General features: G+C 35.4%; 3 protein-coding genes and 1 long non-coding RNA gene across 4 annotated transcripts; 2 read left to right on the top strand and 2 right to left on the bottom strand.

The window, feature by feature from the left end:
* The first annotated feature begins 3,865 nt into the window (after positions 1-3,865).
* LOC145043037 (uncharacterized) lies at positions 3,866-5,844 on the top strand. Its single transcript, XR_013680873.1, has 2 exons — positions 3,866-5,327; positions 5,412-5,844. It is a non-coding gene; the product is annotated as an uncharacterized LOC145043037 (long non-coding RNA).
* A 974-nt stretch (positions 5,845-6,818) lies between these two features.
* On the bottom strand, positions 6,819-7,280 carry LOC145040323 (protein FAR1-RELATED SEQUENCE 5-like). Its single transcript, XM_078988265.1, has one exon. The coding sequence runs from the start codon at positions 7,278-7,280 to the stop codon at positions 6,819-6,821; it is 462 nt and encodes a 153-aa protein (XP_078844391.1).
* Positions 7,281-14,929: 7,649 nt separating this feature from the next.
* LOC145038902 (uncharacterized) lies at positions 14,930-15,641 on the top strand. Its single transcript, XM_078987121.1, has 2 exons — positions 14,930-15,032; positions 15,107-15,641. The coding sequence occupies exon 2, from the start codon at positions 15,151-15,153 to the stop codon at positions 15,421-15,423; it is 273 nt and encodes a 90-aa protein (XP_078843247.1). The 5' UTR covers positions 14,930-15,032; positions 15,107-15,150; the 3' UTR covers positions 15,424-15,641.
* A 23,043-nt stretch (positions 15,642-38,684) lies between these two features.
* On the bottom strand, positions 38,685-41,135 carry LOC145038901 (ent-kaurenoic acid oxidase 1-like). Its single transcript, XM_078987120.1, has 7 exons — positions 40,884-41,135; positions 40,316-40,790; positions 39,967-40,230; positions 39,351-39,513; positions 39,172-39,278; positions 38,976-39,094; positions 38,685-38,877 (listed from the first exon to the last, which is right to left on the bottom strand). The coding sequence occupies exons 1-7, from the start codon at positions 41,111-41,113 to the stop codon at positions 38,787-38,789; spliced, it is 1,449 nt and encodes a 482-aa protein (XP_078843246.1). The 5' UTR covers positions 41,114-41,135; the 3' UTR covers positions 38,685-38,786.
* Positions 41,136-72,089: the final 30,954 nt, after the last annotated feature.

Here is a 72,089-nt window from a genome sequence, read left to right as displayed (position 1 = left end):
AAGCATCTAGGGTTGCATGTACACCATATGAGTGTTAGAATGCTCAAAACCCTTTAGTGATGTCTTCCCATTTACCAATGGGTACAGGTAAATGTTCTAAACTCCCATATGGTTTCTGATGTTGTGCCTTAACTCTCACACATGTTATACATTCAGCCACATAATTTGCAACATCGAGCTTCATCATTGGTCACCAATAGTAAGGTTTCAGATCCCTATACATTTTAGTGCCTCCGGGATGAATCGAGTACATGGTCTTGTGAGCTTCTTCCATTAGAAGATTTCTTACTCCTCCCGTCTTAGGTACCCAAATCCTATATTGGAATACCTTCGATCCTTGATTATTTGTACTGAACACTAGTATTTTGCCTAAACGTTCTTCCTTTCGGTTATTTTTCTCTGAATCTTCATCCCGAGCTTTCTTGATGCTTTCCACAATCGTTGAGACAACTTCTATTGATTGCTTTGATTATCTTTCACTTCAATCTTCCGGCTTAAGTCAGATACTACATCGAACTTGGTTCTCTGAACCACGTAACATACTCATCTTAGTCGGACTCAATTTGATATGACCGCTAGGGTCGGAATAACATCCTTCTTCTTAGTCGTTACCGAAACGATGGTAACGACGGACATGAACAAAACATAATCAATTACTAGCTTCTTGGTAACCTTGCGACTTTCCCTGATCCAAGTGTCAGTCCCGTGCTTCCGGTAGTATAGGCCTCTACTAGCATTCACACCTACTCATACTCATTCCAAGTATTGTCTCGTAGCTTTCTAAGTCATCATTCAAGGATTTCACATAATCATTTAACACATCAGATAACAAAATCAAGGTTTTATATTATTTCTTGAAATGATTACATAGATGTTCAAGTTTATCCTATACTATGCCTCTAATAAGCTACGCCACATGATGCCATCCACATGGACACTTCATAACTTGATCTTCGGATATCAGTCCTCACTCTTGATACCTTGCATTGTCAGCTGCTTTGTTAAGGATCATTTGGAATGCCCTTGGCTTGGGGTGGTGCATTTGGCCTTGCTTCTTCATTCTTCCTTGGGCAGTTCTTCGAAATATGCCCTCCTTCATTGCATTCATAACATACCCTCTTGCTGGATGTACACTCATTGGCGTAGTGTCCGGACTTTCCACACTTAAAACAGGTGACCTCTCCGTCGCGTTTTCTATGGTGATTCTTCTTGCACTTTTTGCACCACTTCGCTTCACCTCCTTCTCCTCCTCCGAGTTCCTTTGATTTAGACTTCAAGAATTTACTTTTCTTGTTAGACCTCGAAGATCAATCGAACTTTCTTTTCTCACCAACCTTAGTTCTCTCCAGACCCTTTTCTCTTAACTGGGTCTCAACATTCTTGGCTGATTTAACGGCTTCCTTCAAGGCTTTCCATTTTGACTGTTGGGCTAAAGTCTGATGTCAATCAGTTAGCAATTTCTCTATCTTGGTGAGTTCAGTCGGCACCAGGTATAGAAATAACTTCATCTTCTCAGTGAATGCAACAACATAGTCATCAATGCTCATTCTCCCATTCTTCAAGTTTTGGAACTCATTGTTTAGATCTATCATATCTATTTCGGAGCAGTACTCCATCTTCAACTGCTCTATGAATGCTTCCCAAGACATCTTCAGAGCTTCTCCTCGTGGCATCATATATGCTAATAACTTCGACCACCTTAAAACTCCGGTCTTCAGTTGTCTGACCGCAAAGACGGTTTTCTGCTTGTCTTTACAGTTGAAGCTTTCAAATATTATCTCCATTTCATAGATCCAGTCCATAATCTCTGCTGGCTTTGGGCTTCCGGAAAGACTTGGTGGTTTAGCACACAAGAAGTTCTTATACATATGTTCATCTCTGTCGATTCCCCTCTCTGGGTCATTCCTTTATGCCACTGGGGGTTTCGCTTGACTGACTGTGCGACTGTAATTCCCTTCTTCTGACTGTTAGTCATTCAGTTTTGGTTGTTCAACAGACATCGAAGGTTCATTCCAATTATTCAACAACAGTTTCCTAATTTATTCCCTCTGCTCAGCCATCATATCCTGGATCATGGCTTGTACTCCAACCATCGTGACTTGCTCAGGTGCAACTCCTACTATCGACACCTACTCAATCACTTGGGGACGAGACCGTTGATTCCTGTTTTCATTCGTGTTTCCAGTTCTACTTCGGGTTCCCACCATGTTGATCCATAAACCAAAGTAGGTGAATTTAGATCTTTATTTACGATATACGCTTAAATTCTCCTTATCACTACGAAACGTTACATGCTAGTTCTAATATCGTAGTCGTACGCTTATAATTCTGAACACATAAGGTTTCCAGATCCGGTCAGCAACAGAACATAGATCCAAACAATTAATAACACATACAGCAAACATATAACATTTAGCATATAAAAGCATTTTAGGCATATTTCCTAAAATAAACTAGTGTTCGTGTCTAAAATATAGTAGACACTCATCTCACGATCATCACTTAGCATTCTAAGTTTAACTCTAGAAATCCTACAAATTCCTAGTTCGCTTAAACTAATGCTCTGATACTAGCTGTGACATCCCCATTTTTACAGTCAGAAAAGATCAATTTCGTTTATGCTTTATAATAAAATCAGAGTAACTTTTTGAAGAAAGTGTTGCAGAATTTGTTCCAAAGAAATTATGATAAAGTTTTATCAAATCATTTATGAACAAACGTATTTTCATTACATTACAAACTTTGGGATCTCATTGTCAATATAGCTTTAATGCATAAACAATACATTATAGGTTGCAAAACAAAATTGGCCTAAAAAACAATATAGGCTTTACAACATTCTATTTATTTTCTATTCACCTATAAATCCATAATCTCTCGTAAGATCATCCAACTATACTCTTGTCACTACTTATAATACAAGAAACTGAGTGGGTCACGGGAGCCTCTTGAGCACATAGGTTTTTTGTAACATCTGTTAGATTTAGATCAAAGGTGGTCGATAAATTCGTGTAACGCTACTAGAACCAAACCAAATTTATGTTTCATCATTATGTATTTAACATATTTAAAAGATATTATAACGGTTAATCGATTATAAACATTTTAAAAGATTTATGCGATATGTAGCAATGAGTGCGTGAAATTACCGTAATATAAACTTGGCATGTATAAATATATATATGTATGATATATATGATTTACAATGTCCAATATAAAACATATAAGTTGAATTTTTAGCTAACATACTGAAAATGCTTAAATTCCATATTTATACATTTTAATAGATCATAAAATAATATATATATATATATATATAGGTTCAGGTTCATTTGAGATTATTTTAATTTTGTAAGACCGTGAGACCAAATCTAAAAATAAATTTAAAATGCAAAATAAATGGAAAAATTAAAAAAATTCTTTTTTTAAATATTATTTTCGGAACTTGAATTAACTAAAAAAAATCCCGTTTTTTTTTTGAAAAATACGTGAAATATTCTAATAGAATATTACACCAACATATTCAAAAAAATAATTTAAAATGAAATATAAATGGAAAAATCTAAATTTTTTTTTAAATATTATTTTCGGAACTTGAATTAACTAAAAAAAATTAAAAAAAAATCTATTTTTTTTTTGAAAAATACGTGAAATATTCTAATAGAATATTACACTGTACATATTCTAAAAATTAATTTTAAAATGCAAAATAAATGGAAAAATCCAAATTTTTTTTTTTTAAATAGTATTTTTGGAATTTGAATTAACTAAAAAAATTAAAAAAATAAAAATAAAAAAAATAAAAAATACGTTACACGGTCTCACAAAATATATACCCTTAAGGTAGCTAAGCTTGTATACCCGATCCTCAAAACTACGTAGTTTTGTGTACCCCTTTCCTTTTCTCTAATTACACCGATTTCTTCTTATTTTTCTGTATCATTTCTCACCCCTTGTCCGACCGACGTTCCCATCCGCCACCACCACGCACCCGTTTTCCTCTTCCCTTCTCACTCTTCACCGGAAATCTGCATCTTCACCAAATCGATTTCATAGAAATTAGAATTCAATTCATAGAGTTCACATAAATCTCATTCTTTCTCTTTTGTTGATTCGTTCTTTCTTTATCGTAGTCTCATTCTTTCTCTGTTGCCGACACATTCTTTCTTCCTCACTTGTCACTCTTCACCGGAAATCACCATCACAAAATTGGAACTGGGTCCTAGGGTCCTTGGCTTGCCGATGCTTCTTGATTTGAAAAAGATTGTGATTTAAGGTAATATTAATCACGAAGATTGAAAAAGTTCAGTGTTGGAGTTTTCTTATTGCGTATATGCATCAATTCTTCGCAATAATATTAATCAGGAAGATTGATAAAGCAAACCTATCTTATTTAGAATCGACTGGGGTGTTTGAATGATACCAGGTGATAAGTTGAGAGACATTTTTTGGATTCATCTTCTTCAATTTTTTTTCTTGGTGTGCATTAGGTAATTTCTATAGATTGGGGTGTTTGAAGAATAGCAGGTTCATCTATGGTGATTAGTTTCTGTGTATTTTCTTTTCAAATATAATGTCTCTTGTAATGTACAGTAATGTACACCAGGTGTTTGATTAAATGTCTTAGTGAAATCTTGTCCCAATATGTATAAAGACTGATTCTTTTGCTAGGAAAAAATGCAATTTCGGGTGTTGATTCAATTAAGTGACCGTGTTACGACAAAATTTGAAAGAAAGTAGTTTGATTGGGTCTTCTGGAGCTGCTGGTTTGTTTTCCTCCATTTTCCCTTATTTTGTGGATGCTCCTGGTTGTTTTTCTCTTCCTAGATTGCTTGTGGATCGCTAGTTAGTTTTGGCTTGCCTAGTTCTAAATATGGTTTCAATTTTAGCATAAATATTGTTAAAGCAATGAAGACAAGTTCTATTACTATGGTTTTAATTGTTTTTGTTAGGAAAGTTAAGTTTGTAATTCTAGCCACAGGTTTCTTCACTGATTAATTGTTTATTTTACTTGTATGACCAATTAGGAAAGTCAATTTAGCAATTTGTTACACGATAATGGATTGGAAGGGTATGAAAGATAAGTGTGTCCACATAAAAGCAATGTTATTCTACTTGGGTTTTGATGATCCGTTGAAGAAGATACAAAAACTAATAGCCTTGATAAAGAACGATATAACAGCTCTAAATGTAGTTGTATCTGATTTGCAAACTCTTCAAAACAAGGAAAAGATACAATTTTCCATTCTAATACTGTTTGTTATGATTTTAAGAACAAGCTAATGGGAGCTACAAAAAAGTTTCAAGATTTATTAACAAGGACTGAGGTTGTTTCTTGTTTATATTCTTTATTCTCCTTCCCCTTTAATGGTTATAAATTAGAATTAATCTCATTCTTGCTCTTACAACAGAATATCAAGGCTCATGATAATAGAAGACAAATCTTTTCTACAAGGCTAAAATATAGGACAGATTTGAGTTCCAGGGCTAAAATAGGAAACTTGCCTTTATATGTAGTTTATGTGTTTGTTTAGGATTCGGTTAAGATTATTATAAATAGGGATAATGTTTAGGTTAATTTAGTTCAGTTTTTCAGTAATAATCAAGGGGACAAAAATTGTATCTATTTCCATTTCCGTTTGACAAATTATAAATGCAAAGTTATTCTCATGTGAAGGTTATTAGCATTGCAAAGATCTTGGGTTGCATGGAGACACCAAAGAAGCTGAAGATTGTATTAGATGATGTAATCATGTATTAGTTAGGACATAATTTGTAAAGGTTTTTTGACGAATTGTATACGTTGATAGAAATTGTATTGAAAAGTATTGTTTTTGTTGGATTGATCTGAAATTGCAACCCACTTTTCTTATTTATTCGAAATAGCAATGTACTTATAAATACTTTCGTTTTTAACCCACAATAATATCATATTTTTGTTTTTAACCCATACAAGCATCTTATTTTCGTTTTCACCCACAATAGCATCATAATTTTGTTTTTCACCAATACTTGTATCATAATTTTGTTTTTAACCCACAATAGCATCATGATTATGTTTTTAACCCACAATAGCATCATATTTTCGTTTTTAACCCACAATAGTATCATATTTTCGTTTTTAGCCCATAATAGTATCATATTTTCATTTTGAAACACATAAGAACAACCAACATGCAATTTTAATCACAAAAATCATAATCAAAAAATTTTCATTTAAAAACTATAAAAAAATGTTAAGAAACATAAAACATTTCCAGACTATTCATGTATTGTTAACCCCAAAAAATGTCAAAAATGCCAAGAAGCATATCGAATTTCCGTTGCTCACAAAAACAACACAACTCATTATTATGTCTCTTCCAACGATTCATCTGTCTGATACATGTAAAAAAATATTGTTAAATGTTAATATAATTATTAGAGTTCTAAATCATTAAAATTAAATTAAATTAATATTGAAAGTACCTTTCTTTTGGAACAACTAGTAGCGTAATGATCCAATCCTTGACAATAAGAGCATGTACGTTTTTTGGGGGCTTCTAAAGAAGATCTAATTCTACTAGCAATTTTAGGACGCCCTTTTGTGGTAGTTGGACAAAGAGGATCACGGACAGATAATTGTGGCGTCATATCTATTTGCGAAACTCCCATACAAGAACCTTGAGATGCATTCTCCAAAGACATAGATTTCTTTTGATTTGTTTGATCATCCAAAAGACTTATCAATAGCGTATTGACTTTTTGTATCTCTGAAGGGGAGTCTCTAGCTTGTTCAATATAGGCTATGCTTACATAAAATCCCATTTGTCTCATACTTAGCACAGGAACATGTGACGCTGACTTGATCCAAAGAACGAAAGGTAACAATGCGCTAATTTTTTTTTATCAACGTCTAATTGACCAACTCGGTATGTGCTTTCTTTGATAGTTTTTCCTATAGTCTCATGAGTCAAATTGGTAATTGCTTCGGTCCATTCTTTTTTGAAAGTATCAAACATCTTTCTAGTATAACATTGACTTGCTTTTGCTTTGATTGGATGCACTGAAGAAAGAACCGGCCTCGAGTTCATAGTCTTGAAGTCTTCATCTTCTTCGGCGGCCCTTCGAGACTCAACTGCTTTGTCGTATTGTACAACAAATTCATTCAACATGGTCCTCGAATTAACAAATCCATCAAAAAATGAATTGATACTCTCACTTCGTCCGGTTGTTGTCATACCAGCAAAGAAAGTATCCTTCAAGAAGGGTTTAGCCCAATGTATACGTTGGTTATACATGTCACTAATCCAACAATTACTTTCGAATTCATACTTATTACGCATAACCTCCTATCTTGCTTCAAATTGTTCAGTGGTGTCACTATTTACCCATTGTTTGTGCGTTTCTTGAAAATCACTATAACAGGAAACATACAATCGAAGGTGCTCAGTTTCATGCTTCATGATATGCCATGAACAAAAACGATGTCGAGTATTCGGAAACACTTTTTTTATTGCATTTCCCATTGCTTTGTCTTGATCTGTTATAATTGCCTTTGGATACTTATTAAACATACATTTGAGGAAATGTTCAAATAACCATTCAAATGTCTCTTCCTTTTCATTTTCAAGCAATGCTCCACTAAAAAGTATAGACTGCCCATGATGATTCACCCCACTAAAGGGAGCAAAAGGCATCTTGAACTTGTTAGTCATATAAGTGACATCAAACACAACAACATCTCTGCATTTTGTATAAGCATCTCTTGATCTACCATCAGCCCAAAAGATATTTCTAGGATACCCATCATGTCACACACCAAAACCAAGAACGGCGGAAACGTTCTGGGGCGGAGGACGTCATGTACAGTATCACAACAATGAAAAGTAGTAAACAAGCAACAACATCATCCATTGCATTAATAATATAATTATTATACAAGTGTTCTGTCAAATTCTGATAAACACTAAAGCATAAATCAAAATGAAAGATGACTCTTGAATGAGCTCCATCTTCCTTTCTCCTTGCATCGGTACCTGTCTATGATGACATGAGGATCAAGTAATTTTGAAAGCGAGTATCAGCTTTAAAGCTGGTGAGATCATAAGTATTTAGTGTCTTAATTTGTATGTAGTAATTTGTAAGTAAATGAATTGTAAGTATTGAAAATGTATATGAACTGTAAGTATGAAAATGTTTGTAAAACAACTGTAAACGTTTGAAAAACTCTAGAAATCCCTATGATTCATAATATTATATAAGGGTGTCTTCTACCAAGACCTAACTGGTCTCAATGTTCGTGTCATGTAAAAGTGTGTAATTTTCCCAAGTGTAACTATTATTAACAAAATATAGTTTCTACATTCATAGTTTAAGTGAAAAGATCACTAAATATATGTACAGGGAAAATTAATGTAGTACCAAAACGTAGCGCTATAAGAACTACTGCTGTACTAACTCCCTTAAACCGGATTTATATTAAGACATTATGTGATAAATTGCACCATACTATCGACTGATAACAACGACATACGAAGGGCCGTAATAACGGAATGACGTTTGGCACCCGCAGACCTGCAGGTCCGGCTGTAGCTAGCAGCAAGGTGTAGGATAGTCAATCCAGTATAGATCTATACGCAAACTCACGCTCTCCCTCCAAGAGAATTCTGGCTACAACTCGGGCCATGGCATTTAAGGCATCCTCCGATACAGTGGATCACAATTATTGACGTATTCATGTAAGTGTAATGTAATGAACTGTTCTAGCTGTAATGTACGTGCTCTCTACCTAGCAAGTATAGTAATGTAATCGTTCTAGTATTGTTGTATATGTTCTCTTTCTAGTACAGTTGTATACGTTCTTCTCTAGGATAGTTGTATATGTTCTTCTAGTAGTAAGTATTGACTCATGAATGAACTGACTCATAGTATGATATCGCGTTCTAGTAATAGTTCTAGTATCTTCCTAAACTACCCATATGGTAGTTTACTAGTAATCTAACTGGTAAGTATGAACATGGATGTATACCCTTGCTACCTAAAGGCATGGGATGAACTGGAAGGACCCTTTTATGACTATATATGTACACATGATATATAACTAATATTTAAACGACCTTCGGACGAGTACCCGATATCCCACCAGACCACATCTCAAGCGCGAAAAGGAAATAGGGTGGATAGCCTTCCTAAGTCTTTTAAACATTTCTTATATAACTATACATATAAAGGCATGCAATTTATAATATAAAAGCATAAATATGTTTTGTAAAACATTTGAACAATAATATTCTTTTAAGAAATGATCGACTTGATGTCAATATATAAAACAATTTGAAGGCATGGGTTTGATAAAACAATTTAGTATATAGAAACGTTTGTTTGAAACACAGTTGTAAATAAGTTTGAAATATGATATACAGAGTAAGAGGTACAGTGTAATAAGGAATTTAAAACATATAAAATGTTTATAAAAATCATTTGAAGGAAACTGTTTGGTAAAATGGCTAATGTGTAGCCAAATCATTTAAATGTTGTATATTAATCACATGTGATTGATGTAATAACTAGCATAATTCTACTTATTAATCACATGTGATTGATATAATAACTAGCATGATTCTACTTGTATCCCCCCCATAAAACATTTAAAAATAGTTTAAAACATTAGTTAAGGGGTATGAACTCACCTGCAGTAAGTGACTGGACTTGAACGGACTGTTATCGTAAGGAAGGATCGGACAAGTGCTTGGTGTCAAGTGAAGACTTTAGACACACAAAATGATCCTAATTACATATGAAGACATATGTATATAAATAATTAGTGATTAAAACACTAATTATACAAGTATAAACATTTAAACGCGAGGAAAACACTTTTGGTCAAGTGCTAGGAGGTTAAAGGGTTGCAACAAAGGAGTGCAATGCCCCTAATGGGAGTTTATGGTCTAACGACCATATGTCTTGGAGTTTACGGCCCAGGGGAGTAAACTCCTGGCCGTAAACTCTCAACAAAGCCTCTAAATGAAGTCTAACAATTATACAACTCATGTGGTGAATTGTTTCAAGGCTAAATCAAGTGTTTGGGTGTCATAATAACTCCTTTAAGGAGTTTACGGTCTTGGGACCATATTCCCTTGGAGTTTACGACCGTAAACTCCCTTGGGAGGGTGATTATGGTGTTTTCAAGTCTCAAACATTTCAAGGTAATGATCTATGTTGGGTTCTAGTCATAAGGAAGGAGTTAGGATGTCATTTGACCCCTTTATAGGTGTTTACGACCCAAGAGTTTGTCTTGGCTATAAACTCCTTTTTCCTTGTGATTCCTTATGTTTGCTAGGCTATAAACACTTTAGGGTACTTGTCCTTAATTAAGTCTAAGCCTTAGGAAGTGTTTCAAAGCATTTTGGGCACTTAATCATGGAGTTCACTGCCCAAGAACTCCTTGGCCGTGAACTCACTTTCATCATTGTTTCCTAATTATTTTGTTGTCCTAACTATGAAATGAAGGCTTCTAGTTCGAGTTCTAAAGCTTTGAGGGTCATTGGACCCCTTTAGGACCTTAAAATGGAGTTTACTCCCCAAGAACGTTCTTGGGCGGTAAACTCCCGAGTCTAGTTGTTTTGATATGTAATTGATGTTTCTAATCATAATCTAAGTTATATAACATAACTAGATCGAAGTACTCATAATTTGGGATAAAAACCCGAAGATCCGTGAGAGAGAATTTTGACTTTTCTCTAAATGGAATTCAACAAATGAACTATTTGGTTTAGTTTCCTATATATAGTGCTGGGATTTTTGGCAGAAATATTTCTATTCTCGGAGTGAACTCTAATATCCTAGAGTATTGGAATAACAGTGTTGCACAAAACCCTAGTGCATCCACTCTCCTAATATCTCCTTAAGTGTAAAATCCTGAAAACTGCCAAATTTATACTCGAAAACTGAGTTTTCATTGTAACTGTTCTACTTCTATTGGCTTCAAGTGTTTTGTTCAGAATGGAAATTTCGGGTTGTCACACATCATCAGACAAATCCACGACAAAATACTGGTCACTATCAACTAATGTTTTATCTTGAAAATGTTTTATAAGTCCATAGAACTCCTTTCCTATATGTTGCTTTCGTTGCTCAGATAAGAGATCGGCACATTGCTTTGATGTAACATCAGCTACATTTGAGGTTTTCATTGTATTAACAACCTTTTTAATCTGAGAAGGTTTCAACCCTGCTTGACCGAATTGCACCATAAGAGATTTACCTTCTATTGAACGGTGGAAACTGTTATGAGATCGATGCTTCATAACCTTCGTAGGTGTCATGGTGAAGTCGTGATTGTGTGTGTCCTTAAACGAGTTCACCAACCATTTCTCATCCTCCTGTTTTGTTATTCGAAGCTTTGCTTGACATCCGGTTCTAACATCTCTACGACGTTTTTTCTCATTTTCACTTGAAGCATTTTTGTCCATCCTTTTGAAACCTTCTTTATTACATACATATATCTTCCAAAAAGGCTCATTTGTTTTAGGATTTTTAATTGTGTCATCCCTACGTATACCAAAGCCATGTAAAAATGAATAATCATTATAAAATGTATAAGCATCATCGGGTGTATCAAAAACCTTTCCAAGTATACTTTCATTGTTAACTTCCTCTTCGTCAAATTCAATGTTCTCACCGATACTATTTATTTTTTCTCATTCATATGTTGCTTCCACGTAATCATTTGTGTCACTATCTTCGGTTATATATGGTTCTATAGCTTGATTAGTTGCTTCGGCTTCACTTATTGTGGTCTGCAATAGACAACGATGCATATTTCCAAAATAAGATTAACACCAGAATTTTTTTATATTGAATATAATGGAAACATTATACATAAAAAACACAATGAATAACAAGTTATAAACATGGTAAAAATTTTAATTTATAAACACGGTAAAAATACTAAAACGAAGAAAGGTTTACGTGAAAAATCAAGCCGAAATCAAAGATGCAAACAAAGGTCACAAAATGATAATGAAGAACATTTTTTTTTCATGTCATACGACTCTCCACTGAACATCAAATAAGTATGTATATTTGCTTTTTTGCATGACTCACTTATTCCAACCACTTTATGAAACTCATCTAAATAAATAACAAGTTATGTACTCTTTATATTTTATAAACATACATGTTTTCTAATCCATCTATGTAAAAGTAAATTAAAGCCATTAATATCAATTTACTACTTTGACATATAGTAAAGCATTATCATTTTCCTTATCATTGTCAATGTACCTTACAACTGAAAACCTCCCTGTAACCCGTGCCTTTGGCGCGGGAAACTTCCCCTAGTTTGTATGAATTCTTGTCAGTTGCAATTTGTATGAATTCATGTGAATTACAATTTGTATGATTTACGTTAATTGACTTCCATGGAATTGGAGCAGAAAAAACCATTCGTTAAAATACATTACAACTCGGAACATAAAAAGATCATTCGTTAAAATACATTACAATCGATGACTTCATATTCAATTTGTTTGTTGTTTTTTATTATCAATTTTTCATTGTTTGCAAAAAGTTGGATCAAATTCATCCAAGTTAACCCAAAACAAAGACTTTAGAAGGCATGAAGTTAGCTCTTTAGAATAATGAATCTTTAGAATAATGAATTGCCTACACCATCTATAACAGATCAAACTGTTTTTATTAATGAAGTATATGTCTTCCACAAAAAAAAATTGCCGCTGCATTATTAATGAAGTATATGCCTTTAGCCAAAAAAAAAAAAAAAAAAAAACCGCTGCATTAAAGACCACACACAGAACCAAAGAATTGAAATTAAGGGTTACAAATAATTTGTAAACTTGATATATGTGTATGAATTGCAAACGATTCCAATTAATAATATAAAAATACAAACTAAGAAGATTGCAATTAGTAGATATAAAAAACCCATGTTTGTATACTACCTGAAGAGAGGTCGTAAGAATGAAAAGAACAACGAAACAAGTATATAATTGAATTGAAATCTTCTTTTTATTTTAGTTCGTGTGAATTGCATTTTTCTTTGAACTCCTTGTATTGCGATTCCAATTTCTTGATGATGGAACTATTGGAACGTGATCACAATTAAGGAAACCACATATTTTTTTTAAGGATTTATTTTATTTAGCAAATTATATATATATATATATATATATATATATATATATATATATATATATATATATAATATATATATATATATATATATATATATATATATATATATATATATATATATATATATATATATATATATATATATATATATATATATATATATATATATATATATATATATATATATATATATATATATATATATATATATATATATATATATATATATATATATAGGTACATTTGGAAAGCATAAATTTACAGAAATCATATAAAAAATTGTTGAGGTAACTAATTATTTTTTAGATCTATAAAATCCTTATTTTTTTCTTTTCATATAAAGATAATAACTTTTTTTTTTTTTTTACATTGAATCACATTATCTTACAATCATCTTAACTATCTTTTATTAAAAAAATTATTAATCATTCAAGTCTCATATATTAAAGTAAAATATTATCTTACATTCACAATCACATTTCAATGTATTTGAGTATTGAATTTACAGTTTTTTATTTATTTTATCAATATACTTTCATTGTCTAACTTATAAACTCATGGTTTCCCGAGTCTCTAACATACACACATACACACACAAACACACAAATACATATATATATATATATATATATATATATATATATATATATATATATATATATATATATATATAGTTTCTTCATAATATGTAACAAAATTAAGGATATTGTGTAAATGATATTCCTTTAAGTACACTACACTAAACAAAAATTCAAACAACTAAGGTTCATTTCGTACCGCTTCATTGAGATCCATATTGACCTTGGATCCAATAATCACGTCATTTATTTTCAATGAATTCCGTGAAAATCCATTTGCATTTTAACTTGTTAGATAAACGAATAGATCTAGATAAATCCGAGGTGCAAATAGATCATTAGAGGTGCAAGTAGACCATTAGAAGAAGACTATTAATATATCTGATAGGGTTAATGACCTAGAAAGGTAACGAACTTTGATCTTTGTCCACATTTATGTAACTATGTTTTTTTCGTTCACATTTGACCATTGAACTTGTTTGACATGTTCAAAATAGGATAATATAGTGGTAATTACAGTAATATTATCCTATTATAAATATGTCAAATAAGTTTATTGGTCAAATAGATCTAGATAAATCCGAGGTGCAAGTAGATCATTAGAAGAAGACTATTAATATATCTGATAGGGTTAATGACCTAGAAAGGTAACGAACTTTGGTCTCTGTCCACATTTAGGTAACTATGTTTTTTTGTTCACATTTGAATATTGAACTTGTTTGTCGTATTGAAAATAGGATAATATAGTGGTAATTACAAGAATATTACTCTATTATGAATATGTCAAATAAGTTTATTGGTTAAAAAATATGAAAAAAAATTTAATGGTTTAATGTCGGATCATAAATAAAAAAAACTTGTACCGTTTAAAAGAATTTGTGTCATAATGCGTCTTGGCACACACTGCCCATAACATCGGCACGAAGGTTTTCAAAAAGAAGCCTATAAACACATCTTTTTAATTTTGAATAATACAAACTAATGCTGTTTTTTTTTTTTTTTTTTTTTTTTTTTTTTTTTTTTATAAATTTATCTTGATTAACGTTTGGTATAAATAAAAATTTAATTTAACCCAATGAATACCAACTTAAAATCTTAAATTTATTGATTATGAATTCAAAACTTCCTAAACCAGAAGTCGTATAGTTGGTAATGCACCATTTGTGGGGTATTAAAATATCTAAAGCCATAGATTATGCTGTATGTTTTCATTCCATCATTTCAATCCAATAATAGTTCAAAGTTTTTTTTTATTAGTATTTAGAAGCTCTTGAGGTCACTTTTATCCACCACCCCCCTAAAGATTTGTATTTCTAGGTTAGTGATTCAACTTTAAGCATGGTTTTTTCTTTTTATTTTTGAAGTTCATTCAATATTGTTCTTGCTTTCAGGAATTGATCAATATTACCAAAAATTCAATTTAAAAGGTTAAAAAATGGGAGAGACAGAGGAAAAGGAAGAGAAATTCAAGGACGCCCAAAATGGAGAAGAAGAAAAGGACAAGAAAAAGAAGGATAAGAAGGAGAAAAAGGATAAAAAGGATAAAAAGGAAAAGAATCCTGAAGATAAAAATGATCCAGCCAAACTAAAAGCCAAGCTTGAAAAGATTGGTTCCAAGATTCAAGCACTCAATGTAAAACGAGAAGAAATCCTAAAACTTCTTGAAGAAGCCGAAGCCAAGGCTACGCCATCAGCTACTGACGCATAAGCCTCTATAATGTAGTTACATCTCGTAAGACTATAAGAAGCTAATATATACATATGTATTCATAGATGTTTTCCTTAATATTCTTTCATCATGCTTTAAGTGAGAAAGATTTTGTTTATAAAGTAAATGACACTTGTTAGTGAAAGTCAAATTGTCAACGTTTCAAGAGATATTCGTAAATTTTGATTCACAACTCATATACCATTTGAAAAGGTAATTTCGACACCAACTTCTTGGGATGTGGAAGATACATCACTTTTGTATTTGGAATGACTATTTGCCATCTAAAATCCATTTTATTATTGGGATTTTCTAATATGTGTCATAATCATAATTATTATCATATTTTAAATGTTAAACACATTAATTATAAAAAATATTACAATAATTAAATATAAAATTTATTAATAATCTATATAATTAATGATTATGTGTTCTTAGAGCACATATTAGAAAATCCATTTATAATTATTCACCGATAAATATCGATATCAAGTTTTATTTCCTAAAAGAAAATTGTTCTATCATGATTACGTAGACAAATGATGGAGAAAGATAGCAAGTTCTAAGGAAGAAAACATATTTCCTAAATGGAATCTTCATCGACGGCGAAACGCTTATGTTCCAGGCACCATTGACGCCTTAGGACACAATCAAGTTTTTTTGTCGCTTCACTAAAAAGAAGGTTTAAATATTAATTATTTGAATTAGATATTTAATTAATTAATAATTAAACTAATTATGGATTTAACTTTTAATTAATCATTTGATTAATTGTATTATTAAAATGATAAAAGGATAATTCAATTTAATTATCTTATAATTAAAAATTATGTTTCCACGTTTATCTCCTCAAAATCCAAATTAGGGTTTTTATAATATCTTTCACATAAAAAATAGGATTTTAACGGTTTAAGAAACTAGAAAATTATATAAATTAATCTATATTCAAATTAGGATGATAAAGGCATGAAAATCGAAAAAACAGTAAGGCACAGTGTGTATTTTTTGAATTTTTTTTGTTCGTTTCAACCCATGTAAAATCAATTATAAGTCAAAGCTCTGATACACAACTGATGGAATTTAGAGGTTATAACATTCATTTCTGTACGGAAAACCTCTTAACAATTAAGGTTACAGGTAACCTATAAGGGTCTATGTCTTCACACATTGATAGCAACATATAATGAACAAGAATCCTAACCCTAGTAAAATCAAAATCTATAAAATAGGGTTACATACCTTTGAATTGTAATAGCAAGCAATTCTTTGAATCTTTCCTTTAGTCTTCATAAATCAAGCACCAAACGTATGATACCTCGAATGGTTTACACATAAACCTTACTAACTAGAAGACAAGAAGAGAGAGGAGAGGGGATGTGGAATTTCGGCTAGGGTTTTTCTTAGAAGTAATGGTCGGAAATTCCAAGGGTTATAACCCTTTATAAAGGTGATAGAAAATCCTAAAAAAATCTTAAATTTGAACATATAATAATAATATTTCAAACTAATTAGTTATCTAATTTGCTAATTATCCAAATGAGGCTTCTAGAAACCCTAATAGGGCTCCCCAAAACCGTCCACTTGATGGAAGGTTCTAGAACCTCTCTTTTGTTCATTTATTGAATAATTGTAGCTCATCCTTTGTACTCTCAATTAATTCTAATTACTCTTAAATTAATTTTCAATTTAATTCTGACTAATTCGAAAATAATTATCAATATTTCTAATTAATTTATTAATCATATAATAAACTAATAAATAATTTCCTCTATCTCCAAATGATATTCTAATCAGTTTCTAGTTATGAGGGCAACCCAAAAAGGAATTTCCTTTCAATTACAAGTATATATCAATTTAGTTACGAGGTTAGATACCTTAATCCAACTTGAACAATATGATATTTACTCATGGCATTTAGGTCCACCCTAAGTTGAGTGTCTGGTAATAGGTGGTATATTAATTGTAGAGTATGAAGTACTTTGGGTAGCAACATCTACTAGGTCCTACACTATAGTTGAATAGATGCACTTAGTGAGTTAGGAAATAATAGAAATTTAGTAAAAAATGTCCAAAAATATATATTGGTGTAATTATCAGTAATTCTTATTGGGTAAAATATATGCTTTTGATGATTAATTAAAAGGAATTATGTTGTTGGGGTAAGGGGATATTTATAATGGTGTTGAGATTATGCCTGCATGATTTGTAGGTTACTAACTAAAATATATGTAACTTATGTTATATTTGTTCTGGTTACTTTCTGGTTCAAGTAGATTTGTTAATGGTGCAAAGTCATTGTGAAGAGATGGTAACACGAGACTCGAGTCAATATAAATTATAGTATTTGATACTTATGATAACTAACTGTATATTATGGTTTAATATAAGTGTACATCGTGTTTTTTTCAAAAGTTTAATTTTTTGTGGTGTACTTTGTTTTAAAGTCGAGTGTTATATTGAAGTAGAGATTAAGAGAGAGAGAGAGAGAGAGAGAGAGAGAAAGAGAGAGAGAGAGAGAGAGAGAGAGAGAGAGAGAAAGAGAGAGAGAGAGAGAAACTGCTGAGGTTTTGTGGTAGATATATGGGTGAAATTTTTGTTAGTCGGGTTACCAAACCAGTAGGAGAAGAAAAATGGTGAGATTAATGTTCGCCAAAAATACTCAGGAGTTATTCGGTATATTCTGATGTGGTGGTTTAAGAAGAAGCCAGTGGATTATATATTTTTCACTTCTAGAGTAAAGACGACTAGTTAACTAGTGGTGTTGGCGAGATGGTATGGCGAGGGTAGGACTTCACTGTAACTAACAAAGAGGCTGAAGGAAAGAGAAGGATGAAGATGATCTTAGGAGTTCATTGTAACTAACAAAGTGCCTGAAGGAATTGGTTAGACTAAATAAGTGTGACTTAAAAATGGAGGGTAGGAATCCTATATTTCTTAAAATGATTTTGTTTAATAAAATATAAAATAAAAAAATACATTAAGGCTAATCTAGACATTTTAAGTCAACTAGGGACCAAAATCATAACAAATCAAATTATAAGGATGATTCGAGTTATAAAAAAGTTAGTAACCAAACGTGTAGATTATCCCAAACCATAGAACCATTCGTGTAATTTGTCCTTGTTTTTCTAATTCTATGTAGATGGTATAGTTAATTTGAAATGACATCCCTACATTGGAAGACACCAAGTCTTATCTTGGTAAATCATTTTAAATGAAGGATCTAGGGGATGTGACATGCATACTTGAAATAAGAATCTATATAGATAGATCTTAACGATTTATATTATTAAGTCGAAGTAGATACATTGGTAAGGTCATTTTACGTTTTTCAAATGAGAACTTAAAACAAGGACTTGTAACCATGCTGCCTGCCACCGTTCTTTCTAAACCATACTGTCCTAGTACATATTATGAGATCAAAAGAATGGGTTACATATTGTATGCTTCAAAAATAGGTTCAATAATCTATGATAGCATATGCACAAGACTAGATGTAACTTATGTACAGAAAAGTATATATTTTTGGATACATCCTTAAGTTTTTACAAAGAACTAAGAATTATTTTTGGTATGTGGAGGATTTAAGGAAGAGCTTACTGAAAAGTGTTAACCTGATGATAACTTTGACACTAAACGAACATACACTTTGCACCTTGAATGTAGGGACCATGTACATATCCCCTTTTAAGAGCTAGGAATTCCTCCCCTATATTTTCAATGTGCTGATCATCACAAAGTTCTTGTTTGATCATACGAACAAATACTTCCGAATATAAATAATACATACCAATAGTGTTTTAGTAGGGTAGCAATCATGACGTATTTGGGTTCACGGGTCGCAGGTTGGCTGGTCAGTAAGATCAACCAAAACACGACCCATATAAATATTTGTGTAGTTTTGCTCAACACCAACCTAGATAAGCCAAACCCGAACACGACCCACATAACCACTTGAGAGGACATGGGTGCATACTTCTCGAGTGGCTGGTGGTCTTGAGTTGTCTGTTCAATCGATGATAACTTGAATATGTGATGCATAAATCTTCAATTGAAGTTTGAATCGTTGTAAAAGACCGAGACCAGGTGGTTGTGAGCATACGAGAACATGAATATTGAATACATGATTTAGACCTAGGAAAAACCGACCAAGGGAAAAGAAATTTAAATATTACATTTTTGCTTATTTTTCATACTCTCTTATTTATTTAATAAATATATTTTTTATTAACTTTTTTTAATCTAATAAAGAAAACCGGTTTACAGGATAACCAGCAAAATTATTTCAAACCCAAACACGACCTGTATAATAATGTATATTAAACTGGTATAATAAACGGGGTGTGAATTGGTGAGTCAGAAAAACTCAAGTCAAATCAGTTTATCTTTGTATGGTATATGAATATAATTGTAATCATAATAAATGAATAAAACACAAAGTATATATAAAAAATTATGTAAATTCTTAATCATATATGAATATAGTTGTAATCATAAGTGAATAAATAATAATGTAAGATACAAAATTTGAGTTGTTGCCACTAATTGTTTCTTTTAAACAAATTGTAAAGTTGAACAAACTTTAATCTACAATTAAGGCTGTAAACGAATTACCAACGAACACGAACAAAGACTTGTTCATGTTCATTTGTTTAAATCAGTCGAACAAATGAACAAATACGAATGGATAAACGATCAATTTTTCTTATTCATTTTGTTCGTTTAACAAATTATTTTTTTTCATGTTCGTTCATTTATGTTCATGCACATACTAAATGAAAAAACAAACAAACGAACATAAACGAGCAAAGATAAACAAACACAATCGAACATATATGAACATAAACGAACATATAATATGGTAATATAAAAGAAAACAATTCAACATATAGGAACATAAATAAACTTAACCAAACGAACATAAACAAACCTAAACGAACAACATAAACGAACACTCATAAACATAATTGAACAAAAGAGACAATTGTTCATGTTTGTTCGTTTACTAAACGAACGAGAATTTGTGTTCATATTTGTTTATTTATTAAATAATTGAATATAAACGAACTTTCCGCCGAACGGTTTGTTAGAATATTGTCTTTGATTTTTGTCATTGAGACCAAGATTTGCACGAGTTCGGTGTTTTTGGTCTTCGATTTTTCCAACACGGTTCATTGAACGTTCATTTCGTTTACAATCATATCAACAATTATTGATAGCCTCTTTTCCATGAATTTACCGATCCGAACAAAATTACCGTCGTACATATATGATATATTAGTTCAAACATTAGGTTTATTATATTGCAAGATGAACTTAATCCTAATGGAATGACTACTACATAAACTTACAATTGAAATGATTAACATATACATACATCAGAAAATTAGATCAATTAAAATATAATAACTTGATGTAAATATCAATCTTTGAAATTTATGACGTCAGATCAAGTCGAAATACACATTCACGTTACTCGCTTTTCAAAATCAAATTGCTAAACCAAAAAAAAAAAAAAATAAGTGCAGTTAAATAGAATATAATACTACAAAAAAAAAGCAACCAATTTAATAAATTGGGATAATTACATCCTAGTAAAGTTAATAGAAAAATACGATGGGAAAAACATTTTGAGGTTTTTGCTATAAACAATTAGGATAATTAAAAACATCTTCTTCTTTTTCTTCTTTTTCACTCACAAACCTTTTATTCTCTTTCAATGATTTTTTTTTTCTACTTTTTTCGTGACCACGACTATATGTGACAACCCAAAGTCTATTCCGTTACATTACCCCGTTTCTGTTGACGGAATATTCCACGTTATAAAAGTTCCGTTAAATTGAGGTCGTAAAATAAATAAATGTTTTATTTATTTATATTCTATGTCGTTATTCGTCGTAATAAAATAAAGTAAAAGCGTATAATGTCCATTTCCATTTAAATTGGAAAAAGTTAATTTATTACGATCACTAAATCGGGTGGCACCAAAAGCCCCGTTTAACGGCAATATCGGGTAGATTCCCATTGAGCCCCAACTCCAGCCCCTATATAAGGGAGAGTAAACTCCATTTCCACCTTTTTACTCTCTCTTTAAACTCTCTCTCTACAATTTTTTCCCGAGCCAAAAATCGTCCGTTTCGAGCCCCAAACGAGTAGGTAAACTATCCTAACTTGTTATATAGTTTATCTAACCTGCAAATTCGAGTTTAAAACATAAATTAGGGACAAAATGATGTGTTTATGGCCTAAGAACACTCTTGGACCGTGAACACCGTTTAGTGGGGTTTTTAAGCCCCAAAACCCCTGCAAATTGTCCTTAAGGCTTAGATATGACTTGTAGGCTTATGGAATCGGACTTAGAACACCTTGAACTATCATTTTGAGGAGTAAACATGAGTTTACTGCCCAAGAATATCCTTGGGCCGTAAACTCCTCTTTATGGGGAGTAAACTCATGTTTTGAGTGTTTAAAAGCCACTTAAACACACCAATGGCCTTAGAATAAATTCAAGAAGCAACCACCAACAAGTAAGGGTAGGGCTGTAAACGAACCAAACGAACACGAACAAAGTTTTGTTCATGTTCGTTCGTTTAAGTTAGCCTAACAACAAACGAACACGAACGGATAAACGAACGAGATTTTCTTGTTCATGTTCGTTCGTTTAACAAATTACTTTGTTCATGTTCGTTCATTTATGTTCGTGAACATGCTAAACGAACATAAACGAACAAACATAAACGAACAAAGATAAAAAAACACAATTGAACATATATGAACATAAACGAACATATAATATAGCAATATAATAAAAAATAATTGAATATAGATGAATATAAATAAACATAAACGAACGAACATAAACGAACGTAAATGAACATCATAAACGAACGTTCACGAACATAAATGAACGAACGAGACAATTGTTCATGTTCGTTCATTTAACTAAACGAACGATAATTTTTGTTCATGTTCGTTCATTTATTAAATAAACGAACATAAACGAACTTCCCACCGAACAGTTCACGAACGGTTCGCCGAACGTTCAGTTCGTTTACAGGCCTAAGTAAAGGACCTTTAACATGATTAAAACAACTCCATAAGGAGCTTACGACCGTAAACCCCTCAAGAATGGGTACCTGGTCCATAAACTCCTATAAAGGGGTTAAATGGTGCCCTAAACTCCCCATTTGACTTGGAAAAATACATAGGATTTATTCTCAATCACTTAAGCCCTTACAGCACCCAAGAAAGATGTCCTTGGGAGCTTACGACCGTAAAATCCCTTGGTTAGGGCCGTAAACTCCCATTTGGTCCATTTAAGTGCCTTAAATCCATTCATACCTTTTATATTTAAATCTAGCAAAATTCCACAATTGAGATAAGGCCTTTAAGCATCCTAGAACACCCTCACCATGAGTTTACGGCCGTAAACTCATGGGGAGTTGTCCTAGGGCCGTTAACTCTATATATAGAGTTTACTCTTGAAGAGTAAACTCCATTCCTAAGCCATTTAAGCCCTTAAATATTACTCGGGACACCCCTAACACTTAATCAAAGTGTTTTTTGCACTTTAGGATGCGTATACTTGTTTAATTTGTATTATATACTAATTGTATGTAAACATATGTTATCATATGTTAATAGGTCACTAAGTGTGTCCAAGTCTTTACTTGACACCGAGCACCCAACCGGCACCTCCGTTGGATCCACTTACATCAGGTGAGTTCATACCCCTGAATGAACCTTTTAATGTTTTTACATGTTTTATAGGGGGGAATACAAGTTAAACATGCCAGTTATCATATCAATCACATGTGATTAATAACCCGCATGCACAAGGATTTACCACATTGTAAACTGTTTTACCGAGTAGGATACTATAAATGGTTTTCTAAAATGTTTTCACTTGTTCAAATCTCTTACTTATATTGTTTTATCAAAGTTTTATTAAAACTTTTTTATAAAGGTTTCCCAAAGGATTTCTAAAGGTTTTCAAACTTATTTTACCAAAGAATACTAAGTTGAGATTTTCTTAAGTATAAAGGTTTTTCCCAAGTTTTCATCAAGGTTTTCTTTCACGTTATATACCCTCACTTGTTTGATACCGCCGCTTTACATCTACTTAGTTTAAACTCCTATTTGATACGCTTTTACCTAGTGATGCGCTTCCTCTTCACTTATACTTGATCTCGTTTCCGTTTCACTTATACCTATTAACGATTCCATTTCGGGGTACACTTATACTTGATGACAATTTTGCTTCACGATTCGCTTATACATCACGAGTTGGTTATTCCATACTATTCGTTTACACTTCATGATTTGGTTATTCCACACGATTCGCTTATACATCACGATTCGGTTATACATCACGATTCGGTTATACATCACGATTTGGTTATACTTCACGATATGTTTCCACTTGTTACACACTCAAACGTAGTTGGATGTATGCCTATGCTTGTATAGATGTATATAAATAATGGTTGAAGGACTTAGGAATGCTTATTCGCCCTATTTCCTTTTCTTCGTTGAGATGTGGTCTGGTGGGATCGGATGTCCATCCGAAGGTCATTTGATTCATTAGTTATATAATATGTATACAAGCATAGACATACAGGTTTACATTAGTCAGTTCAGTTATGAGTCTCTACCGCTAGGTCAGCACTTATATTGGAAACCCACTACCCACTATTTGGGGATGCATCTTCGGGACATGGCCTTCTCCGTCGTCTAGTTGGTAACCAGAGTCTCCTGTAGAGAGAGCGGATATTGTGTGTATAAATTTATACGGGATTGACACCCCCGCACCCTGACTGCTAGCTACAGTCCACGGCCTACCAAGCCAAAGGGTGATAAATGTCATAGTTTATATAGACGCTTGCAGGGCGTCAAGTACTCTAGTGTTGGTTAGTATGGTTACGAGTATCCCAGGTTACCTTATAATTCATGGCCTTAAGGTAACGGTATTTTACACTGTATGCTGGAAACCCACTCTCAGAGTCACACTGTTTTTGGACCTTGCTAGCTGTATCTTTCATTTGATACTGTCTGGGGTCTGGATTCTCTGTTTTAGACCTTACTAGCTGTATCTTTCATTTGATACTGTGTGGGGTCTGTATTCCTTGTTTTAGACCTTGCTAGTTGTATCTTTCATTTGATACTGCCTGGGGTCTGTATTCTCTTTTTTTAGACCTTGCTAGCTGTACCTTTCATTTGGTACCGTCTGGGGTCTGTGTCTCCCTTTGATTAGACTGAGCCAGGCTTGTCGTTTGTTCGATACTCTCCTGGAGTCTATGATTCCTTTTGCCTTAGTCAGCAGTCTTCACTGCTGACGCATATGTTATTTCCCTGATTTCTATTGCTTTCTTTAATAATCAAATTCTGTATTTTGATAATGATAGCGATTAAGGGATAACTACTTTTACCACATAACTCCTTGGTAGAAAACTGCTTTTATTAAAGAAAATATAGGATTTTCTGGAAAAGACACTAATTTAATGAATACTCTAAAACTACCACTTTTATTTAAGTTATTTGAATAAAATGACACTAAATACTTATGAACTCACCAGCATTTGTAAAAATACTGATACTCGCTTTTCAAATAACTTGTATTCTCAGGTCAGCAGTAGACAGGTACATCCTCAGAGCTTTTGACGAAGACAGTTTAGTACCATGCTGCACCTATATTATTACTTGTATTATTCTGATGTATTGTAATGTAAACCATGTAAAACTATTACTATTAATGCAATAGTTGTTGTACTTTGATTACTATAATGCATATGTTGTGATACTTGACATGACGTCATCCACCCCATAATGTTTCCGCCGTTCCGGTTTTGGGGTGTGACAGATTGGTATCAGAGCATTGTTTATAGTGAGCTAAGTATATCAATTCATAAAAGATATACAACTTATAAATACATAGGGATAAAACACTCTAACCAAGAATTATACTTTAAAATATAACCATATTTTACCAAAGTATAAGAACATCCAGAATCTAAACACTCGAACACAAGTATCACAAGAAGAACAAGAATAAAAGTCTTCGGATGTTGAGCACTACAGTCAAACCTGGGCAATTATGTAATCGTACGCTGGAATAAATGTAACCTGATCAACTACATTTATTCGAGATGCGATGAACGTGTGCTTGGGAGTGATAGTGGTGTTACAACAGGTTTGAAACTTACCAACTAGGAATGCTAGAGCCAAACATAGAGTTTAAAATACTATATGAGTATTTTTGGAATACTAAAAGACTTAAATTAATCCCAGAATCATAATCAGAAGATAAGAAACAAACAAGAGTTAAAATACCATAGGGGAATTTTAGGATCCATAACTAACCTTGCGTAAAGAACTAAAACGATCCTTATTGATATACCTACAATTACAGAGAATATACTCCCAGGGTTATATATAATAAGGATCCCATAGGCTAAGAATGTGTGGTTTCGCCCTATTTCCTTTTCCTCGTTGGGATGTGGATCTAGAGTAGTATCACATATTCGAAGGCCTATCGGATCTAAGTTATATATGATTTGTATACTCTATGTAATCGTAGCAGGACTCGATATGGATCACTCAGTGAAATGTTAATAATCTCTTAGGACTTTTTAGACATTTCCATTCTCGCACGAACCCTGTAGAAAACCCTACCCACTTCAGTACTCGACAGAAGAGTTGATTCCGGCCCCGAAGAAGTTCATTGAGAAGATTTCCAGTTTGGAAATAAATGAACTAGATCTAGACTATTGAAATCACTAAGTGTCTATATGTTTTAGGGACATTGGTGAGAAATTCGCCTAAACTTCCGTGATTCTAGTCATCCATCATGAAGTGATGACACTCAGAGTCGGAATCAGAAGGAAGCCAGAGTAGAAATTCAATATGTCCGTACGAGGAGAGAACCCTAGGTAACTACCCGAAGGAAACCAACACCGGTCCCGGTTAGGGATACAAGAAAGACAGAGGGAGCTAGTACATGGAACCCGAGAAGTGACTTTTCCTCATGTTAGTCACGATAATACACCCATAAAATAATACAATTTAGTGAGTTAGTGGTCACACTATTCACGATATGTGTTAGGTAAATCGCCTTTTCCCGTTGCCAGTAACACGTTTAGAGCGGATCCCCACACCTCTGTCGAGGTTGTTTAGCCATAAGCCTTCATGAGCCTCTCTTCCTACGGTCTTCGTTCCGAACGGTTCTCAAATCTCTCCAGGTCGGAGAGTGAAACCTTTCCCAGTATAAAGGTAACTTAGTAGGAACAACTCGCATCTTATGGCCTTTCCAATACTCATACTCCTACCTTGCATACCAGGACTACATCATAGAGATGTAGATCGAAACTCATATAGCCATTATCCGAGGCATGGGAAAAATTTAGGCCTAACATAGTGAGGATTGATACGTCCAGGGTTAACCTTCGTCTCTCATCAGCTTGTGTTCCTCTTTCCGTGTAGGAAAAACCATGCCTCCAAGCAAGCGTAACTAATCCACTAGCAAGAAACCTACTCTCCTACTCGATGAAGCTACGTTCCAGGCTGTAGTCTCGGCAGCCGTTGCAGCTGTTAGGGCTCAGCTGAATGCTAACAACACCAATGTTAGCAAGAGCCTTATCGGGAATTCCGATCATGGCCACAGACAACAGCAACCCTCAACCGCATACCCAATCACCCAAGCACCTCAGCCAACTTTACTAAAGAGAAAGTTCAAAAACGAGGAAGGAAGTACCTCGGCTCAAGGACCTTCCGAAGGGCAACGAGCTGAGGCAGTCAATACCCCTACCAACCCTTCCATCCCGACACCTACAAGACCAAACCTAGGAAGCCAACCAATGACGACAGTCACGAGCAGGAAAAGTGGTAAAACAGAGAAGAGGAAACGGAATCGTCACACTCGAAAGGAGCACCAACGACTCCACAAACTTGTTGCGCAACGGCAGCAAGTGGAAACCCCCACCCTTCCAGCGCCTGCACGACCCCTTTTACAAGTCCCCGACATCGGGTCCAACCCTGCACACAATAGTGGTGTCAAATTCGGAATCTTTAAAGGAAAATTTTCGAAGTGGAGGAACGAGGAGGGCACTCGTGTCCACGTAACTCTGACTAAGCACCTCACTCCTACTACCAATACCAGTACGAACCAACCATGTCATCAGTGCGGTGAGACGGGACACCTCAAAAGGGATTGTCCAATAATAAAGAACTCCAACGCAGACGGGAGGATACTAAGGATCACTGCTACAGGAGAAACGATAGGGGCACATGAAAAGTCTAACTTTAATGCTTAGGGAGAAGCATCAAGGAACCCAGTGGATTTTTGGTTCGTCTCTCAATCTCAGATAACTAAACTAAAAACATTAAAAGACTAATTCAAATGTAAATATTTTCCCACTAAGGCGAAAGTCGCAACACTGTTATAAAATTTAAAATTCATCAGGTAAAACTATAATGGCTAAACATATACGTTACGTCCATGTATAGTTAAGATGGATAGACCTAGAGTGAGTGAATGCCGCCTCATTTCCTGTTCCTCGTTTGGTTGTGGATTTAGGGCGGAGTCACTCAGTCAACAGTCCTCCCCACCTTAATTATACATGACTAGTATATGTTAGGCGATTATAGAAATGCCTCGTGAGAATCCATTCATGACAAGGTACTCTACTAGGAACACTTAGGACTCTCTATAGTTCCGCGTCGACTCTATCAGTCCAAGTATCCGCGACAGTGATACACAGGACGAAACTCGAGACGCCTAGAACCTGTGTGCCTGTTCGGTGCATGACTCTATCGATCCTCATGTTATGTCATGTCGAAGTATGCCAATTTCGACGACTCTATCGATCATGGTTTGACGTAGTACAACCATGTGTAAATCCCTAGTGCTGTGTAAAAAAAACTTTCTCTGTAAGCCATTTCAGCAGATAAAGGTTCTTCCGAACCTAAACAAAATAAGAATAATAAAACCTAATATGATCCGTCAGTCGTCCCTCTTATCTCAAACCTTCCGAAGTACACAAGAGAAGGGTACCGCACGCTGTTGACCGATCCCTCTTAGTCATATGGAAACCGAAGCGAAAGACACTGCAAGATACTCCAGAAGACGATAAACATCCGAAGCATACTCCGTAGATCCCCCAGAAAGACCCTTCGCACCTCGCACATCAGGTTCGTTAACCCAGAGGATAGAACTCAGGGGACTGATCACTATAACCAGGTATATGCATAAAGGTGGTATATAGTTGAGATAAAAAAGATTTAAGATGTGTGCTTCCTCCCTACTCCCTGTTCCTCGTTGGGTTGTGGGTCTGGGGTGGAGTCGTACAACTGAACATCCTGCCGACCTCAATTATATACGGCTTGCATACACCAAGTATTAGTGGTTAAGCCAACTATGAGCTCTACCACGAACCTCATAGCAAATCCTTTCATCCTATTCCATAAAATAGGAGCGGGAGTCAAGAGAACCACTGTGGGTTGAGCTACTATAATGATCACAAATCCGAAATTTGTTGTCATATCGGTTAAGCCCACATAGTAACTAACATCCTCAGTTAGTAAAGAGATTAAAGTTCCGAGTGATGGGAACCTATACTCACTAGATTTGACCTAGATTGAGAAAACTCAGAACCTTCGGAAGAGTAGTTGCAGAAGGTGTTCGCACTACTCAGGCACTTCGTCCACCCCGTTACAGAAGAGTAGTGCCTAGGATCCTCCGCCCTCTCGCATGGAGGAAGTCACCGCCGCCTTGTAGGTGATAGACTGCATTCTCCAAAGCAAACACTAGAATACCGAGAACCACAGGATAACCTTTGTAGCCAAGAATACCTGATCAAAGTACGAAAGTAGTTGCGTTAAGCCTTATAACCCAGATCCCGAAGAGATTATAGACTCGACACCAGCCTTGGTGTTAGTCGAGGGGTTATGCAGGAGCATGCGCTTTCCGCACTAGAAAAAACCAAAGTCTTAGAGATTCATTGGACTATTAGGTGTTCCACGAATACTATCTCATGCAAAAATAGTAGAACCACTTCCCGAGATAGTCCAACACTCGTTTGGTGAAACCCTATCTCCCCGACCCTGAGAGTTTCCATTGGAAATATCTCAAGAATCAGAAGTGCAGGTTCATTTTTCACAAGATTGAGATAGACACTCTGCAACAAACAATTACCCATAGACACGCAATCCATTCGATGATATAGAAACAACCTGAAGGACTACACTTCCAGTATGAGAGAGAACGCTAGGAACTTCGGAATGACGATCACACCAGTGATGATCTTGCCATAGAAGTACACTATGTTCTAAGTACTGAGAAGCTCTACCCTTCCGAGAGCTTAGGAATGTCACACCCCAAAACCAAGAATGGTGGAAACGTTCTGGGGCGGAGGACGTCATGTAAAGTATCACAACACAGTAAATGTAAATAAGCAAACAACAGCATCCATTGCATTAAATATAAAATTTTAATACAAGCGTGTTCTGTACAGTTTTAGACACCAAAAATATAATGTAAATCAAAATAATATGATGAGTCTTGAATGCACTCCATCTTCTCAAAAGCTAGCATCGGTACCTGTCTACTGATGACCTGAGAATACAAGTTATTTTGAAAGAGTTTATCAGCATTAAGCTGGTGAATTCATAAGTATTTTAGTGTCGATGTTTGTTATCAAAACGTTTGAACCTGTCACAAGTATGAGTTGTAAATGTATGTAAGTGTTTGTAAAAGTTTGAATCTCTCAGAAAAACCTATATTTTCTGTTAAAGTAGCCCTCTACCAAGGCTTAACTGTTTTGTATGCTCGTTTGATGTAAAAGTGTGTAATTTCCCAAGTGTAACTATCTTTTAACAAAATATAGTTTGTACATTAAAGTTTGAGTGAGGTTATCACCAAAATGTAATGGGTAAATTATTGTAGTACTGTAGTTTTGTTTTATAGGAACTACTGCTGTACTAACTACCTTAAACCAGATTTATATTAAGGTATCATGTGATAAATTGCACCATACTATCGACTGGTAACAACGACAACGTATAGTCGAAAAATAAGGTATGGCGTTTGGCACCCGCAGACCTGTCGGTCCCGCTGTAGCTAGCAGCGAGGTGTAGGATAGTCAATCCAGTATAGATCTATACGCAAACTCACGCTCTCCCTCCAAGAGACTCTGGCTACAACTCGGGTCATGACAATTAAGACATGCTCCCATACAGTGGATCACAATTGTTAACGTATTCGTGTATATGCAATATAATGTTACTTGTTCTAGTATCGTTGTATATGTTCTCTTAGTAATAAGTATTAACTCCTGAATGAACTGACTCGTTGATCTAGAAATTGTAGTAGTATGATCCTGTGCTACCTCGATGGTAACTTACTAATGATGTGCTGATAAGTATGAATATGGAAGTACTTTTATGTCTATACATGTATATATGATATATAACTAATATTGATACGACCCTCGGATGGTCACCCGAAATCCCACCAGACCACATCTCAGTGCGCGAAAAGGAAATAGGGCGGACGGCCTTCCTAAGCCCTTTAAACATTACTTATATATCTATACATATATGGGCATGCAATTTATAAGTAGTAAAACAAAGCTTAAATAAAAGCATTTGATAAGTAAAAGAGTTTGTAAAACATTTTGAAGTAAAACAGTTTGAACAGTGATAAAATCATTGGTTTTCTAGTTATTAATCACATGTGATTAATGCAATCACATGTGATCGAAGCAATAACTATAAGTGTTTAACTTGCATTCCCCCCATAAAGTATTTAAAACATTTAAAAGCATTTCAAAGGTTGAATAAAGGGGTATGAACTCACTTGGAAGTTTGAAGATAGCAAGATCGAAAAACCGGGCAGAGTTTCGTCTCGGGAAACGGATTTTTCTTGGGATTCTTGGGAATCCCGGGAGTAAAATCGACCCTCGGGACTTGAGCAAAAAGACCAGAGCTTCGGGTTTGAACGGGCACGAAAATCGAGGCAAGATCGTGAGAGAAAGAGAGAAAATGAACAAAATTTTCGGAAAGGCTATCATCCCTTTTATAGGGGTGCTGAACCGCCTCCGTACGCGGGGCGTATGGGCGTACCCAGCGCGTACCCGTACATCATCGCTTACGTATTTCGGATGGGACGGCGGTTCGGGTAGCTTCGCATAGGGCGACGTGGACGATCCGAGGCCGTGGCCTCGAGTACGCGGGGCGTACGAAGGTACGCAGCGCGTACTTCGGCCCTAGGCTGACTCCCCTTCGGATATTACCAACATTTTTAATAAAAGTTATATATAAATTATTTATCAAACTTCAAAAATTCATATCTCCTTCATACGAACTCCGTTTTCGACGTTCTTTATATCCCCGCGAAGGTGAGACTACGATCTACAACTTTCGTTTAGATTCCGTTGGAAAATTCCGAAATTATTTTTATTATTTAATTATCAAAATGACGTGATTAAGGAATTTCTTTAAAAATTCATAACTTCTTTATCTGACGTCGGTTTTTGCCAGACTTTTTACCGTTGAAATACCATTGTCGAGACCTTCGATTCTCGTTTAGGTCATTCCGGACAAATGTCGCTCGATCTCCGATTCGAGTTTTTAGCTGTCTGTTGCTAAGCTGAACTTGGAAAAATCATAACTTCAATATACGAAGTCGGATTTGGGCGTTCTTTTTACGTACGATCATGGTTTAATGATATTTAAACATAGAAGAATTTAAATAGAAACTTTTTGGACATTTTATTATCAAAGTTAATTTTATTAACTCAAAAATGTTTACAATACTTGACCTATTAGGCCATTACAAAGAATTGAAATATCGGGTTGTCACAAGGACCGTCCGAGATCCTTTACGGAGATGGGTCCAACCCTCGTCTGACCACTACTACTTTCGGATATTCCACAAGTTTCACACCCTATCGATACACTTCTTAGACTTGATAAGTGCTTGCCCGAAGTCACTCTTCATATCCCACTCATCTTGATAGAAACCATTGAGAACCCTAACCTCGTAGATACACCAGTCGAAACTCGCTAACTACACGAGATGGAATCTGCATCCCGTAGGTGAAGGTTTGTTGGAATGACAAACAGAGACCAGAGTTCACTTGGGAATGCGAGGACAAACCGAATAGGAAGTACCCTCCTGCCTCTATCATTCATACTTACTTCCTTGCCTGGACCTGAATTTCAGGATGAAATTCCCTCTAACGGGGGGATGATGTGACAACCCAAAGCCTATTCCGTTACATTACCCCGTTTCCGTTGACGAAATATTCCACGTTATAAAAGTTATGTTAAGTTGAGGTCGTAAAATAAATAAATGTTTTCTTTATTTATATTCTATGCTGTTATTCGTCGTAATAAAATAAAGTAAAAGCGCATAATGTCCATTTCCATTTAAATTGGAAAAAGTTAATTTTATTATGATCACTAAATCGGGTGCGACCAAAAGCCCTGTTTAACGGCAGTATCGGGTAGATTCCCACTGAGCCCCAACTCCAGCCCCTATATAAGGGAGAGTAAACTCCATTTCCACCTTTTTACTCTCTCTAAATTCTCTCTCTCTACAACTTTTTCCCGAGCCAAAAATCGTCCGTTTCGAGCCCCAAACGAGTAGGTAAACTATCCTAACTTGTTATATAACTTATATAACCTGCAAATTCGAGTTTAAAACATAAATTAGGGACCAAATGATGTGTTTACGGCCCAAGAACACTCTTGGACCGTGAACACCGTTTAATGGGGTTTTTAAGGCCCAAAACCCCTGCAAATTGTCCCTAAGGCTTAGATATGACTTGTAGGCTTATGGAATCGGACTTAGAACACCTTGGACTATCATTTTGGGGACTAAACATGAGTTTACTGCCCAAGAATATCCTTGGGCCGTAAACTCCTCATTATGGGGAGTAAACTCATGTTTTGAGTGTTTAAAAGCCGCTTAAACACACCAATGGCCTTAGAATAAATTCAAGAAGCAACCACTAACAAGTAAGGGACCTTTAACATGATTAAAACAACTCCATTAGGAGCTTACGACCGTAAACCCCTCAAGAATGGGTAGCTGGGCCTTAAACTCCTATAAAGGGGTTAAATGGTGCCGTAAACTCCCCATTTGACTTGGAAAAATACATAGGATTTATTCTCAATCACTTAAGCCCTTAAAACACCCAAGAAACATGTCCTTAAGAGCTTACGACCGTAAACTCCCTTGGTTAGGGCCGTAAACTCCCATTTGGTCCATTTAAGTGCCTTAAATCCATTCATACCTTTTATATTTGGATCTAGCAAAATTCCACAATTGAGATAAGGCCTTTAAGCATCCTAGAACACCCTCATCATGATTTTACGGCCGTAAACTCATGGGGAGTTGTCCCAGGGCCATGAACTCCATATATAGAGATTACTCTTGAAGAGTAAACTCCATTCCTAAGCCATTTAAGCCCTTAAATGTCACCCGGGACACCCCAAACACTTAATCAAAGTGTTTTTTGCACTTTAGGATGCGTATACTTGTTTAATTGGTATTATATATACTAATTGTATGTAAACATATGTTATCATATGTTAATAGGTCACTAAGTGTATTCAAGTCTTTACTTGACACCGAGCACCCAATCGGCACCTCCGTCGGATCTACTTACATTAGGTGAGTTCATACCCCTGAATGAACCTTTTAAATGTTTTTACATGTTTTATAGGGGGGAATACAAGTTAAACATGCCAGTTATCATATCAATCACATGTGATTGATAACCCGCATGCATAAGGATTTACCACATTGTAAACTGTTTTACCGAGTAGGATACTATAAATGGTTTTCTAAAATGTTTTCACTTGTTCAAATCTCTTACTTATATTGTTTTATCAAAGTTTTATTAAAACTTGTTTATAAAGGTTTCCCAAAGGATTTCTAAAGGTTTTCAAACTTATTTTACCAAAGAATACGAAGTTGAGATTTTCTTAAGTATAAAGGTTTTTCCCAAGTTTTCATCAAGGTTTTCTTTCACGTTATATACCCTCACTTGTTTGATACCGCCGCTTTACATCTACTTAGTTTAAACTCCTATTTGATACGATTTTACCTAGTGATGCGCTTCCTCTTCACTTATACTTGATCTCGTTTCCGTTTCACTTATACCTATTAACGATTCCATTTCAGGGTACACTTATACTTGATGACAATTTTGCTTCACGATTCGCTTATACATCACGAGTTGGTTATTCCATACTATTCGTTTACACTTCATGATTTGGTTATTCCACACGATTCGCTTATACATCACGATTCGGTTATACATCACGATTCGGTTATACTTCACGATATGTTTCCACTTGTTACACACTCAAACGTAGTTGGATGTATGCCTATGCTTGTATAGATGTATATAAATAATGGTTGAAGGACTTAGGAATGCTTATTCGCCCTATTTCCTTTTCTTCGTTGAGATGTGGTCTGGTGGGATCGGATGTCCATCCGAAGGTCATTTGATTCATTAGTTATATAATATGTATACAAGCATAGACATACAGGTTTACATTAGTCAGTTCAGTTATGAGTGTCTACCGCTAGCTCAACACTTATATTGGAAACCCACTACCCACTATTTGGGGATGCATCTTCGGGACATGGCCTTCTCCGTCGTCTAGTTGGTAACCAGAGTCTCCTGTAGAGAGAGCGGATATTGTGTGTATAAATTTATACGGGATTGACACCCCCGCACCCTGACTGCTAGCTACAGTCCACGACCTACCAAGCCAAAGGGTGACAAATGTCATAGTTTATATAGACGCTTGCAGGGCGTCAAGTACTCTAGTGTTGGTTAGTATGGTTACGAGTATCCCAGGTTACCTTATAATTCATGGCCTTAAGGTAACGGTATTTTACACTGTATGCTGGAAACCCACTCTCAGAGTCACACTGTTTTTGGACCTTGCTAGCTGTATCTTTCATTCGATACTGTCTGGGGTCTGGATTCTCTGTTTTAGACCTTACTAGTTGTATCTTTCATTTGATACTGTCTGGGGTCTGTATTCCTTGTTTTAGACCTTGCTAGCTGTATCTTTCATCTGATACTGCCTGGGGTCTGTATTCTCTGTTTTTTAGACCTTGCTAGCTGTACCTTTCATTTGGTACCGTCTGGGGTCTGTGTCTCCCTTTGATTAGACTGAGCCAGGCGTGTCGTTTGTTCGATACTCTCCTGGAGTCTATGATTCCTTTTGCCTTAGTCAGCAGTCTTCACTGTTGAGGCATATGTTATTTCCTTGATTTCTCTTGCTTTCTTTAATAATCAAATTTTGTATTTTGATAATGATAGCGATTAAGGGAAACTGCTTTTACCACATAACTCCATCCAGTCTTGGTAGAAGACTGCTTTTATTAAAGAAAATATAGGATTTTCTGGAAAAGACACTAATTTAATGAATACTCTAAAACTACCACTTTTATTAAAGTTATTTGAATAAAATGACACTAAATACTTATGAACTCACCAGCATTTGTAAAAATGTTGATACTCGCTTTTCAAATAACTTGTATTCTCAGGTCAGCATTAGACAGGTACATCGCCAGAGCTTTTGACGAAGACAGTTTAGTACCAAGCTACACCTATATTATTACTTGTATTATTCTGATGTATTGTAATGTAAACCATGTAAAACTATTACTATTAATGCAATGGTTGTTGTACTTTGATTACTATAATGCATGTGTTGTGATACTTGACATGACGTCATCTACCCCAGAACGTTTCCGCCGTTCCGGTTTTGGGGTGTGACACTATATAGTACAACAAAATTTAACGAATTTACATATTATTCACTTAATTTTTTTTTTGTTTTGTGTTTAGTTGGTCCTTAAAGTAAAAATTTACGTTCTAATTAAGGGATTGAACACAATTTTATCCGGGTTACAAGCTAGCCTTAATATAGGTGTTTTAATTTTTTTTTTCAAAATTAAAAATCAAATCTAGATATATGTCACTTTTTCCTTTTTCCTTAACTTACGAATAAATAATGTGATCGTAGCCTTCATTCCCGTTGTCGCTTTCCACCTCCTGCGACACCTCATCTCCGTCGACACCAGCTCCGGTGATGCCTCTGGCGACACCACCTCCCTGCTACACCTCACATCCGATGCTCTCTACTTGGTAAAGAAAAAATGTGAAGGTCGAATCTAAAATCGACACTTTGCCCTTAACCTCAGTATATGAAATTGAAATCGATGTCGACCTGAACTTCGAAGCTCGAATCTTGTTGTCTTGCAGTTCGGTTTTGTGCTTCTATTCCCATGATAATACTTTGAATATCATCTTTGATCTAAAAACAATTTGTGGTTTTTGTTATAAATGTTTGTCGAAAAGTGTGTTTGGGTTTTTGTTTTGTGGTAATAAGAGTTCAAACCAGAGCAATAGTGAGAAAAAAAGCCGTAATTTGATGTTAGGGATGCAACAATTGTTCTTGGTGTGAGCAGAGTCGCCATAAAAAGAACAAAAAATGTAAGCTAATTTTTGTTTATGTTAGTGATTTAGCTATTATGAGAATGACATTTAAGAGGTATCTATATTGATGATGTTTTACATCTCTAACCTAATGTCTTCAAATGCCCCAACTCTAAAACCTATGTTATATTCGGGGAGGAAAATATTGAAGATCTAAGCTTGCTACTGCAGAGTTAAGTTGCTCAACAACTTAAAGTGACTGACTTGTGTTATGTTATTGAAAAGGAAAATACTTATGTTACAATTGATGGTCATCTAGGGCTTCCGATGGATTTATGTACAATCAATGTTGTGACTCAATAACCTGCTACAAACTGATCAGGTGGCAGCAACCATCAGGTTTCACTGTCGTCATTACTCAATAACCCGATTCGATTTCACTCACTTTCTCCCTCTAGCTCTTTCTCTCTCTCTCTCTCTTTCTCTCTCTCTCTCTCACTCTTTCTCTCATTTTCACTCATAGGGGAAGAATAAGTATCAGAAAAGAGACTTTGTAGGGAAGTTTGGGTTCGTCGAATAGGAGAACGAGAGAAGGAGGTTGCGATGGATCTAGAAAGAAGAGGGTGTTCGTAATCTCTACCTTGAAGGCTCCTACAATTCCATTTCAAGAGGAGCTGCGATTTTTGGTGCATATTGGTTGATTAAGAATGAAGACGGAAAGGAGGCACACACATTTAATCCAAGACTAAGCATGTGACCTCCTTTGTGGACTGTGAGTGTGAGGTTTGGGCCCCAAAAACCATATAGAAATTTAATTTAAAATGCCACTTCTCTAAAGTAACTGTTTTTTCTAGTATCAGGTCATATGATGATATAATTGACAAAGAAAACTTAACTTTAAGGATCAATTGAGCCCAAAAATTCCTTAAGTGACTAAATATGTAATTCGTCAAACTTAGTTGTGCTACAGTACCAAAAACTTTATATACAATACTTTTACATGTTACACCGTCTAAACTGAAAAAATAATTAAAAAAGAATGTTTATAAAGACGGATTATGTTCGGCAAAATTAGTTGGTAGCAGGTAGCTTGTAATGAGTAGCGAGTATCTTGTAGCTGGTAGCGTTTTATTAAAAACTACATGAAGTAACATTTGGATTTGAAACGTTTTGTTTAAACTAAGCGTTTGAAGCTTGTAGTGTCAAATAAAACTTTCTATTCAAAACGAAGCGTTTTAACAGACGCTAGAAGCTATAGCTCTCAAACGATTAATAGCGGACATGCCCCTTAATAGTTTTTTAGTGAGTTGAATACATTTTTTTTTTTCATTTTGCCCAACTAATATTCATTTTGTAACATGTAAGCGTTTTAATCCCTTTGTACTTTGTGCTTATTGAAACGAGCTCAGCATTATTGTATCAAGATTATAATCATATGTTACTTCCCTAAAGTTTATCTTCGACTAAATTATTGTGTTTATGGTTGACAATATTTATTGTAAACTAAACCGACTCGGTTTTGTTTCCTTTTTTTAATAAAGCGAAAATGTGGCGTTAACAACGTCTCCTCAAATTACGTGTGTAGAATCCCTGAAAAGGAGGAGTAACACGAAGGCAACGGAAATGGACATGGAGAAAGTGACGAAAAAAAGTATATAAAAAAAAGTCCTCAAACTTCTTTAAGTATATGCCTCGGCTGATGAACACAGCGGCATTTCATAAAACATATAAATGTTTCTTGTTGATATTACTTTGATCACGAACTTAGTGAGAAATATTATGTTGTCATTAGGAGGTTAAAATAAAGGAAACGACATTTATTAGTGCCGATACAACGTTTCAAAAGACATTGGTTACAAGTTGTAAAATCTAGCTGTAAATATTATAGATCACAATTCAAAGTTTTTGAATGGCGATTTCAACACCATCTTCGGGTTTGGGATGTGAGAGATATATCACTTTTGCTTCAGGATTCACCAATTCCCACCTGAAATCCCATTTAGAATTCAATCGTTAATTAGATATGTAAAATATGAAGTTTTATTTTCCAAGATGAAAATTGTACACTATTTCTATATATCGTACTTGTATCCCGTGGACAAATGATGTAGAAAGATGGCAAGTTGTAAACGAGCGAGCATATTTCCTGCACAAATTCTTGATCCACCACCAAACACTTGGTATGTTCCAGGCGCCATTAATTCCTTTAGACAATTAAATTTAGCATGATGAACAAAAAGAAAAGACTTCAACAATAATATCATCTCATCAAAAGACTTACATCCCATCTATCAGGGTTGAAAGACATTGGATCGTTGAAGTTGTCGGGATGTGTGTGGAGATACCTAATCCATAGCATTACATTCCATCCTTTCGGTATAGTATATCCTACACCATATACCATATTTTAGCAAGAAACTAGTCAAAGCAATTCAACACAACAAATTATCCGTCACACACCTTTATAAATAACATCTTGGCTTGTTGTGCGAAATACGATTGCAGCAATATTTGCCAATCTGATTGTTTCATCCACAACTTTCATGGTGTATTTCATCTTTAAAATCTCATCACTTGTAACAAGTTCTTCGTTCTTGACCTTTTTGAGAGACATGTTTTCTTCCTATTTTCATTAATTACAATGAAGATATAAGAACAATAGGAGAATTACAGAGATTTTATTGGGTGTGCGCATGGACTATTAGGCGACTTATTAACAATAAGATAAATGAGCGAGATAGTTAATTAATTTAAAAAGCTAGAAATATATAGTCACTATTTGTAATATAAAATATAAAATTATTTATATATGATACTGATACGATAGTGATTCCGAATATTCTCACTATCTATTTTGCGCCATATTTTTGTCAAATCTGAGATTATATATTTGAGAGACAATATTCCATTGCCAAGTCCAAACAGTTCAGTCTCTATCATTTAACGAGACGATTTTGTGACAATGACAATCTAATATCAATATGTACATGTTGTGGATTAATTCATTATTAATGCTAATAATATCTAGTGGTGTCATATTAAATAATTAAGTAGGGTTAATTAGAAGTGGGCATACCCGAAGCTTTTGTAGAACCTTTGGGTACTTAGCAAGATAATAAGCAGCCCACATGGATGCGAGAGTAGTTGACTCATATCCAGCAACAAGAACGCTAATGATATTATCAAGAATCTCAATGTCGCTCAATTGGCTCCCATCTTCATCTTTCAACTTCATAAAACCATCCATTAGGTCGTTCATAGGTTTTGCGCTTCCATCTTCGATGTTCTTCCTCCTTTTCTCCAACTCTTCCCTAAATATGGCGACAGATGTTTTCCGACACTAAAAAAATAATTTGTCACAAAAGACATATAACATATATATACACATGTGACACGTTGATCAAAAATATATAAAATAGAAAAACCTTAAGAGCATGATGATAAGCAAATCCTGGTATATTCAACGGGTAAGATCTAACTCCACTAATCAATCCAATAAAGGCTTGGCCAAGAGCATCCATGGTAGGGCCTGGCTCAAAACTCGCAAAAAACATTCCAATATTTGCAAATGTAACCTTCTTGATTTCTTTATAGGAGTTAATGTTACCACATTCGGCCCATGATTTAAGGGACGAAATCATTCGTGGTTGCACAATTTCAGCAATCTGACGAAGAGCTTCTGGTTGGTTAATGCTTCTTGAAACAAAGCTTCGTAGTCTCGCATGTGTTTTTCCATGAACTGCGACTAAGGCACTCCTGCCTACAATCTCGACATTTGGCCATTCCAATACGAAGCTTTCCTCAGCCCGAAATACATATTTGGTCGCTGTAGGTGAAAACACAATTATCGATGGTCTACCGAATAAGTGTGTTTTATACATTCCTACCCCATCGCCATACCTGTTGATCAAATGAGTTCATAATCATTACACCAAACAACGATGAGAAAAAGTTTTAAACAGAAAAGGTGATAAAACGTAGCAATATATATACTTCTGTCGCTTGAAATTGATGTAATCATCGGGGCGCCTAAGTATCTTGAAGTACCATAGAAACGTGAACATTTCTCCGATGATTGGAAGACCCATGTAGCCGGGTGGTAGCTTGGTGCCTCCTTGGGATGATCGTAAACTTGCGGTGGCAAACCCATACCAGATATCGTTCCACCACCAAAATAGCCACCCTACTAGTTGCACAACTCCTAACACCACTGCTAACCACATTGTCAACCGACTACGTTTTGTTTTATGCCGTTGCGTTATTGAAACTGAGCAACGTTACTTCCAAGTATTTGTAAAGTCGTGGGAAAGATGCCATGCTAGATTTTATTATTCGATTTCCATTAATAGACAAAGTCTATATTTTATTATATTAATACATTACAGCCGTCATGTTTCAAAACCATTGGACAATTAATGCTAACCCGTCAAAAAAATAATAATTTTAATGAAGAACATTGTAGATAAACTGCTGTAATGAGTAAAACAAAACATATATCTGACTATTATATATTTGAAGTATATCCTTTTGCATGTCGGGCTCGTAATTGGTTAGAAAGATGTTTTCTAATCTATTTTAAGAGGAGTATTAGAACACCTACTATTGGTAATTTCATTTTAAGAATCGGCTAGCCGGTCCAAAGGTTCTCAATACCGAGAGGAAAAAAAAACTTGGGAACATCAATTCTTTTATTTTATTCTTATTTTCATTCATTTCATTTCCTTTCTTTGTTAACTTGTACTTGGGAACGGGGTCTTAATGATGATGTATGCTTAACAACAAGGGAAACAACTAATACATATATCAATATAACTCATAATTATATTTAAAATGCATATATTTATATAAAAGTAAGCCATAACAAAGAGCACAAATTAAAATAAACTTGAGGTTAGAAATAATTATTCAATTTTAAAGTTACTCTTCAATCATTTATATATAACTAGATTATAATGTGTGGAAACCACATTGGTATGTTTAAAACTTTTTTGATATATACAAAAAAAATATATATATTAATTGTAAACGAATTAAAAAATAATATATTTTAGATTGTTAGTAAAGCCGAACTAATTTGTTAAGTAAAAAAAATATTTTAACTTAAATTTGGAAACACTTTATACATAAATTGGAAGTTTATTGGTCAAATTATCATTTTTATCTAAAATTACTAATTTCAATCATTCTTTATTTTTTACTTCGGATCTAGTATAATAAATTAAGATAATTTTGCTAGATATCAATCTCTAATTAGTTTTGATACTTGTTATTTTGTGATATCTTCTAAATAAATAATATCCAAATATCAATTTATTCCTTTTTTTTTATTTTGAAATTAAAAAGTCACATAATATATATATAAAGTATCAAATATAATAAATATTATACTAAAAATTGCAATGAATATGTTTTTTCATTCTTTATTTTATAATTTTATTTGAAAAATTACCTTTTACCTAACTTGGCTAAAGGCCAGGGCCCAAGCCAGATATCTAATTGGCCCAAATTACAAATGATCAACCAAAGCCCAAATATGGCCTAATCTTTCAAATTGGGCCCAAATCCCTTCGTTGGCCTTCAACCAAAAGAGTCCAATAAAATAGCATCAACACAAAAATAGAATTTTGATGGCCCAACAAAGCCATGTACTCCTAAGGTCCTACATGGGTCCACTACCGAAAAGCCCAAAATTCTGAAGCCCACTGCTGAGCATGCGGTGCGTACTCAGCTCGTACGCTTAGCGTACACGCTCTTGGGGTAGTACGCACAACGTACCAACTTGTATGCCCAACGTACACCCCAACTGGCCAACCTACATCGATAAGCACTTAATCCATTCAGCCGCTACTCCATACTCTTAGATCAGGTCTCAAAAGATGATCCATCACGTAAAGTTGGCAACTTTATGTGCATGCATGGCTTAATGGGGCTCTAGAGCTCAAAAGAGCTTAGAAAAAGGTTTTAAAACATGCATGATTCCATAACCACCATAAAGTTTATATTTTTATGCATAAGGGACCCATAAAATGTCCATATCTAAAGGGTCAAGCTTCTGAAACGACCTTAGCTCACAAGGACCAACCAAAAGGGACCATAATAGCCATTAACAAGCCCAATAGTATATCTATACAAAAGAGTTGACAAGTTATGGACTTTATACCTCAAAATTCACAAAATGATGAAGCTTAATATGGATCTCTAAGCTTCTATAAAGAATGAATCTTCAATATTATTCTACCGCTTCAAGATACAATTAAAAAAAAAACAAAAACACACACACACACACCAAAATGTTTAACAAGAGCTCAAAAGCACCAAACCAAAGGCCAAGGGCGAGGTTAGGGTTTTCAAGATATGGAGGTTGGGTAAACATGGCCAAATGAGGCTATCATAAGGTTAATATATGGTGCAAACCCTGAAATTTAGGGTTTCATTAAAACTCACGTACGCCATGCAGTGTTGTAAAACTCGCCGAGTTGGCCGAGTACTCATTCAAATACTCACTACTCAGCCCCTTGCCGAGGCGAGTTACAAAATCCGAGTACTCCCAGATTGACCCCTTGTTGAAGTGAACACTGTTATAAAACTCGGTTAACTCGATGATTAATATGTAGTGTACTTAATGATTTATTATTTAACACACACATATGTGATTATTACAACATATATATCTTAAATTTTCAATAATTATTCACCAAGTGGGACTAGTGTGTTTTTTTTTTTTTTTTTTTTTTTTTTTTTTTTTTTTTGTGTATTTACATATATCTAATTTTGTTATATATTTCATTCAACTTATGGTTTTAACTTATGATTTTGACATATATAATTTCCCTAAAAATATTTCTATATAAATTATCGAATCCGAATACTCGCAACTCGGTAGTCGGCCGAGTAGGTACTGCGTAGCGAGTTCTATAACCATGACGCAATGTGTACTCCACGTACACACATCGTACATAGATTAGTGACAACATTTAGTGACGAAGCAGACTATCATAGATTTAGTGACGACTATACTTTAGTCACTGTTTAGTAATCATATTTATATCTTGTCACTAATTTTTATTTATTTAATTTTTTTTTGACAGACCTATAGTGACGAAAAGTGACCACTGAAATTTTGGTCACTAAATCATTTAGTGACGACTCATTCTATTGTTAGTGACTATTTCGTTTTGGTCACTAATTGGCATATTTTTGTAGTATAGGAAAGAAAGATCATGTTCAAGCCCGCAAGAACTTCTATAATATTTCATCATCCCACTTTGAGGGTTTTGAACAACATCTTCTCATCTATCATTCCTAAGTACTTTTCAAAAATCTGTTTATTGTCTTTATCATCAGATGACTGATTCTTAATTTATTGTTCCTGAAGAAGGCTATGTTTTCTTGGATTTTCTTTTAAAAATCTCGAATTTCCTGGAATCACTTAGAGAGAGCATTAATAGACATGAACATTTTCTTGTGTTATGGGTAGACTTGAAGCCTGCACGAAGGGTGTTGGATGTACGACGTAGAATTGGTGGACTGTTGAGGGAAATTGCTAGATTTAGGTAACTACCTTCTACTCATAATGCATGGCTAATACTGCAACTTTTCTGTTTGACTATTTCACTTTATTCCCTGTTTCTCATAGCTCTACATTTGTAATGGGCATAAACAACAATGAACATAAGATACCAAGCGGAAAGGTAAATCATCTTAATGTAATGTATTATAAACTTTTCTTGAAAACCTGTAATTTTGTATAGTTTTATATTTTCTTTTAGGCATTGTATCACGTTATAGGGCTAGACCGCACGTGAAACTATACAAAGGTGAATTTCTTGATTTTTCGTATATTTTTAAAATATGTATATAGTTTTGGTGCATATGATGTGAAATGATTGTTCTCTTGTTACTAATGTTGTAGGCTAACCTCAGGAAGATGCCATCTCCTGACAACAGTTTTGATGCAATTTATGCAATTGAGGCTACTCTCTATGCTCTAGATGCGGTATATAAATGTTGTTTATCAATATCAATTTGACTATTTTTCTGTATAATCTTATATCTAACTATTATACTATATTTATGTCTTGACTTACGGTGGGATGCTACAAAGAGAGCTATAGAGTTTTTAAACATGGCCAGTCATTTTTTGTATATGACTGGTGCATTTGACCTGAATAACCAACACCAAAAAACTAAGGTAAGAAGTGAGATGATGTGGTTTTAGCAGATAGGTACATGTACTTTTATAGTTTTATTGGTTGCACACATTCTCTAGAAAAGGTGCACTCATTACTCTGGTAGGAAACAAATCTATTTGTTAAACAATTTCAATTATCATCTGCTATGAATAGTACAATATGATTTATAAAACAATTAAATTGTTGTACAACTTGCTTCATAAGTGGGTTGCATTGGTATTCCACATAACTCTAGAGTATTCACCATTAGAAAATGTGATCTTCTGACATGAGGGGATTTGTGTTATCGTACATCACGTCATCTTGGTTAGTGGCGTTTCAAAAGTTGTGAGAAAAAAAAAAAAACAAAAACTTAAATGAAATAGATTGTGTTGTAAAAGACATAAATGGTAGTATGCATTCATAACTGTTGCAAGACCGCTCTAAGTGCACGCCAATAGAATCATAGTTAAATTGTAATCATTTTGTTAGTCATACCTTTTTACAAATTCCATCTCAATTTAGCTACTTTTCTATTGCATATTATTAATATTTTGGTTAAATTTTGAATAAAAACGATAAAATAAATTGCTTTGATGCTAATTAATAATCCATTTCATGAAAAGGTCGACAAAAGATTATTTATTAAAGATAGTTGATTTTTAATATTTTTTTAATGGATGAAGTAATGATCTTCTGCACTAACAAGAAGCAGGGGTATAATTTTTTTTTACACTCGAACTGTGGTAAATTTCCCCTTTTAATCCTTAATATATGAATTTGGGAACTCTGGCCCTTATGCGGGGCGTACCTAGTGGCTACGCTAAGCGTAAGGAGGTATAAGTGGAACGACACCGTTTTGAGAGTATGTTGGCCGTACTCAGAATATGCAGGGCGTACTCCGCCTGGACATAAATCCTAAATTTTAGAGTTTGGACCCTATATATTGAACCTTAAGTCCCATTTTCTCATTCCATTTCCAGCCACCATTACTTGAAACATTGCCCTTTGCAAACCCTAGCCCTATTATTGCATTTTGAAGCTTGAGAGTGTGTTATTGTGTGTTTCAAAGGAAGAAGAAGGTGGTGGTGAACCTTGGAAGCTAGAAGCAAGATTGATTTTGGAAGTCTTGCATCATCCCCAATCATCAGAAGGTATAAAGTCCATACCTTGGTGATTATCTTATTAGATCTTCTATGTATGATGATATTATGAACTTTTTCCCCAAATATGACCTTCTTCTACATGGCATATATTGAGCAAATGGGTTGTCCTTTTGGACGCTTTTCTAGGCTTAGAGTGATAAAAATGTCTTCTTGTCTCTTAGTTCTTCCCATGCATGAGTATGATTGTCTTCATGGTTTAAGATGTTGGGTTTTTAGTGTTAAGCACTTATTGGCTACGCAAGACAATAAATTTGGAAACTTTAGGGTGAAGTACAACATTTGGGACTTGGATCTATAATTTGGTCGAATAACCTTAAGTATTAACCTCTTTATCAGTTAAAAAGTATTAGTTGCGTATGATGGGCATACCGAATGGTACGCTGCGCGTACGCGGTTAGTTCCGAGTGTTCTTGTCACGACTGAGTACCCCCCACATAATGTCCTAGTACGCCCTGCATACAAGGATGGGTCGACTCGGATGAGTTGACTTGGCTGATTTATTAAGTTTAACCAATGTTGACCTACGACTATTTTGGATAATTTGGTATTAATTAAGTGTGGGCAATGTTTTGCATAATAAATGATGTGTAAAGTTGTATTCGGAGTCGAGACTTATTCCAGATTGTGTTCGGATCAAGGGATGAGTTCTCTCACCATGCCAATAGGTCTAAGGCACCAAAGCCAGCCCATATATGGCGTTTATGTATCCTAGGATTTCTATGATAGTTATATGTGTGATTTGTTGTGTATATGTCAACATATGGGTGGTTGGGTTGAGGTTGCGCTCCAACAAAACTGGTATGGTTGGGTTGAGTCTGGAAGTCAACATACACGGTATGGTGACGTTGAGGCTATGTGCCAACAAGCCTAGATAAGTGGGTGAAGGCCACGTGCCAACAAACCCTAGATGGTTGGGTTGAGGAGTTACTGCTTTGTGCTGTAAACCAACAAACTCGGTATGGTTGGGTTAAGGTTAAGGACCAACAAAGCATATATACATGCTCTTTTTGCTATATGTAATTATTTGTATTATGGGGTATTTTGGACAACTCACTAAGCTTTAGGTTACAATATGGATTTTTATGTTTCAGGTACTTTTGATGAGAGAGGAAAGGAGAAGTCGTGATGGTACACATCATCCAACACTTCATGTTAATTGATATTTTGATTCGATGTTTTGACTTATTATGATTCGTAAACAATGTTTTGGCAACTTTTAGGCATATGGATTTGTGTTTTAAAAAAAATAGTCTGATTTTTGGGATGTTACAAGTTGGTATTAGCGCCCTGGTTTGAGTGAACTTGATGAGCATTTGTGTGATTCCAGACTCAAACTGAGGATCTACAAAAAGATTTTAATTTTTTTTTTCCGAATTACTACGGGAGGGATACAATATGTAGAATCAACTGAATTTCAAGGAAGTTCCTTAGACTATCCATACATGTTATGTATATATATTATGTGATAGAACCACATGATAGAATGTAGGCTAAGGATCCTCAAGAATCACATGATAGAATTGTCTGATACATGATGCCTTATAGCCTAGGAGACATAGTTAAATTGCCTATTGTAACAATCTATTCTGAAAATGTTTGTTTATGGATTTCAAAGGCCCAAGCTAGGGCCATTTTGGTCTTTTGTGGGTTTTGAAGTTTTTATTCGAGAGGTTTGGAGCCGGGGTGTGTTGCTAGAAGCGTAGGGCTTCTCGCCACCTTTCGTAGATATAAAGTTCATCGGAAATGGACTCAGAACGAAGGAGTTATAGCAGTTTGAGGGTATTTACATTAACGACGAGTACACCCTGCGTAAGGCTGGGTTACGCCCAACATATAAAGGCATAAGATCGTGGGTGCTTTTAGCGTACGCCCCAGAAACCCTAACTTTACGGTGAGCCACTATATAAAGAACATAATTGCTCAAACCCTAGCATCTTTATCTGTCCCCCAATCTCAGTGAAAACCTAGAACGCTTCATCTATTCATCCTTGGACGATTTTGACTTCAAGAAACTCATTTTGTGGTGGTGTAAGACTGGAAGAGGTAAAGAAGGAGTTGTATAGGAAGAACCAGGAAGGTTGGAGCTCGTGGATTTGGAATAGCATCCTCATTTGGAACTCTTTGGAGGTATAAATTTCACAACTTTACTTAAGGGTTCTTAGATCTAGTGTAGGGTGGTTTTGGAGTTAGTATTGGTCCCAAGATTGGACCTTTATGATGAATTTCCGTTTGTGAGCTTGGGGTTGCCACCCTTAGAGTTAAACGGGTACCATAAGTAGTAAAGTCTCCATCTTGAATGTCTTAATGGGTTCATGCATGAGATCTAGCCATTTCCATAGAAGTATGTTGTTACATTCAAGTTTGGGCTCTTTTGGTGGGTTGCAACCCACCAAGTAGTCGGCTTTATGGATTTAGACGTGAAAAAGGACTTGGATCTGTGTTAGTAGCTTCTGGAGTAGAGTATTAAGCACTTAATGGGAAAGTGACTTAACAAGGGGGAGTACGTTGAGTGTACATGCAGGTACGCCCAACGTACACACCAATGGCTGGTACCCTTAGCATACGGGAACGTACGCCCTACGTAACCTAATAGTTTGGGCTTTGCATCTTTGGGCCTTGGTTTGGGACATGCCTTGGGTTCTTAGGCCTTAGTGGGCCATCACAAGTCAGATAATATGGGCCAAGGAAATCTTTGGGCTTAGGATAAGGCCTATTAGAGGAATTGGGCCCGATTTAGCAAATTGGGCCATTAGTGGGCTTGGGAAGCTTAGCTAGTATTGGGCCTTAGTTATGGATCAGGTTGGCTTAGGGGTAGAATGGTTATTTTACCCTATAAAGGGATATTGAATTGGACTAAGTGATATTTTGGTATTGATAGCTCGGGAAGTCGAGGGATCAGCAGTTCGGGGATCTGCCACCTAGCAGCGAGGGGTTATATGTAGGATTCGACAGTCAGCTTCACGAGGTGAGTTTTCTCTAGTAGGAACGGGTCTAAGCCATCAATTTCGGCCTGTTTATGTGTGTTAGTGAATACTAGATTTAGATCCGATCCCGGGCGAGGCCCGAGTAAGGTTTATATGTATGTTTCCGGGCTACGGTTCGATGTCGAGTGGTACCCCAAGCAATAGTGTATGCGTAGTTATACTCATTGTCTTTCTGATACTTGTATATTCCTGGTAGGGAGATGAGTGTGGTCGGGGGATCGTATCTCATTACTAGCCGAGTATGGACGGGGTTCCATATCTCATTAGTAGCAGAATAGGTGTAGGGCCCGATGTAGCGGGCTAGGCCTAATGTTTGTTTTGTGTGATTATGTATGGTATGTGGTAGGTTGGGGAACTCACGAAGCTTCATGCTTACAGTTTTCAGTTTTGGTTTCAGGTACTTCCGGTAGCTGAGGAAAGAGCTTGGGATGATCGCATGGCACACACCAAGAAGTTTTAGCCTCGGAGGCTTATACTCTGATAAAGGATCATTTTTCGAGATGATACTCTGATTTGATATAACGAATTTTGTTTATGCATGATATGATCTATTATTATGCTTTTTATTAGTTAATTAAAAATAAATTTTCGGGACCATGTTATTAGGATGTTACAAGTTGGTATCAGAGCCTTGGTTTGAGGGATTCAAGCATACTCTCGAGTGTGCCTGAACTCAAACTGAGGACTTGTTATGAAAATTTTCAAAAGAAAATATTTTTTTTGTAAAAACGAACGTTAAGAAAAGGAAAAGAGTTTTGAAAACAAAAAAGAACTTTTAAAAGAGAAGAATGGTGTCGTGCATGCAATTAGTCGAGCTCAAATAAGTACCCTAAAATACTCATACAAGTTAAGCTATGATATGATATGCTTATGAGATTTGCATGCTAGATTAGGACTAAGGATCTTGGGAGGATGCCTTATATGCCTGTTATGTGTATTAGCTTCATGAGTTGCATGCTAGTATAGATTCTCGAGTAGGGGATATAACAGTATGATTGTATTATGTGGTTAGACTTTTTCCATTTTGTCTGAATGCTACTTGATTTGTGCTTTGTGGGACTCTAAGTGATGGGAGTTGGCCATTAACTGAATATGTCAAGTCACATGTGATCTGGGTTGAATAATCTCAGAATGTTCAATTTGGCCCTATTGCACAACTCTCGTCTGAGTCTAACCGTTGTAGGGACGAGTCCTTTACTCGAAGGATTATCTAAGCCTCGTCAGATGTGATGGTATTCAGGTAGTGGCTAATTGGTATTATGAAGATACCTTTAGTAGATGAGGACTGAGTTCGGGTTGGGAGTCACCCTAGGGCAAGCCTAGGATGAGAGTAGTGCTGGGAGCACCGTTAGTAGTAGTGAAAGGGACTTGGTGTAGTCGAGGTAATTCTTGAGGAAAGTACAGATAGATATGGAAAGTAGTAGGGGCCTATACTACTGAAAGCATAAGATCTGTACTAGATTCAAGAAGGGCAGAGATGAGACCAGGGAACTTGTAGTGCGTGTGTGGTCCCTCGTTGGTGATGAGTATTCTGATTATGGATATAATGTGTTGCGGCATGGTGATGCTTTGAGATTGACCGGATGGCGATTCGGGCGTCGATAAGGGATCAGGCTCGGGCGCAAGAGTCAGTCAGCTCGAGGAGCAGATGAGATAGAGTTTGTAACAGCTGAGATTATGCGTGGTATACTGCACCAGACTCCTTGATCTTCGGTACAATCAAGGAGGGGACATTGGAGATTTTGAATGAGAAGTTGGGAGCCTTCTGCGCTAAGATGGTAGCTATGATGGGGGTCCATACCCTGACTATCTGGAAGTTTAGAGCTTGTGGAGCTCTAGGTTTTCATAGGCTGGAGACCTCATAGCTAGGTACAGATGGTTGGTATATGTCACCAACATTTTTCGTACCAACCGTTGTTTGAGAAGGACAAGATCCAGCTTATTTCCTATCCCCTAAAGGACAGGGCACGTGATTGATGGAAGAGGCTGGTAGTGATTTGGGGGACTATACAGTCGTCTCTATGTCATGGGATGAATTTTCGACTAGGTTCCGAGCAGAGTTTGCCCAGGCAGTTGAGGTGTAACACTAGGCGCGAGAGTTCCAAGTGGGGGCTCGTTGGTACTGTAGTACGCAGCGGGCGAGAGGATGGAGTATATCGGGCCGCAAGACTCATAATGATATAACTTCTAGAGTCTGTAAGTAGAAGCTACTTTGGAGCACATTGGTATGAATGGGGTTAAACCAGGTGCAAACTTCAGAGGTTCCTGGGAAGAGAGTCAAGTATATGGATCAGCTCTGGAGCAGCCAGCAAAGATGGATTCAGTACAACACATGCAGAAAGATGCACGATGAGGTTCTCATTGCAAGGGTTTGAGTAAGTGTATCTCAGAGTCACACTTTCCTTATGGGGTGGATTATATTTTCAAGTAATGTCATATGCCAATTGCATATCGGGGAATCATTAGTGGTTGGTATAGGTTGTTCTCCTTTTCGGGATGGAAGTGTTTAGTATCATCTTATTTTTGGTCGAGATCAGTTAGAGGTAGTGTGTGAAAGTTCTGCGGTCAGGGTTCCGCAGGATGATTTTCCAGCATCGTCAGGATTCATTAATTTCAGTCCTTGAGTTGGGACTAGCTGGAAGCGCCAAGGGAGGTGGCTTGTTACTGAAGTATGGGTTGGAACATCTGACTTTTGGTCTTCAAATCTTGAGGGTGGTAGCATTTCAAGAAATTAAGGGTGATTAGCTTCGCGGGAACTTGGGAAGTGCCCCACTAGTCTTCAGGAGTGGTACTGGAATAGTAAAAGTTAGTAGTGGTACGCTTGAAAAGGTAAGCGTTAGTTTCCAACAGTTTGATCATTGGATGGTAGGAAGGATTGGGAATCCTTTCCAAGAAGTGAGTTGTAACGAGCTAGTTGAATCGAGTAGGAGTAAGTACAAAACTGGGATGAGTGCGCATCCTCGTTGAGAAGGAAAGCAACCCAAGTAGCTGGTTGGATTGAAGAGCACATGAGCTGGGAGTTTAGGAAACCTCCCAAGGTTTAGTTCGTATATTCATGTTAGCTGATGGCTGGTTTGGGAAACCAGTTCGGAGGATCGCCAGCAGGACTCGAGTGAGTCAGGATGTAGATTATGTTAACGTCTAGCATGTGATGCTTTCGGATTAGTAGTCAGTGGTATAGCCAGTATGGAGAGTGTGGTAAGACTGCAGGATAGCCACAACAATTGTTAGTAGCCAGTTAAAGGAGTGTCGGTGAGGTCCTGTATCTCCTAAGTCAGAGGAGTGTGGTTGAGGGCCCGTATCTCCTATTTAGCTGAGTTTGGGTGAGGCCCGCATCTCCTAGTTAGCATGATAGAAATCAGGAAAGGATAGCTTATTGATATTTAGTATGGGGTTGGCCTGCATAGCCTAGAGAGGTGAGACCTTAGGAGAGGCCGCTCCAAGATATAGTTGGGTGAGACCCGTGGGTGAGGCCCGTATGATTGCAACAATGCAGGTGGGACCTGGTTGAGACCGTAGGGCCATGTTAGAGTATCGGGGATCCCAAGACTTAGAAAGCCAGATTGGCAAGGTAGATAGAGCATTTTTAGCTAGCCGAAGTTTTTTCGGAGGTCACTGGGAGCGACTAAGAGTTTGAGCTTGGGTTCAGTAACCAGAGGAAATCCGGTATTTAGGACGTTGCACAGAAAGGTTCGGTCATGGGAGGTCCGCATTCCTTAGGAAAGGATGCAAGAGGCAACATTGTGTTCAGGCAGAAATGTTTATCTTGAAGATCATGTGTACGTAGTAGCTTGGGGTTTGCAGAAACTTCATCTTCTTTAGAATGAAAGACCGAGTTGGCTTTCGGTGCCTTGGGAATGTTGTTTCGGGCATACAATCATCGGTTGTGTTTCGCAGATCAGTTGTTGGGATATGGGTGTTAGTAAGGAGAGACTTTGAGGACGAAGTCTAGTTTAAGTGGGGAAGAGTTGTAACACCATGTTCTGAAAAAGTTTGTTTATGGATTTCAGAGGCCCAAGATAGGGTCATTTTGGTCTTTTATGGGTTTTGAAGTTTTTATTCGAGAGGTTTGGAGTCGGGGTGTGTTGCTAGAAGCGCAGGGCTTCTCGCCACCTTTTCGTGGATATAAAATTCGTCAAAAAGAGACTCAAAATGAAGGAGTTATAGCACTTTGAGGTTATTGACATTAATGTTCCATTAATGGAAATAGATGACAAGAAGGGCCATGCATGAAAGTTGGTGAGCGCATGAGTACGCCCAGCATAAGGCTGGGTTACACCCAGCGTATAAAGGCATAAGATCGTGAGTGCTTTTGGCGTACGCCCAACATGCAGAGTGTACGCCCAACGTACGTCCAGTATCCAGAAACCCTAACTTTCGGGTGAGCCACTATATGAAGAACATAATGGCTCCAACCCTAGCCTCTTTATCCGTACCCCAATCTCAATGAAACCCTAGAACGCCTCATCTCTTCATGCTTGGGTGATATTGACTTCAAGAAACTCATTTTGGGGTAGTGTAAGCTTGGAAGAGGCAAAGAAGGATTTGGAGTGGAAGAACCTGGAAGGTTGGAGCTCGTGGATCTGGAATAGCATCCTCGTTTGGAACTCTTTGGTGGTATAAAGTGTTGAATTATGTGTGTAAGCTCATAACTATTTCTGGGATGTACTAGACCCGGTTGGCATGGGTTATTTGGGTTGCATGACATTGCAAGACATGGATTGACTAAATGAGAGAAAGGAATCTTAAGGATTATTAATATATTATAAGTTCTAATATATTAATAATATTATTTAATTAGTATTGATCAAAGAATTAATTAACTTGGAATTAATTAAGTGATCAAAAAGAGACTAATTAAATATATGGGGTTGATTGTGTAATTAATCTATTCTTATATAGTGGGATAATGATCCATGGTTTGTATGGATTGGGGTTAAAACCCATAAGGCGCTCCATGGATAGTCAATGGAGGTTACAAACCCATATATCATGGAATATGAAAAGCCATGACAATTAGGGTTTACATGATGTAACCCTACTTGTGCCTCAGCTATATAAAGATCCCTATGCAAGCAAAATCGGCCACTACTTGTACAAGATAGAGGGCTAGCGATTTTGAGGTTAAGTGTTCTTCTCTCAAGGTTATTCCATGTGTTGTAGTGTTGTGTGAGAAATTTGAGGCATCACACTTGAGGTGCTAGGATCACAAGGTTCTCAAGGAATGCAAACTACAACAAGGTATGTTCTTCTTTTAGTATTTATATTTAAAAGTTCACCATGCTATGTTAGATAGTTGAAGAACCTTGGAAAAGCAAATTTGCATGTATCTTAGTCAAACATAGATCCAAGGTTTCTAGGGTTACATGTACACCTTAGGAGTGTTAGACTGGTCAAAACCATTCATAAAGTTCACAACTTTACTTAAGGGTGCTTAGATCTAGTGTAGTGTGGTTTTGGAGTTAGTATTGGTCCCAAGATTGGACCTTTATGATGAATTTCTGTTTGTGAGCTTGGGGTTGCCACCCTTAGAGTTAAAAGGGTCCCATAAGCAATAAAGCCTCCATCTTGAATGTCTTAATGGGTTCATGCATGAGATCTATCCATTTTCATGGAAGTATGTTGATACATTTCAAGTTTGGGCTCTTTTGGTGGGTTGCAACCCACCAAGTAGTTGGCTTTTTAGATTAATACATGAAAAAGGAGTTGGATCTGTGTTAGTAGCTTCTAGAGTACAAAATTAAGCACTTAATGGGAAACTGACTTAACAGGGGGAAATACGTTGAGCGTACATGCAGATACGCCTAGCGTACACACCAACGGCTAGTACGTTTAGCGTACAGGAACGTACGCCCCACGTAACCTGTCAGTTTGGGCTTTGCATCTTTGGGCCTTGGTTTGGGCCATGCCTTGGGTTCATGGGCCTTTAGGGGCCATCAAAAGTTAGATAATATGGGCAAAGGAAAGGTTTGGGCCTAGGATAAGGCCCATTAGAGGAATCAGGCCCGATTTAGCAAATTGGGCCATTTGTGGGCTTGAGAAGCTTACTTAGTGTTGGGCCTTAGTTATGGATCAGATTCGCTTAGGGGTAGAATGGTCATTGTACCCTATGATGGCATATTGAATTAGACTATGTGATATTTTGGTATTGATAGCTCGAGAAGTCAAGGGATTAGTAGTTTGGGGATCTACCAGCTAGCAGTGAGGGGTTATTTGCAGGATTCTACAGCTAGCTTCGCGGGGTGAGTTTTCTCTAGTAGGAACTGGTCTAAGGTACCAAAGCTGGCCCGTTTATGTGTGTTAATGAATGTCGGATTAAGATCTGATGCCGGTAGAGGCCTGAGGAAGGTTTATATTTATGTTTCCGAGCTACGGTTCGATGTTAGGTGGTACCCGAGGCAGTAGTGTATGTGTAGTTATACTCATTGTCTTTGTGATACTTGTATATACTGTTGGATTAGTGTCTAAGTCCATAACTATTTTGGTATGTACTTGATCCGATGGTGCATGGTCCTTTTGGGTTGCCTTCACCAAAACAACTTGATAGAATGAATTATGGAGAGAAAGGATTAAATATGATTTATTAATATATTATGAGAATAATATATTAAAGGAGAAATCATATTGTTTAATTAATATTAGTCAAGAATTAATAAGAATTAAGTTTGTGGCTAAAAGAGATTAATTAAACTTAAGGGACTGGAACTGTCAATTCTATGATAGTTGAATATTGAGCTAATTGACTTCATATTAAAGGGGTGGACGAATTCTATGGGGAAAGACATTAGAAATCGTCCTAGGTCCTTTATGGAAGGAGTCCATGGGTTGCTTAGGGCTTAAGCATCCAAATAAGGGTTTCCTTATTAGATAACCCTAATAGCCTCACCATTTAAGGACCCTTGGGCACCAAAAACGCGGGCAACTGAATCCTTAGGGTTTCTACATGTTTTTTAGTGTCTCCTTCTCTTCTCCTCTTTATCCTCTTGGTCATGTTGTTTGTGAACCATTAGAGGAGTGACATTTGTGACACTAAGCTTTCTAAAGTCAATACAAGAAGGATTTGAGATTGTGATTGCTACATAACAATCAAGGTATGATCTAAACCCTAATTTATATGTTATATTGATTATCATTTGCTAGATCTAGGGTTTATAGTCTTGGATGAATTGCATGTACAATAGAGAAACCTTGATCCAAGCATTGGGGTTTGTATGAGCACATAGGATGTTCTTATGGCTAAAACCCATCAGTGGTATCAGAGCCTTGATTGGTTTCTATTGTATTGATGCCTTGTATGTTTGTTCAAGTTGCAAAATCGAGTTTTGAGCTCCCTGCCTGATGAACTCGATGAGTACCACAGTGTACTCGGCGAGTAGGCCTCAACTCGGCGAGTACAGTTTGGTACTTGGTGAGTTCGAGCGTCAGAAAGAGGGGATTTCGGGATTTCTTGCTGTTTTACTCATGGATAATTGCCTTATCTGATCTAAGTCATTAAAATCCGATTTTATTCATATTTGTGAGTATATCCTTGATTAAATAAAAAATAATTACCAATTGATTAGATAATAACTTCCTTATATGATTAAAGTTGATTATTTGTATTAATTGGGTAACTTATTTTGCAAGGAATTGAAATTAGATCAAATATAGATAATGATGAAATTAATTGTTTAATTTATATTATTTGTTATTTGATCCTTGTGTTATGAAAAGTTTCAATTTTCCCCTTTGAGTTTTATAGTTTAAATTAGAACTTAAAAGTTTTGGTTTTGAAATTTAAATAGTTAAAACCCTAATGTTTTGAAATGTTTCAAAAACTTGCCCTCAAGTTTTTGAATTTAAAAGTTGATTAAAAGTTTAATTTAGAAATGTTAAATTCTAAAACACTGGTATTGTTTTGAAAAGTTCAAATCACACCCTTATGGTTTTATTAATTAATTAAGACGTATAATTAAAAGAGGTTTAATAAATCCATAAAAGTTTAAGTTTACAATTTAATTGAATTAAAAGTATAATTGTTAAATTTTACCACCTAATATTTTAAAAGTGTAAAATACACCCTATACTATATATAACATTAAAAGTCTAACATTATATATATGTATGAGTAAAAGTCAGTCTTACCGTTAGTAGGCCTCATTCGCGAAGCTGGTCTATAAGGGGTGTTTAAGGAAATTGCCTATAAAATGGAGATTGAATGGGTATCCACTCTTACCCACTGCACTCTTGACTAATGGAGGGTCGTTAGCCGAACGGGTAGGATAGGACAAAACTTTCTATTATAAGTATAATGAAGTACAAAAGTAACTAAATGTTTTTCTACAAATTCCCAATCTTAGTTACTTTAGGCAAAAGTGAATTGATGCAATTCCATGAAATTACAATTTGTACCCTTGCGAAGATGTTAGTGGAGTGTGTGTGGTTTACCGACACACTAAATAGTTCTAAGCAAAGGTAGCAAAGGGTGACTCAATGTATATCATAGTTCGGTGGAGCGTGTGTGGTTTACCGGCACATCGAATAGGTGATTGTAACATGTGAGGGCACCATGTAGATTTGTATGGTTATTCACACCCGCTTTGTGATCCTCGGCATCCTAGTCACAAACTAGAGGGGCATATCGAGATTTAAACATGCCATTGAAAAGGTTCAATGAATCTCAAAAGATCTAGGAGTTTTCAAAGATTTAAAACAGAAATTTCCTTTTCGTTTATAATGGTGGAAATTAGTGAATCGTTATTCACTTACCTTCAAATATTCTACAACTAGATTACGGCATCCCTTTTCTAGGTTGTAGCGTATTGTGTTGGGTCCTAGTGTTAATATCTCATTTGGGTGATTTATTAAGGACTCAATCTATCAACTAACTTGAATTTATGTTTTCTCCCATTTTGTAGATGTCAAAGTTCGACAACTATGGTCTTCCAAAATCCCGTGGAACAAGCATTCTACATGAAGATGATATTCCACGATTCGATTGAGGAACAAGAAATCATGCTTCACCTCCTCCTCCACCTCCCATTGTTCTCCCTAACCCACAAGATTGAAGAATTGAAAGGTTCAATGTCACTAAAGCCCTATTGGAAATGAAACATGAAGATGGTAAACCCGTGTGTGCCCACATTATAGGAATGAAATCACACATTGATAGGTTGAAAATGTTGGGTGCATCATTCCCTGATAAGTTGGCTATAGGCTAGGTTTTACAGTCACTCCCTGAATCATATATTGAGTTCAAAAGAAACTATTATATGATGGATCATGATGCAAACCTCATTGACCTAACTTACATGCTTATTGCTGCTGAATCAAAAATGGTTTGGCAAAGCAATGGAGCATATTTGTTAGGAGAGTCAACCAACCATGCTTCCGAGGAAGTTCTAAAAAAACCGATCTGCGTATGCTGCCAAGAGAAAGGGCGTTGGATACAAGTCTACCCTAAGAGCCTGAAGAGTCCAGAAGATGGGAGAGTCATAGAGTATGTGCTTCAGGTAGAATCCACTGTCTAACTCAATTAAGTTCCTATTCGTTGATTCTTTATACATAATGTGATAAGATTGCATTTAAATGTATTGCAGGGTCAGTGAAAATAGAGGAACCTTGATGAAAGAGCAAGATAAATCTAATCATGAAGAAATGGATCCTGATCGCATGGATTTGAAGATTAGATTTTGAGCTTAGAGAGTTATAATAGAGTTGTTAGGAATATTTGACTACATAGTTTTTCAGTTGATTTTTCATTGTAAGGACAAATGTTTTCCATTGCTTTTATGAATAAAATAAATTTTTAGTTTGACTCATTTATTTATTTATTTCCTTGCAATGAAATCGTTAAGAAAAATTGGTGTTTGCTTATTTCTACAACAAATGGATGTGATTCTTAATGACGAGAATTTACCAAACATGGAAAGTTTCTCATCGCCCAAGTTTCAATTGGATAGAGACTTGGAATCATACAACAAGTATTGCATGATGAATGAGAAGTTTCATATTTGGAAATTAGATTAATTCGTCGACAAAGTGTCAAGTGAAGGACTAGGAGATCGAGTACACAAGGTTATGTGTTGATCAAGTCCACCACAAGAGTAACAAAGATATTCATCTTGATTCACTAAGGTTAAGTAAATATGATTATACTTATAAGATTAAGTGTAATTCTGAATTGATTGGAAAAAGGTTTAAATCAATAGCTGAACGAATAAGAAGAATCAAGTAGGCAGAAAGATAAAAGTTTCTCTATTCTAAGAAGAAGGGAGAGTACCTTTTATTATATTTTATGATAGGTCTTAATAATTAAGAACCATATCTCAATTGATCCTCTAAGTGAGTCTTAGTGCAATTGTATGTCTAAGAAGACGAATCGAGAATTAAAGAAATGGTTAAATCAAGAAGTCAATCATACTCCGTTCCAAAGACAAGTCTTAGAGTTAAGATTGTGATATTAAGTGACAAGTCTTAAGAAAGTTTATAACACTCATCAAATGTAGAATATGGAAAAGTTTTCTTATTCTTGCACATTTGAAATTGGAAAGTTATGATGTCTTGGAAAAGACAAAGACCAACTAGCACCAATTTTATGAAGTGTTTTGTCTTGATAAAGCTACACTAACTCTTGAATATTTGTTTGTCGAGTAATGTTTACTGACAAGAGAATTTTATATGTCAAGGAGTAAGTGGGAGTCTTAATGGTCTTGAAATGTTTCAAGAACAAATCAAGAATAAACCTTATCGATCATCACTAGCACACGACTTGAGGTTTATAACCTATAGTGTTGTGTTATTTTATGTGTCGTTCCAATCGAGTTAGTTATGCATATGAGTCCTATGAGTTCTCATTAACACATAAAAGGCAAGGACCTTGATCAATGAAAAGTACATTGATAGGAAAGGATGAGCTGTTTAACTACTTGGAAGACATGGTGGGCAGCCGTGTTACTATAAGGCAAGAAATCAAGATTAACGAAGTTTGGTCCATATGAGTTTGAATTTGTCGTAAACTTTGGTTTTGATAAATTCACATGGATAGGAACACATACACCATTAAAATCTAAGTGTCATAAGATTTTCACCTTCATGAAGATGGATGTGAGGAAATCCTTTCAGTACGAAAGATTTTAAGAAGATAGTGATTGTAAAATTGTATTCTCGAATTCGATTATGATTACAGTATCCCTTTCCATAATTAGAGTTGTGAGATTTGGCAATTAGTCTGAATTGTTTAAGACACACAAATGAGCTATCTTGGATAATGGTGTATAAGATTAAGAAGCTTAGATAAAGGATTATCAAAGCATTAGGTATTAGAAACATGAACTTAAGAAATTCAATAAGTATTATTTTCTGGAAGTTAAGTTGTTTTCTGAATATATGTCAAAGCTAGTGGGAGCATAAGTGTTATGTTTATAATAATCATCATGATAGTGGGAGCATATATGTTATGATTGTATGATTATTAAGGCAAGTATTACAAGTTAGCAATATTAATTATAGAAAACAAGAGTTATACTTTGCAAAGTCGTAAGGGTTGAATGGTTGTTTTGCTATAATTAAGGGAGAGAATATTGCACTTCGTTTCAAAATCTAAAGCCTAGATTGAGAAATTTAATAAATTTAGTCAAAGGATACATAATGCCGTCTTAAATTTCGATTATGATCACGACATTCCTCTTCATAGCTCGAATTATAAGACCATATCACATAAAATATTATGGCAGAATATTGATAAAGTATTAAATCTTCATGTAAGACATTATGCATCATGTCCCATACGCTAAAGGTATAGGATCGATTGCAAATGCTATAATATTTGACCATTCTAAATTTTCCAAATGTCTAGAACATTTATAGGGCAAAGGACTAGAATCGGTTTTGATTAAGATAATTAAACAACTATCAAAGGACGATCCAAAACTGGCTGAGGATTGGTCGCTTGAGAGTAGTTGGAAGTATGATATTGGATGGAGCATATCAACACTATTATGAATAGATAAGATTCTATTAAGAATAAGTTGTCATATGGTAAGTATGGAAAGGTTTCCATATTGGGAGTTAGATATTGAGAATCTATGTCTAGATTAGAAATTTTATCCAAAATGATGTTCAAAGGAATGTACTTTGAGTGAGAGACATCACGTCTATGAAATTGTCTTGTAACAATCTCCGATAAAGAGTTTTGTAATTCATTGGAAATAGTCATTGTGACCTTAATGAAGTGATATTACAAAAGGATCACTGCATTAAAATGTTAAAATCTAGCATATTCTATAAGTGGCAAGAATTTGATATTCTTTCACTTGTGAAAAGGATTGGGAGTTGTGAAATGAGTAGGATTGGAAATGTATTCATTTGATATATTTCACAAAGTAAGAACCATAGGTAAACATTGTGTGCATGCTAAGAGCATGGGACAAGTGTAATAATTCAAGTAAGAAGTTGATTACCCGAAACAACAAATAATGAGTAATCGATATGGTGATAAATAAAAGGTGTTTTATTTATACTCAAAGGTTGAGGTCATATGGGATTAGTATTATTCTTGTGTTTCACTTTGCATGTTTTGACTTCCTGAATAATTTAATTGGTTAAGAATAGTAAAATTATTCAAACGGGCCACAGTCGTTCATATGTTGGAACTAGATATGAAAGAAGACTGTCGTGAATTTGTGTGTGGATTGTCTAAAGAGTATTAGACATAAGCAAATGTTTGCTGCAACGTTCATGAGTGCTTATGAATATGATTTGAGCACTGGATTAAACCCACGCTCACTTGGATCAGTTCATGGATTTGTTATCACGAGTGATTGGTGAGACGATAACATCTTATATTCTTGAAACCGAGATGTGTAAGTTGTATCTTGTGAGTCGGTTGCACATTGATAATATGTAAACGCACTAGTAACTTGGTGTTATAAAACATATTGTTATGCGTGATTTGGTGAGTGAGTGCAAGCGAGCATTGAGTCAAAGTTTATTCGTTCCTTTTATCCAAAGTAGGATAAAAGCGATATTTGTGGGCCCCTCGATGATTTAGTGATGGCACCTAAGCTTTTGGCCAAGCCGGGACTAAATTGATGTGTTCAATTGTAGTCTGTTGTCAGTCGTCATAAATCAGAATTCGGGAAACAACACATAGACAAAGAGAATGATTTAAATCCATGTCTTAGTCTATACGATATTTAGAATGGAGGAATATATGATCCCTTATCTAAAGGACACGCGTATCTGATAAGATCAGAGTTGACAACAGGTTTCGAAAGATACGATTGTAGATCAGGATCTGAAGTCATACGCAGAATAGTTATTAGAGTTATCCAAGTGGGAGACTGTTGGATTAGTGTCTAAGTCCATAACTATTTTGGTATGTACTTGACCCGATAGTGCATGGTCCTTTTGGGTTGCCTTCACCAAAGCAACTTGATAGGATGAATTATGGAGAGAAAGGATTAAATATGATTTATTAATATATTATGAGAATAATATACTAAAGGAGAAATCATAATGTTTAATTAATATTAGTCAAGAATTAATAAGAATTAAGTTTGTGGCTAAAAGAGATTAATTAAACTTAAGGGACTAGAACTTTCAATTGTATGATAGTTGAATATTGAGCTAATGGACTTCATATTAAAGGGGTGGACGAACTCTATGGGGAAACCCATTAGAAATCATCCTAGGGCCTTTAAGGAAGGAGTCTATGGGTTGCTTAGGGCTTAAGCATCCAAATTAGGGTTTCCTTATTAGATAACCCTAATAGCCTCACTATTTAAGGACCCATTGGGCAGCAAAAACGTGGGCACCTGAATCCTTAGGGTTTCTACACGTTTTTGAGTGTCTCCTTCTCTTCTCCTCTTCATCCTCTTGCTCATGGTGTTTGTGAACCATTAGAGGAGTGACATTTGTGACTCTAAGCTTTCTAAAGTCAATACAAGAAGGATTTGAGATTGTGATTGCTACATAACAATCAAGGTATGATCTAAATCCTAATTTATATGTTATATTGATTATCATATGCTATATCTAGGGTTTATAGTCTTGGATGAATTGCATGTACAATAGAGAGACCTAGATCCAAGCATTAGGGTTTGTATGAGCACATAGGATGTTCTTGTTGGATTAGTGTCTAAGTCCATAACTATTTTGGTATGTACTTGACCCAATGGTGCATAGTCCTTTTGGGTTGCCTTCACCAAAGCAACTTGATTGGAGAAATAAATAAAGAGAGAGAGGTTATTATGATTTATTAATATGTTATAAGAATAAAATATTAAAGGAGAAATCATATTTGTTTAATTAATATTGGTCAATAATTAATTAGGAATTAATTTTGTGATCAAGTGTAATTAATTAAACTAGAGGGGTTGATTTGTAATTATGTGATAGTTACAAAATAAGGTAAGGATTGTCTTAAATATAGGGTGAACGAATTTGAGGTGATAAGGCCTTAGAATTCGACTATGATAAGGATTCAAGGATTATCTTATGGGCTGCTTTGTGGATAAGCAACTAGATAAGGATAATGACTGAAACCCTATCTCTACACCTATATAAAGACCCTAAGGCTCATGAATTCATGTATCCTTCCCAAGAAGTCCTAAGGACGAATTCTAACCTCTCTCCTCTCTCTTGATACCTTCTCCATTTGCTCTTTGTGTTTGTAAGTCATTAGAGGAGTGACACTTGTGACTCTAAGCATTCCAAAGTCAATTCAAGGAGATTTAGGATTGTTATTGCTATATAACAATCAAGGTATGTTCTTAAACCCATTCATATGTTAATATCAATTTCATATACTAGAATTAGGGTTTATAGTCTTGGATTCAAAGCATGTACAATAGAGAAACCTAGATCCAAACATTAGGGTTTGTATGAGCACATAGGATGTCTTATGACCAAAACCCATCAGTGGTATCAGAGCCTAGGATGGTTTCAATTGTATTGATGCATTGTATACCTAAAAAATTCGATTTTTGATGTATTAGAGGCAGGACTCGCTGAGTCCATAGCTGAACTCGGCGAGTCCAGGGTGACTCGACGAGTCCAGGCTTGACTCGACGAGTCAACTCGTCAGATAATGCTTATCTCGGGATTTCTTGCTGTTTTTGCATATGGATAGTTACCTTATCATGTTAGATCAATATTAATCCGATTATATGATATATTTGACTATATTTTTGATCTAAATGAAGATATTTATCAATTAATAAGATAATTGTTTCCTTATAAGATAATTGATTAATTGTTTTGAGTAAATTGATAAATTATTTTGCAAGAAACCATTAAATAAATCAAATATGGATAATTATGTGATTAAATGTTAATTTGAATTACTTGTTATTTGATCCTTGTTGTTATGAAAAGTTTCATATTTTACCCTTTAGGTTTTATAGTTTAAATTTGAACCCAAAAGTTTTGTTGTTTTGAAATTTAAATAGTTAAAACCCTAATGCTTTGAAAAAGGTTTCAAAACTTGCCCTTAAGTTTTGGAATTTAAAAGTTGATTAAAAGTTAATTAGGAATGTTAAATTCTAAAACCCTAGAAATGTTTTCAAAAGTTCAAATACACCCTTATGGTTTTTTTTAATTAATTAAGGAGTATAATTAAAAGAGATTTAATAAATCCATAAAAGTTTAGGTTAACCATTTAATTGAATTAAAAGTGTAATTGTTAAAGTTAACCACATAGTATTTTAAAAGTATAAAATGCACCCTATACTATATATATATAACATTAAAAGTCTAAAATTATATATATGTATGAGTAAAAGTCAGTCTTACCGTTAGTAGGTCTCATTCACGAAGCTGGTCTATAAGGGGTGTTTAAGGAAATTGCCTATAAAATGGCGATTGAATGGGTATCCACTCTTACCCACTGCACTCTTGACTAGTGGAGGGTCGTTAGACGAACGGGTAGGATAGGATGAAACCTTCCATTATAAGTATAATGAAATACAAAGTAACTAAATGTTTTTCTAATTCCCAATCTTAGTTACTTAGGCAAAAGTGAATTGATGCAATTCCATGAAATTACACTTTGTGCCCTTGCGAAGACGTTAGTGGAGCGTGTGTGGTTTACCGGCACACTAAATGGTTCTAAGAAAAGATAGCAAAGGGTGAATCAATGTTTGTCATAGTTCGGTGGAGCGTGTGTGGTTTACCGGCACATCGAATAGGTGACTGTAGCATGTGAGGGCACCATGTAAGTTTGCATGGTTATTCACACCCGCTTTGTGATCCTCGGCATCCCAGTCACAAACAAGAGGGGCATATCGAGATTTAAACATGCCATTGAAAGTTCAATGAATCTCAAAGGATCTAGGAGTTTTCATAGATTTAAAACTTAAATTTCTTTTTCGTTTTTCGTGGTGGAAATTAGTGAATTGTCATTCACTTACCTTCAAATATTCTGCAATTAGGGTTACGGCATCCCTCTCCCGAGTTGTAGAATATTGTGTTGGGTCCTAGCCTTAGTATTTCATTTGGGTGATTTACTAAGGACTAAATCTATCAACTAACTTGAATTCGTTTTTTCTCCCGTTTTGTAGATGTCAAAGTTCGACAACTATGGTCTTTCCAAATCTCGTGGAACAAGCATTCCACATGAAGATGATATTCCACAATTCGATCGAGGAACAAGAAATCATACTTCACTTCCTCCTCCTCCTCCTATTATTCTCCCTAACCCACAAGTTCGAAGGCTTGAAAAGTTCAAGCTCACTCAAGCCGTTTTGGAAAGTAAACATAAAGAAGGAAAGTTCGTGTGTGCACACGTCCTAGGGATGAAGTCACACATTGATAAGTTAAGAATGTTGGGATCCATTGAGGAAATGGCTGTTGATTGGGTTCTTCAGTCACTTCCTAACTCATATAGTGAGTTCGTAAGAGAGTACTATATGATGAACCGCGACGTGACCCTTATAGATCTCACCTATATGCTTATTGCTGCTGAATCAGCAATGGTTTGGCGCAATAGAAAAGCAAAGTTGATTGGTGAATTTGCCTTCGAGACCTCTATGGATATAGACAATGGCAACGAAAGACATGCTATGATTGAAAAGATTGATCATAAGAGAAAGGCAATGTCTGAAGTAGTTCCATGTCCTGTTCCAAAAAGAATCAATTTGCTTTTATTGCCAAGAGAAGGGGCATTGGAGACGAAGCTGCCCTATTTACCTAAGAGATCTAAGAGTTGGGAGAGTCGAAACGTATGGCTCTAATTTAGGTAAAATCCATTGACTAACTCTTTTAAGCTTCATTCTAGATTCTGAATACATAATGTGATAAGATTACAATTGATGTTTTGAAGGATCGAAGAAAAGAAAAGAAGCTTAAGGGAATAAGTGAGCAGAATCTAACCGTGAAGGAATGGATTTCGATCGCGTTTCTGGAAGATTAGATTCTTGAGCTACTACTTAGAGTTAGAATTAGATTGCTAAGAAAGATGTATTAGGATAAGTTTTTCAATGAGTTGCATTGTAAGGACAAATTTTTCCGCAATAAAATAACTTTTGATTTTAAATTTTATTTATTTATCCTTACAATGGCGTGTATGAAAAATTGATGTTAAAATTATTAGCAATAATGGATTTGTTTCTTATTGTGTTATGGAAAGTCAAGAATTTACCAAATAGGGAGAGTTTCTCATCGCCCAAGTTTCAATTGGACAGAAACTTGGAATCAAGTTGCACGATGAATGAGAAATTTCATATTTTGGAAATTAGACTAATTCATTGACAAAGTGTCAAGTGAAGGACTAGGAGATCAAGTACACAAAGTTGCGTGTTGATCAAAGTCCACCATAAGAGTAACAAAGACATTCGTCATGATTTACTAAAGGTTTAGTAAATATGATTAAGTGTAATTCTGAATTGATTGAAAATGTTTAAATCAATAGCAGAACGAATAAGAAGAGTCAAGTAGGCAGAAAGATAAAAGTTTCTCCATTCTAAGAAGAAGGGAGAGTACCTTTTATGCTTTATGATAGGTCTTTATGATTAAGAACCATATCTTAATTGATCCTCTAAGTGAGTCTTAGTACAATTGCATGTCTAAGTAGAGGAATCAAGAATTGAAGAAATGGTTAAATCAAGAAGTCAATCATACTTCGTTCCAATAACAAGTCTTAAAGTTAAGATTGTGACAATGAGTGAAAAGTATTAAAGGTTTATAACATTCATCAAATGTGGAAAGTTGTGATGTCTTGGATAAGACAAAGACCAACTAGGACCAATTTATGAAGTGTTTTGATACAAGCTACACTAACTCTTGAAAATTTGGTTGTCAAGAAATGTTTATTGACAAGAGAATCTTATATGTCAATGAGTCAGTGGGAGTCTTAATGGTCTGGAAAGGTTTCAAGAACAAGTCAAATAAACCTTATCGATCATCACTAGCACACGAGTTGAGGTTTACAACCTATCGTGGTGACAATATTTTGATTCTGTGCTGTTCCAATTGAGTTAATTATGCATGTGAGTCTTATGAGTTCTCATCTCTAACGCATAAAAGGCAAGGCACCTTAATCAATGAATGGTACATTGATAGGAAAAGGTGAGCTGCTTAACTACTTGGAAGACGTGGTGGGCAGCTGTGCTACCATAAGGCAAGAAATCAAGATTAAAAAAAGGCTCGGTCCATATGAGTTTGAATTTGTCGTAAACTTTGGTTTTAACAAATTCACATGGATAGGAACAAATACACCATTTAAATCTAAGTGTCATAAGATTTCCTCCTTCATGAAAATGATTGTGAGGAAATGCTTTCACTAAGAAAGATTTCAAGAAGATAGTGATTGTAAAATTGCATTCTCGAATTCGATCATGGTTACGGTATCCCTTTCCATAATTTAAATTGTGAGGTTTGGAAATTAGTCTTAATTGTTAAAACACACATATGAACTATCGAAGGCATAGGTGTATAAGTTCAAGAAGCCTTGATAAAAGATTATCAAAGCACTAAGTATTAGAAACATGGACTTAAGAAATTCAATAGGTATTGTTTTTTTTTTGAAAGTTAAGATGTTTATGAATACATGTCAAAGCTATTGGGAGCATAAGTGTTATGTTTTACAATGATCATCATGATAGTGGGAGCATAAATGTTATGATTGTATGATTATTAAGGCAAGTATTGCAAGTTGGAAATATTAATTATAGAAAAACAAGAGTTATACCTTGCAAAGTCGTAAGGGTTGTAAAGTTGTTTTGCTATAATTAAGGGAGAGAATATTATGCTTCATTTCAAATCTAAAGGATTAGGTTGTGAAATGTAAATAGATTTAGTCAAAGGTACATAGTGTGTTCTTAAAATTTCGATTATGATTACAACATTCCTCTTCACAATTCGAATTTTGAGAACATAGCAAATAAAACATTGTGCATCGTGTCCTATACGCTTCGGGTATAGCATCGATTGCAAATGCTTTAATGTTTAACCATTCTTAAATTTTCCAAATGTCTAGCGCATTTAGAGGGAAAAGGGACTAGAATCGGTTTTGACTAAAATAATTATACAACTGTCAAAGAACAATCCAAAGTTCGATGAGGATTGGTTGCTTGTGAGTAGTTGGAAGCATAGTATCGGATGGACCATATTGACATTATTATGAATAGATAAGATTCTATTAAGAATAAGTTGTCATATGGAAAATATGGAAGCGTGTCCATATTGGGAAGTAAATATTGAAAGTCTATGACTAGATTAGAAACTTTTAAGAAAATGGATGTTTAAAGGAATGCACTTTGAGTGAGAGACATCATATCTAAGGAATTGTCTTGTAACAATCTACGATAGAAGATTTTGTAATATCATTGGCAATAGTCGTTGTGACTTTGGTGCACTGAAATTACGAAAGAATCATTGCATAGAATGTTAGAATCTAGCATATTCTATAAGTGGCATGATTTTGATATTCTTAAACTTATGAAAAACGGATTTGGAGTTGTGAAATGAGAATGATTGGAAATGTGTCCAATATGATCTATTTCACAAAGTAAGAACCATAGGTACACATTGTGTACATGCTAGGAGCATGGGACAAGTGTAATAATTCATGTAAGAAGTTGATTACCCGAAACGACAAATAATGAGTAATTAGTATGGTGATAAATAAAAGGAGTTTTAGTTATACTCAAAGGTTTGAGGCCATATGGGATTAGTATTATTCTTGTGTTTCACATTTTCATGTTTTGACTTCCAGAATAATTGAGTTTATTAAGAATAATCGAATTATTTGAACGGGCCACAGTCATTCATATGTTGGAAGTAGATATGAATGAAGACTGTCGTGAATTGGTGTGTGGATTGTCTAGAAGAGTATTAGACATAAGCAAATGTTTGCTGCAACGTTCATGAGTGCTTACGAATATGATTTGAGCATTGGATTAAACCCACACTCACTTGGATCACTCCATGAATTGTATCACGAGTAATTAGTGAGACGATAACATCTTATATTCTTGAAACCGAGATGTGTGAGTTGTATCTTCCGAATCGGTTGCACATTGATAATATGTAAACGCACTAGTAACTTGGTGTTATAAAACATATTGTTGTGTGTGATTTGGTTAGTAAGTGCAAGAAAGCATTGTATCAAAGTTTATCCGTTCCTTTTATTCAAAGAATAAAAGCGATATCTTTTAGGCCCCTCGATGGTTTAGTGATGACAAACGTAAATCCTCGACCGGGCTAGGGCTAATTTGATTTGTTCAATTAGTCAGTCGTCATAAATCGGAAATCGAGATATAGTACAAAGAGAATGGTTTGAAATCATATCTCATATGATATCTAGAATGGAGGAATATTTGATCCCTTATCTAAGGACACGCATATCTGATAGGATCAGAGTTGACAGCGGCTTTGGAAAGCTACGATTGCAGATCAGGATCTAAAGTCATACGCATAATAGTTATTAGACTTATCCAAGTGGGAGACTGTTGGATTAGTGTCTAAGTCCATAACTATTTTGGTATGTACTTGACCCGATGGTGCATGGTCCTTTTGGGTTGCCTTCACCAAAGCAACCTGATTGGAGAAATAAATAAAGAGAGAGAGGTTATTATGAGTTATTAATATGTTATAAGAATAATATATTAAAGGAGAAATCATATTTGTTAATTAATATTGGTCAATAATTAATTAGGAATTAATTTTGTGATCAAGTGTAATTAATTAAACTAGAGGGGCTGATTTGTAATTATGTTATAGTTACAAAATAAGGTAAGGATTGTCTTAAATATAGGGTGAACGAATTTGAGGTGATAAGGCCTTAGAATTCGACTATGATAAGGATTCAAGGATTATCTTATGGGCTGCTTTGTGGATAAGCAACTAGATAAGGATAATGACTGAAACCCTATCTCTACACCTATATAAAGACCCTAAGGCTCATGAATTCGTGTATCCTTCCCAAGAAGTCCTAAGGACGAATTCTAACCTCTCTCCTCTCTCTTTATACCTTCTCCATTTGCTCTTCGTGTTTGTAAGCCATTAGAGGAGTGACACTTGTGACTCTAAGCATTCCAAAGTCAATTCAAGGAGATTTAGGATTGTTATTGCTATATAACAATCAAGGTATGTTCTTAAACCCATTCATATGTTAATATCAATTTCATATACTAGAATTAGGGTTTATAGTCTTGGATTCAAATCATGTACAATAGAGAAACCTAGATCCAAACATTAGGGTTTGTATGAGCACATAGGATGTCTTATGACCAAAACCCATCAGTTCTTATGGCTAAAACCCATCATATACCTGGTAGGGAGATTAGTGTGGGTGGGGGCCTATATCTCATCACTAGCCTAGTATGGACGGGGTTCCATATCTCATTAGTAGCATAATAAGGGTGGGGCCTTGAGACTAGTAGTTAGTATAGCGATTTTTTGTATGTATTAGAATGCTTATATGTTATAGTTGTAGGTGTATAGTGGCCGGGTCTTGAAGATGGGCGGTAGGGATGAGATTTAGAACCGGAAAACTGGATCGGAACCGGAATCGGACCGGAACCGGAACCGTTAGAAATAGAATATATAGAACCGGTTCCGGTTCCGGGTTTAAAAATTGGCTTTATCCGTGTTCCGGGTAATCTGGGTTTGGGTCCATTGGGTCTGGGTAAACCGGGTCTAAAAACCGGAACCGGTTTTTGGAACAGGAACCACTTTTAGGGCCAGAACCGATTTTTTGTGAAATGTTTAAAAGATGCATATCTCATTCGTTTCAACTCCGATTGACATATGGTTTTTTTCCAACATGTAGTTTAGACTTTGTACATGATTTTAGACTATAAACCTGTCATTTTTAGTTTTATATTCAGTGATGTACAGTCATCCAAAGTCGATATATCAAAGCTGGAAGTTTTTAATTTTTCAGTTTTTTTGTATTCGATGAAAGTTTTAAAGCATGCATATCTCATTTGTTTGAAGTTGGATTGACATGTGGTTTTTTCCAGCTTGTATTTTACAGTTTGTAAATGATTTTAGACTATAATTTTGTCATTTTTGGTTCAACATTCAATGATTTACAGTCCTCCGAAGTCGAGATATCAAAATTGAAAATTTTCAACTTTTCAGCTATTTGTTTTTGTAATTTGTATTATGTGAAAATGTTAACACATGCATATCATATTCGTTTAAAGTCGGATTGACATGCGGTTTTTTCTAGAGTTTATTTTAAAGTTTGTACATGATTTTCGACTATAATTTTGTTAATTTAGGTTTCATATTCAATGAGTTACAATCCCCCAAAGTCGGGATATCAATATGAAAATTTTAAAAGTTCAACCCACTAAGTAATAAGTAATTACCAAAAAATTCTAGTTTTTCCGGGTTTTCCGGTTCTAAGCCCACTTTATCTGATTCTAACCTACCCACTTTAATGTTTTC

Source organism: Lactuca saligna, chromosome 4, assembly GCF_052625555.1.
Source record: "Lactuca saligna cultivar CGN05327 chromosome 4, ASM5262555v1, whole genome shotgun sequence".
NCBI classification, from domain to species: Eukaryota; Viridiplantae; Streptophyta; class Magnoliopsida; order Asterales; family Asteraceae; genus Lactuca; species Lactuca saligna.
Note: the sequence above shows the minus strand (reverse complement) of the source record. Positions and strands in the feature narration are given on the sequence as shown.

Bases quoted from the DNA above. Each gene is read 5' to 3' on its own strand.
- LOC145040323 (XM_078988265.1), bottom strand. From the start codon at position 7,280: ATGTATAACCAACGTATACATTGGGCTAAACCCTTCTTGAAGGATACT.
- LOC145038901 (XM_078987120.1), bottom strand. From the start codon at position 41,113: ATGTGGTTAGCAGTGGTGTTAGGAGTTGTGCAACTAGTAGGGTGGCTA. The intron at 40,231-40,315 runs GTTTTTCTATTT...TTATTTTTTTAG, and splicing joins CTTATCATCATGCTCTTAAG to TGTCGGAAAACATCTGTCGC. The intron at 39,514-39,966 runs GTATGCCCACTT...TAATGAAAATAG, and splicing joins AGGTTCTACAAAAGCTTCGG to GAAGAAAACATGTCTCTCAA.
- LOC145038902 (XM_078987121.1), top strand. From the start codon at position 15,151: ATGGGAGAGACAGAGGAAAAGGAAGAGAAATTCAAGGACGCCCAAAAT.